The following is a 71,301-nucleotide window of genomic DNA, read 5'->3' as shown; positions in this document are numbered from 1 at the left end:
TGGATAGTGATGCAAGTGGCAACATGGTGGATCAAAACTTGTATCGGTCTATGATTGAAAGCCTACTCTATGTAACCGCATCAAGGCTGGATGTCATATTTAGTATGTGCATGTGTGCAAGATTTTAATCCTCACCAAGAGAAAGTCATTTGAAGGCTACAAAGTGAATATTAAGGTATTTGAAGCATACACAAAATATTAGTTTATGGTATCCTAAAGGAGCAAAGTTTGAGCTAGTTGGTTATTCTGACTTGGATTATGCGGGATGCAAGGTTGAAAGGAAGAGCACCTCGGGCACATGTCAATTATTGGGAAGATCACTTGTTTCATGGTCATCAAAGAAGCAAAATAGTGTTGCATTATCAACCGCTGAAGCAGAATATATATCCATCGATAGTTGTTGTGCATAAATACTTTGGATGAAGGCTACCTTGAATGACTTTGGAATCAAGTTCAAGAAAGTACCATTGCTATGTGACAATGAGAGTGCAATCAAGCTAACCAACAATCCGGTTCAACATGCAAGAACAAAGCACATTGATGTCCGCCATCATTTCATAAGAGGTCACCAACAAAAAGGGGACATTTGCATTGAGAGTGTGGGCGCCGAAGATCAACTTGACGATATATTCACCAAGCCATTGGATGAGAAAAGATTTTGCAAGCTAAGGAATGAGTTGAACATATTGGATTTCTCAAATATATGTTGATGCACCCCCACTTATATGACATGCCTCTCCTTCGAGCAATCCAAGGTAAAAAGTTGACTGGCATGCATATATCCTTTGCTAAGGACATGTTTAGTGCATCTAGTCATTCTTCACATTAAATAGGCTCATTCATGAAAATCAAATGAATTTGATGCTTGTATGGTACCACTATTGCTTCTATGCTTGATTTGATCTAGTGGTAGCATATGACATATTTGTGGGCTTGTGAACCTAGTGTTTGATCTAGAAAATGAGCTATAAGTGTTTAACTCAACATGGTACAAGATAACCCTTTTTTGGAGGTGTGAAGAAGCTTGTCCTTGAATCAAACTAAGTTAAATATCTTTGACAAGTGATCTAAATTCAACCAAATTTGGTAAAATGGTCCTCACCCCATTAATTGACGTTGATAATCTTAACCTATCTAAAATTTAAACCTTTATGGTCATTAATGACAAAGGGGAGAGAAACAAAGATATAAGTGATAGGGGGAGAAGTAATCACTAAGGGGGAGAACTTTGACATAGGGGGAGAGATATGACAAAGTAAGGGGATCAGTTAAAATTTAAGCACACAAGTAGAGGTAGCAAGCTCATACTAGTAGAGAAACGACCTTTGATCCACTTCGAAATTTGGCTGTAGTCCCGGTATTTTTTACGCCCGGGACTAGAGAAACCTTTAGTCCCGGTTGGTAGCTCCAACCGGGACTAAAGGTCCCCTCTAGCAAAAGCCTAGCACAGTATCATAAACTTGATTGGTGCACACAAGCATGATCATAAACTTGATTGGTGCATTTGAAAGTGCATTTCATATGTTTGCTTGCATGACACAAGTTTTAAATTTCAATATCCATGCTTGTGTGGTGTATGCTAGTTGTAGGTTTGAATGATGAAATGAAAAACTAGCATGCATAGGTTGAGTAACTAGACTTGTGTTTATATTACGAAAACTAGACCCTTGCTTCTAATATTGATCTCACGGGGTATTCTAGCTTTTATATGCATGTCTAGTTACTAATGGTGCTAAGGATGGTATATCGGTGCACTTCGATTGGTATCATGCTTCAAAGGTCCATATCTTATACCTTAGTATCATTTGGTAGACATTGACTCCGACATTTCCTATCTAAGCATATGTGCAAGCTTCAATCCAAACTCTTAGCACATATGTAGAGGGAGCAATTACTACCAATTAGGGTTCATGAAACTTGTCCATATCCTTTTACACATGGTAAATATACTTGGGCAAGCAACATGAATTCAATTAAATTTCAATTCATATCTTTGTGAAAGGGTTGTGATCAATTACCAAAAAGGGGGAGATTGAAAGCCCTAGTTTGGTTTTGGTAAATTAATAAAACCCTAAATGCTAACCTAGTTTATCAAAGTGATCATGAGATTGGTAGCACTATTCCAAGTGTGGAGCAAATGGTGAAGATCATGATGATGGTGTGACCATGGTGATGATCAAGTGCTTGGACTTAGAAAGAAGAAAGAGAAAAACAAAAAGCTCAAGACAAAGGTGAAATTTGATAGGAGGTTTTTTGGTTTGGTGATCAAGACACTTAGTGAGTGTGATCACATTTAGGATCGATAGTCATAATATTAAGAGGGGTGAAACTCGTATCGAAATGCGGTTATCAAAGTACCACTAGATGTTCTAACTCATTGCATATGCATTTAGATCTAGTGGAGTGCTAATACCCTTGAAAATGTTTGTGAAAATATGCTAACACACGAGCACAAGGTGATACACTTGGTGGTTGGCACATTTGAGCAAGGGTGGAGAAGTTAGTGAAGTAAAGGAGGTGATTGTCACTGATTTTCAGTGACCGGACGCATGCTTGTGAGTCCGATCAGTAGAGGCCGAGGCGGTGTAACCTAGGGTATTGCACCAGATGCTATGAAAGGTCCAGTCGAGATGCACCGGACGCATCCGGTCATGATTTGGCCGCTCAAGAACCTCTCTGGAAGTGACCAGACTCTAGGTGTAGATGCGTCTGGTCATCTCAGCAGAGCGTCCGGTCATGGCGTAGCAGTCGCGCGCGCGCGCATGGCTGACTTGGCACCGACGCGTCCGGTCTTGGACTATGGTGCGTTCGGTCGTTCTTTACCACGCGCAAGGAAGCAAGTTGACCATTGAAATCATATGTGCGATGTTGAATGCAGGGGACACGTGGACGACAATCGGTGATCGGACACTGGGGCTGGTGCGTCCAGTCGATCTGACCAGCGCGTCCGGTCGCCCCGAGTTAGGGCTACAGTGAGAGCCCAACGGCTTTATTTCTAGGGGTCTCTATTTAAGCCCCATTGCCGGCTCAAGCTCACTCTCTTGGCCATTTGCATTGACATATCAACCTTGTGAGCTTAGCCAAAGCCCTCTCACTCATCTCCATCATAGATTGATCATCTTTATGAGATTGGGAGTGAATCCAAGTGCATTGCTTGAGTGATTGCATCTAGAGGCACTTGGTATTCTTGTTTCGCTGTGGATTTCACTTGTTACTCTTGGTGGTTGCCGCCACCTAGATGGCTTGGTGCAGCGAGGATCGTCGAGTGGAGGAAGGTGCTTATCTCTGGTTCCGATCGTGGTGATTGTGAGGGGTTCTTGACCTTTCCCTAGCGGAGAGCCAAAAGGTACTCTAGTGGACTGCTCGTGGCTTGTGTGGTCCTCATCTTGTGTTGGTTGTGTGGCACCCTATTGAGGGTTTGGCGTGTGATGCCAATTAGCGCGTGAACCTCCAAGTGAGTGTATCACCATAACGGGGAGTAGCTTACTGGCAAGCAAGTGAATCTCGGTGAAAAATCATTGTCACCTCTTATCACCAGGACTCTATTGTAATTGATTGGCTTCATCTTATGATTGGCACAACTCTCTATATGGCGGTATAAATATCTCAACCACTTGTGTATTTATATTCATAGTGTAGCTATGCTCTTTAGTGTAATTAGTTTTGAGAGCTAGCTTTTGTTGTATCTAGTGGTTAGTAAGTCTCTTTAGTTAGTTTATTGAGAGATCACTAACTTAGTGTAGTGGCATAGCCTTTGTGTGCCTAGAGATCATAGAGACTAGAATTGTGGTAGGTGGCTTGCAGCTTCGCCTCATAACTGTCTAACCACTTTGTTTAGTATTGTTGTACAATTTTTTATAGGCTATTCACCCCCTCTAGCCATTAGGACTTTTCAGCGGGGAGGCGGCCTCGCCGAGCGCGGCAATGGCGGGCATGCGCAGGGCGCACGGATGCGGGCCACGGCGGTCGGGCTCGACCTCGTAGGAGCTCGCGGCCATGGCCTTGCGGGAGCGGGGACGGAGCTCGCGAGCAGGGAGGCGTGGCCAGGCTTGCGGCGACGCGCGTCCAAGCGCGGCCGGCAGCCGGCGAGGAGGTGGGGGAGGGGAAGAGGGGCGCTGGGCCGACGTAGTGGGAGAGGGAGGCACTAGCGAGGAGGGAGGTGCTTGGTGCTCATGGACGGATGCTCGCCGACCATGGCGCGCGGACGGGGCTCCAGTGGCATGAGGGTGGGGGAGGTAGAGGGGGAGCTCGCCATGGCGGACGGGCGACGGCTTCCTTGTGGCCGGCAACTCCCTTGCGGCCGGGGCAGCGCGTAGTGGGGCCGGGCAAGCGGACGGACGGGGAAGAAGACTCGATGGGAAGACGTGAAAGAAAAAAAGAATGAATCGTTTTCTATGTAACGAGTGGCGGTGGTGGGTAATTTCTCCCAAATCCACTAAACTCAGTTTGGTGGAAAACCCCTGAGGAGATCCGCAAAAATGGTGAATCTAGCCTCTAGATCCACCATTTTGGTGAATCCGAATTTGGTGTATCTAGAGTGTTTGAAAAAATTTTGGTGAATCCAAGCTCATGAATCTGAATCCGGTGAATCTAAATCCCTATAAAACAGACCCTATATATGAATTTAATTCAGGTGCTTTGGATAGTGATCCCCGTACCCGAATTGTCCATATATAATATCCGAAATTTATGTGTGTGTGATCTATTATGTGTATGAATGTATATGTTTCTCTATTTGGATAACATTCATGTAGTTGTCGAAGACATATATGCTATTTGATATTTTGGTATTTGCTAGCTGTGTGATTGATTATATATTTTCTCTATTAAACGTTGGCAAAAATTGTTGTCAACTGCTTTAAAACGCCATTGATTTTTTCTTTTGCTAGTTTTGTCAAATTCGGTACATTGGGTATACCCGGACTTGAATTTTAGTACCCGAATGTTTTCTCAGAAACAAAATCTAATATCACTTTGCAATATCGGAACTATTGGATCCATATTTTTTTGTTCACCGGAATATCCACCCACTGCCAACAAAGAAGCCCTTAAGGCAAATTTCACAGAGATAAAGGTTATCCTTGCTAAAGAAAAAAGACAAATGTGAATTGGCGGTCTATTTCAGCTACTAGTTAGCTTTAAGTCAAGGAAAGATGTTTCATTTTCTTGCTATTCCTCATTGTGCAAATTAAAGTGGATCGACTAATAACGAATTGAACTAAAGAAGGTCACTGTCTGTAATGGGATGTTACCAAGGATGGGGACTAAAGAAAGATTTATATATTATCTATTAATTAAAGGTGAAGAAGTTTCTGGAAGAGCTAACGAAGGAGCAGCCGAACAGGGCCGAAGGAACAAACAGATTTGACTTGTTTTAGTAGACCTCTACCTTTTATATTCTTATTATTAACCCCCTCTCTTGTCTATAGTGACGACGGAACAAAGAGATCGATGCTCTTATTTTCTTTCCCTTTTTATTTTCTTTTATGTTTCAACTTAGGAGACAGAGTTATGATGGAGTATATATACATGATGATATGGCATCTAATTAACTCTTACTTTTTTAATTATACTATATTTGTATGTATCTTTGTAGTATTGCATGTAGTCCAAATGAGACACAACATAATGGAAAAATAAAGAATGTTATGATAAAAGAGAAATGGAATACATATACTCACTATTCACTTACATAGCTTGATAAACTTACAAAGCCCTTGCAGAGACCAAAAGAAACTCCCTTTTCTAAAAAAAAAAAGAGATTAAATTTCTGGACAGCCTACATTTTAGTGGGTCTTATTATTATAATTAAAGAGGTTGAATTGGAGTACAATTCAATGCAGTAATACATATGTCTAGATCTACACTGTTTTGAGTGTAAGCATCAACCTGGTGGACCAGGTCCATCTAGTCACTTTATGGACTTCATTGGATTGTGAGTTGGAAGGAATTGAAGCAAAGCGAAAGACGTACGATAGACTCCTTTCTCGCTCCACCATCTTTTTCTCACACCATTGAAACCTTTTCTTTAAAATGGAATTAAAACACTTTATACATATATACTCCTCTTTTAGAGAGAGAGACACCCAAAACTCAAAGCATATACTAATTAAGTTTTTTTTATAACGAGCAAGCTGAGTTTCTTTATAATAAAAATACCTTGGAAATAAATCATAACCAATCGTTCAACTACACACAGTTATACACGTTATCAGGCACATGATATGATACCATAGCTATCTACTTATGTCCGTGGGATTACGTCAGCTTGCAACCTCAAGATCACAAAACGGTGATTTGTACTACTGCAAAGGCGAGCTAGCTAAGCTTGCACGGAAGTATCATCTATGATCTAGGCTTCAACAGAAAGAAACCAACACATGCATAAGTAAACGGCTGAACCACAGCCACACAGAAGTTGACGGTCGAGTTAGGCGACACCATGCCATGCTCAGGCATGTGGGGGGAGATATATATATATATATATATATAGAGAGAGAGAGAGGTGCTTTCAGCACGCTAGCATGTTCGGCTGGGCTTATACGATCGTATACGATCGTGGATTATAAACTGGAACAATATTTTTCTTTCACATCAAATCAGTCAAACCAGCCAGCAGTAAATAATCCACGACCGTTTACGACGAAACGAAAAGACGGGAAGTCCTTGCGTGACTGCTGGATGCAACCAAAGGAAACAAACAATGCAAAGGAGAGAGTGCCAGGACCACATATATATACATACATGCAGCACGATCGCTCATCAGTGTACACGATGGGCAATTCCTGTTAAATCACTCTCTTCTAGTAGACATCTGCCTCTCTTTTTTCCTTTCTCTACATAGTACCAGTTAGGAATATTGGTTTCCGGCAGTAGCAAGATAAGTCCTAGTTTTTTTTTTTGAGGGGAAAGCATTTCCATTACTGAAAAGACGCTGAATCATCAGCAATTAAATACAAGATATGTGCCGGGATGGAATCCAAAACTGGTTTTGACACGACGCGACCGGGACTTTTTCTGGGTGGATGATGTGTACATGTAATAAACTGGTGAGGAACAAAGATAGCCACGAGTCGGCGCTAGCTGCCAAGCTATAGCTAGGCAATTGAACAAAGAACCTTGTCCACGAATGGGTTTCCAAAATAAGCAAGACAAAGAGAGCTAGCAGCAACATGTTTCAAGTGAATGCATATTATATACTCTCTCACATCTAATAAATTACAAGTGTATTTTCTATATATATTTAGATATAATGCATATCTAGGTACATAGCAAAAGCTAAGACTATTTGATTTGGGTCTGGCCTAGGGAGGCTCACTCAGGCAAGTAGATTCAGCCTCAGGCGTTTGGAAATCAACCGCCTGTGTGATCTGCCTGGTCCAAGCAAATCTCCCACCAGTTTCCTATCCAATACATGCTCTATGTATCTAGAAAAGCTAAAACAATTTATAATTTAGAATTGGGGAGAACCATAAAAATACAATCAAACCGGAAATGCAAAATAATATTCACTGACACAGCCACTTACATCGTCTCGTAATAACCTAGTATACAAACCTTGTAAAGCCACATGGAACTTGCAGCAGGCAGTCGCAACGTGCAAACACACATATCTTGTCATGGTCTTAATCAATCGCTCCATCAAACTTAAACCTCATGCAGTTACCACCGCGTGCATTTCTTGCTGATTTCTTTCTGGAAAAAAGGGCAACTTTGCAGTGCCAAAGTTAGGTTTTTGCAAGAAAAATTGTGTAACCAAAGTCTGAGACGCTACATGCATGGAAAACTATGTAATATCAATAATACACCCAAAATTGTCAAGATCATGCATGCATGCATGAGTACAAGTTTCGTTGAACATGACAATGACCTTTTTTTGCATGGAACAAAACCAAGTCCGAAGATAGCCACCAAATTGTTGCCAAGCAAGGCAATTCGACAAAAAACATTATAGGAACGAAAATAACCTAGATGGAGCTTTGTGTATGGCCACGTGGATGGATTTCAAGGAAAGCAACAAGTACTAATAGAAAAATGATACAGACGATTATGTCACAAAAAATTCATATAGAAAGATTGGATCCCAGAGGCTATCTAGATATGCAGTCATACTTCTGGAAACCAAAATTTCCCTGTCGGTGCAAAACCGACAAGAAAATACAAAATACCAACGAAAAAATAGGAAATCAATTTCCCTGTCAGTTTACAGACAGAACTAAGGAGACAGAGAAATATTTTTTTTGTCGGTGAACAATTTTTTTGTCGGTTCACCAGTTTTCTTGTCGGTTTGGTGTCGACAGAAAATTTTCTGGTCACCGACAGGAAAATTCTCAGGAAACCAGGCCTAGAATTCTATCCCTGTCCTGAGTCACCGACAGGGAAATGTGAAGGTACCGTCAGAAAAATCAGTTTGCCATCAACCAATACATTAGTTGATCGAAAAATTTAATTTAAATCCACAAAATCTCTTATTTAATTTCAAACATTTATATAGCAACATAATACATTTATCACATTACAAGGGCACACATGGCTAGATGTGGAATGCTCTTTTATTTATTTCATTCATCACAGAAAACAGCACAGCCCACGACTGAGTTTTACATGCAAATGGATTGTACCAACTTACAGTCACACAACATTCCTTGTAATAGGAATCAAATGCATCACAAGTTTGAAGTTTCTGAATTTAATAGAGTACTAGGAAGGTTCGACAACACAACTATGAATAATTGTCTTCATCTTGTCTCAGGCCCTCGGAGGTAATACCGTAGACAATTGATCAGCACCTTTACAAAAGCAAAATACAGATTGCAAAGTGAACACAACGAAGATAAAAAAAATCACAATAGGAAAAGCACTAGGTTCTTGCCGGAGATGGCGGTGAAGACGGCGGGGAAGTCGTGCTCAGAGAGTGGGCCCAAGGAGAGCAGTGCCAACAGTACGGTGTGGTGCTGGCCAAGACGAGATACACTTCGTCGTCGCCATAATCCTGCACCACTCCGAGCGCACGGTAGTGGACGCCGACCGCTGTCGTGGTCTCGTCCTACTCGCAGCTGGCGCCCCCGCCGCTGCCACCGCCTAGATCCATGCCTCTGCTCGCTGGATTGGGATGCCACGGTCGCGGATCCGCCGCCCCAACCGCTAGGAGTAGCAGGAGCAGTGGCTGGGACGAGAAACTGTGTGCGGCGGCGGCTGGATGTGGCAGGACAGGTTGCTGTGTGCGGCTAGGGTTTGGGCACACCGAATTATATACACACGCGGGCTAAGCATGCCCTCTTTCGGGCTGGTTGAAAGGCCGTCAAGGCCCAGGCCTAGGTTGGGTACCGGATAAGACTCTAGGCACATGACGATTAGTATTTCTCTGTCGGTACCATAGTGACCGACAAAACAATTCAAATTTTCCTGTCGGTGCTATGGTGTCACACAGGATAATTGTAATTTCTCTGTTAGTTTTACTATTTTTTTGTGCGTTTTATGAAAACCAACAGGACAAATATAATTTTTCTGTCGGGCGATTCCTTACCCACAGGAATATTTTGGTTTCCCGTAGTGATAAGCAAGCAACTCTGCTATTGATCCTAATCCATAATTCAATGGCATGCGTGTAACCCTATGATTCAAGAACACTTTCTATACATGCTATGCACAAAGATTACATTAACTTTTTGCAACCTCATGAGCAATGATGCCAAAAACGGGAAACTTTACTACAAAGTCTGGCTCGCTTGCTTGGAAGTATCACCTAGGTAAGCTTCTGTACAAAGAAGGCAAGACACGCTAGAGCAGTATGCAGTAACTTTGAAAATTGAGCATGGTAATCCCCATTATATATATTGCAGATAGACGAAATGCAGTCAGCACACCCTAACAATGTGCAAAAAGGGACAACATTGCTCACTCATATACTACGGTACATTATAACATCATGGTGAAGTCCTTTGTGCGGTTGTGCCCACACAGTTGTCCACCTGCTACACCTATCTTTTGGAGTCCGGCCATTGTCCATCAAACAAAATTGTCCATGTGGAGTCCTAGGGTTTAATTGGCATGATGAGGGCGACCTGGCCTCTCAAGGGTTGAGAAACCATGTTACCAAGATAGCCACGAGTTGGTTGTCAAGTGATGATAAGACACCATGGCCACAAACACACCGCCACGTTAAGAAACAAAAGCAATACATATGAACTGAAAGAAGATCCGTTACCATACTATGTATATAGAGCTCCACGAGTGACTTCAAATTAAAAGCTCCTACACCATGGAACGGTTCGTAGGGCATCAGGTGATACTGAGGCTCTTGTAACCACCACACTACAGGCCCTTTCGCCGATCAAGAAAGTAGATAAAAGTACAAGAGCCACGTGATCAACATTAATTTATTAAGTAAGCACGTACCACTCGCACATGAAATGCTTTGTGTTTCCAGACGTGGACAGCCCATCCGCCTGCATTTTCACTGTAAAACGTGATTTACACAGGCGGGCCGAATGCCCAAATATGTAAATGCAATTAACAGAAAATAAAAAAAATACAGCTCGGTGAGCCTGGCCTACCGAGCCCACTATGGATGTCACTGTAGAGATCGCCGTTGCTCGGAGCTCCATCGTTGAGCCTGCTCCCACCTTCACCACCATGCCCTTCCTTCCTTGCCACTACCATCGTCTATCGCCACCTGCGGATCCCTGCCACCATACACCTCCGCCAGAAGGGGAAGGGAGCAACCATAACTGCTGGAAGGGGACGAAGCCCATGCACCACTTCCGGTTCCATAAGGGTTGCCACGGCCACTCCGGAGAAGCGTTGACCAGTTCCGCCCTCGTGGATCTGGGCCGCAGCAGCGCAACATACCACCATCGATCGGGAGCCACGCTACAACCGGAGAGGCGTCGCCACTGCATCCACCTCCACTGTGAAAGGGAGGGAGAGAGATGAGATTAAGAGGGAGAGAGGAGACGCGGGGCTCACCGTACGCCGGCCTTCACGTGCGCTACGCACTGCCGGTCTTCCTGTGCACTGGTCAATCGTCGGTGTGCCGCAGGCCACCTGTCTTCGATGTGTTGCGTGCCACCAGTCTTCAGTGCTTTCTGCACCACCGGTCTTCACGTGCACTGCGCGCTGCTGCTTGTAGGCATGGGGTCAGCGTCGACACAGGGATTGTGTTCAGGCGTGTGGGAGAGAGAAGAGATGGGGTGAGTAGGAGAGAGAACGCATGGGCGGCCAGGTGAGAGAGAGAGAGAGGGAGAGAGAAGTTAGAGATAGCATCCTATAGTCGATAGGTGTGAGAGAGAGCACGTGCATATGCTGCAACGGACTCTGAGCTTTGAAATGGGCCTGTTGGGTGATTTTTAGAGACAAAACGTATCTCTGTAAATAAGTAAAATGCCTCAAAAAATGCCAAACTATTTTAGGCAACACATGGAATTTTTGCCAGCCTCTAAAAATAAAAAGGCTTGTCCCCTAAAATCATTTTTAGTGGCGTAAGCCATTGTCAAGGCCTCAATGTGCTACCATTATACTACCGTCCTTTTCTGTAGAGCTAGGATCTAATTCACCAAACATAATTTCATCAAGGACAGTTCTTAGCATTTACTTCTAATTAGGTGTGAGTGTGTGACCGTGACATTGATAGAAAAACTACTTTTGAAGTGTTGCCATGAATCGGTTACCATGTAATAAGGAATTAGATGAAAGTAAACACTACTACAAATATCATTTGTAGGGGCGGCTCCTGGCCATTTCTAGGGACGGTTTGCCCAGCCTCCCTACAAAAGCACCTCTACAAATCGTAGATTTGTAGGGGCAGCTCACGAATCCAGCTCAAAGAATAGCAAAAAAAAAAAAAAAAAAAAAAAAATCCTAGGAGGGCCTCCACCGGTCAGCCATCCGCTCGCTTTGTCGAAGTCGCCTCTAACCACTGCACCTCACACTCAATCATGTGTATAATGGATTTTCTTTCTCCTCATATTATCCTCAACCGAATTTCAATTGAGTGTTTAAAACCCAAAATAAATTCAAATAAAAAAATTATCAACTATAAAGTTGTATAACCTTTTGAGATCTACAACTTTTATTTTTGTTTTTGTCCATCCGACGCCGTTTGAAAAATTCAAATTACAAATGTTGGAAATTTAGACGTAATTATCCTCAACTAGATGATTTCAAATGAAAAAAGTTATCAACTACAAAGTTACATAACTTTTCGAGATCTACAACTTCTGTTTTTTGTTGCTTCTTCATTTGAGGTCAAAAATTTAAATTTCAAATGTGAGAAATTCAAACATAGTTTTTCTTGACAAGAAGATTTCAAATGAAAAAGTTTTCAACTACAAAGTTGCATAACTTTTTGAGATCTACAATATTTGTTTTTGTTGTTTCTCCATCCGAGGTCGTTTGAAAATTTTAAATTCTAAATTTGAGAAATTCAAACATAATTTTCCTTGACAAATGATTTCAAATAAAAAAGTTGTCAACTACAAAGTTCTATAACTTTTCGAGATCTACAATTTTCATTTTGGCCATCTTTTCATGTGACTTTGTTTGAACAATTTACAATTTGAATTTCAAAAAATGACTACTTCAAACAACATTTTAAAACAGTAAATGATTTCAGCCAAAAAGTCATGAAAATAAAAGTTGTAGAACTCATCAAGATCTACAACTTTTATTTTGGTCATTTCTTCGTCCAACAAAGTGATAGTATACAGATATGTAAATTTATGAACAATGTTTACTTCCAAATTCGTGGCCTCACTCGGTGTGATGGCGACGAAGGGTTGAATTCGATCTTTTGGTGACCGAACCCTCCTTGGTGGGGTCAGCTTCCGCTGACAAGGGTGATGTGCCCCGCTTGGGGCCTTCTTCTCCAATTCGATGGGCGTTGCTCGGTTGTCGGGGCCGAGCGATGATGGTGCTGACCCCTTCGTGAGTCTATGTCGCATAGGTCTTCCACTCGAGCGAGGGCTCGGTGAACTCGTTTGGGAGTTACCGATCTTGAGCCCGGAGGCGTCCTCCTTTTTGATCGAAGCCTATCGTGGGTCAGGTGATCGAGAGCATATAGGCTCTAGCTCGGGGCCATTTGATCATCCGTAGCACCACACCCTTCTGAGGGCTGCGGTAGCAAGTCCCGATCCTCTTGAGCCGGCCTTCTGGGGCCTACCTTTTGCAGCCATAGATTGGGGTGCGGGGAGTGCGCTGAGCCTTAGACGAGGGCCCTCATTGCGCCCACTGCTCATCTGCTCCCACCCCAAATCCAAGGAGTTGGTTGGTTTTTGGGTGATGCGTCACCCGAGCATCCATCGATCGAGGGGTCGGGTTGCTCCGTCTAGGGAGCTGGCGCAACCCTCGAGGCCATTGTGGGGCCTCGAAGTCTCTAGGGGCTCATATGAGCCTTTAGCTCAGGGTTGTCGTTCCCTGAAGGGCTGGGCTGCCACGACAATAGCCTCGGTGGCCAAGATTGTCGCGCCCGTGCTACTAGCGGGTAAGTTTGTGAGACCCACAAGTTTACGATTGTGGGGGATATGACCCCCGGTATCCATAAGACAAGACATGGGCCGCACCATCAGAGGTGGCCCAGCCCACAAGATTAAGGCGTGCACGACACTAGTTGACGTGCACCACAAGATATTGTATAGTACCAAATATGATACTTTCCTCGTAACCCTACCCCTCCAGAGTATATAAGGAGAGGCAGGGGTCCCCTAGTCGACATCTACATACATCTCATATTCAATACAATACACCAAAGACACAGGACATTGGGTATTACGTCGATCAGACGGCTCGAACCTGTCTAAATCGCTGTCTCTACGCCTTGTGTCACCATCCGGTTCCTGATTACACGCACCTCCACCGACAAATCTACCATCGTGGGATACCCCTCAGTGGACTATCGAGCATCTTTTGTCGACAACGATCTTTCTGTGCCTTGGTCATGTCCCCCAGGGGGAGATTCTTGGCTTCTTGGCCGAGCCACTCATATAGTTCCTGAGCCTGTCTATCGATACTCGGGGGCTCGCTACCTCCCTCGATGGGTCACCACGAGCAGCTCAAGGCTGATACTCGGACATCACTCGTCTAGACGGTCAGGACGCTTCTAGGCATCCTGGCTACAGTCGCATGGACTCATCTCTTGAGCGTCCCTCACACTTTAGGTGCTTTGGGCGGCCTTGAAGCTCAGTGGGCTAGCCTTAGAACCCTCAATGATGCCCCTTATGGGGGGGCCTAGACCGTCATGCGGTGGGGTGGTTTGATCCAATGAAGGATCAGGAAATAGGCAGGTACCTGCAAAGAAAACAAAATGGACACAAGAGAAGGGAAAGATGGCATAGCTAGTAACGCAGCGATTGGGGCCGTTCCATTAGCGCCTTGCCGATCCCTAGCCCGGTCCTCTAGCTCTGTCTGTCCTCTTCTTGCCTCGCTCAGGGGGTCCTTCTACAGTGGTCATCCTTTAGAAAGGTCAGTAGGTGGTTAGCTCAGTCAATCCCTTGGTGCAGCTGAGCTACCGCTTAGGTGGCTCGGGTTAAAGGAGACAATCACAAAGACAAGCAAAGCAAGAGGGTCAGGAGGACAAGACTTATCTTGGTTTTTGTTGTTGGAGAGGTAGGTTGGTGAAGGAGGTCTGCAGGCGAGTCATGGCTTAGGAGACAATGCTTCTAGGTGAAAACCCTAGTTTGGTTTTGGATAATTGATGAAACCTATGCACTAACCTTTGGCATGAGTTGTGATATGAGCTAGGTTGGTGCAATCCAAGTTGTGAAGCATGGTGGCACTCAAGTGGTGATGTTGATCACATGAAATGATAAGATGGCCACATGTGATGATGATCAAGTGCTTAACTTGGAAAAGAAGAAAGAGAAAAACAAAACCCTATGGAGATCAAGGCAAAGGTATAATTAGGGATTTTGTTTCGGTGATCAAGACACTATAGAGAGTGTGATCACGTTTAGGATAGATGGCCGTACTATTAAGAGGGGTTCTTCAGTAGACAATTCGGTCATCTAGTGCCACTAGGTGTTGGACTTCATGCATTGCACTTAGGCCTAGTGCACAATCGGTGAGAAAGTGATTAACCTTTGAAAAATGATTGTGAAAATGCTAACACACTTGCACGTGATTGTGAAACGCTTGGATTGTTAGCACATTTGCAAAGGTGATGAAAAAGGTGAAGAAAAGGAGGTGTAGCTAGGCTCGAGGTGCTACCACGGGGGCATCACCATGCCCTATCCGGTGCACCGCCACCCTTGTGGCGGTGACCGAGTGAGGAGGCTAAGAGTGTCATGTTCGGTTGGGGCCACCACCACCCTGTCCGGTGGCACCACCACCCCTAGGGCGGTGCCCACCTAGACTCGGCCGAGGAGCAGCAGCGTGGGCATAGGCACCAGTGCATCTGGTGTACACCGCCGTCATGTGGGCGGCACACCGCCTGGTCACCACCACTGGTAGGGCGGTGTCACCTCCATAAAAATCTAGAGAGAGGGATTTTCTCGGGTAGTGGCTAGGTGGTCACCGCCACCCTAGGGGCGGTGCCACTGCCACCCTATCTGGTGACCGCTGGACCAATCAACTAGCCATTAGATTCAACCATTAGGGGCACCATCACCCCTAGGGCGGTGCCACCACCGCCGTGTCCGGTGCCCTCGAAGAGGGTGGCTCCAAAGGGTAACGGCTCTATTTGCTTGTGGGCTTATAAATAGAGCTAGTGGTCAGCCTTGGCCACTCTCTTGGAACCTCATACACTTGTGCACACCCTTTGCAAGCTGAGTAACACACTCCACTCACTTGTTCAATTGATTTCATCATCTTGAGTGAGATTGGAGAGCCTCTAGTGCATTACATTGAGTTGCATCATCTTGTGGCACTAGTTGGGTGATTTGGGCTAGTTGTAAGCTTGTTACTCTTTATGTTTGCTGACACCTAGATAGCTCAGTGATTAGAGGATCATTGAGCAGAGTTGGTGATTGTCTCTGCCTCGATCGGTTGCTTATGAGGGGTCTTGTGCCTTCCCCGGCGGAGTGCCAAAGGCAACTCTAGTAAATTGCTCGTGTCATTGAGTTACCTCACTTGTGGGTATGTTCTTGTGGTGCCTCTTGTGGTGGGCTAGGTGTGTGATACCTATTAGCCACCGAACCACCAAGTGTTGGTCGATACAACGGGGACTAGCGTGCTGGCAAGCATGTGAACCTTAGGAGAAAAATTAGTTGTCTCTTGCCCTTTGGTATTCTCTTGGTGATTGAATTGGTGTTCATCTTGTGATTGGTTCACTCCTTTGCGCGGTGGTATAATCACCCTACTTACTCCTTTACATTCATGCAAACTAGTTGTCAAGCTCTTTAGTGTAGTTAGTCTTTGAGAGCTTGTTAGTTTGGTTAGTGTGGCTCATTAGTTAGTCTTTGAAAGAACACTAGCTTAGTGAGTAGTGATCTAGCTTGTTGTATGTGATAGTGATCATAGTAACTACAATTGTTGGGATAGGTGGCTTGCAACCCTTATAGAGCTAGAGCAAAATTGCATTGCGCCATTTGTGTTACTAACCAATTTGCTCTAGTGCTTTGTAGAAGTTTTTAATAGGCTATTCACCCCCCTCTAGCTATATTAGGACCTTTCAAATGGTATCGGAGCCGTGGTCACTGTATGATTGAAGGCTTAACAACCTCGGTGTCAAAACATGGCTTAAATTATTTTAAACCATGTGGGGGGCAAATCACTGTTCTTTGATGGTACATGCTATGACTATTAGAAGAGAAAGATGAAGATGTATCTTGGTTCAATTAATGACCAAGTGTGGGATGTGATCGAGAGTGACTTTGCAATTCTTGATCCGGACAATCTCACTAGCAATGACAAGGCCAACAAGCAATGCAATATAATGGCTCTAAACACCATCTACAATGCCATTGATTCCAAGGTGTTTGAGCAAATCAATGATTATGAGAGAGTTAGTGAGGTGTGGAAGAGATTGGAAGAAACATATGAGGGCACACCGGCAGTGAAGAGTGCCAAGCTCTACATCCTCAAGGACAAGTTGACAAGCTTCAAGATGAAGGATGATGAGAGCATTCCAGAGGTGTTCCATAGATTGTAAGTAATTGTCAATGATTTGAAGGCTTTGGGAGAAAAGATCAATGATGATGATGTCTCTCATCGGTTCTTGATGTGCTTACCTCCTAGATTTGAGACATTGAGGTTTATCATCATTAGAGGAGGATTGAAGCAACTCACCCCTAACCAAGTACTAGATGATGTCATGACACAAGAGACATACCATGTGGAAAGGGAGGGGTTGACAAGGATGACAAGAAGGAAGATGAAGACAAGAAGAAGAAAAGTGCAGCATTCGAGGCTAGCTCATCATCCAAGAACAAGGGTAAGTCCAAGAAAGATGAATCAAGTGATGATGATGATGCTAGTGGCATTGATGATGAAGCCATGGCTCTCTTTGTGTACAAGTTTGGAAGATTCATAAAGAAGGGCTATGGTGCAAGAAAGAGAAGAGACAACAATAAGAGCAAAGAGTATGTGAGGAGATGCTACAAGTGCAAGAGCCTAGATTGTGTTGTAGTGGATTGTCCCTACAATAGTGACAATGATGAGGATGAGAAGAAGAAGCACAAGAAGGAGAAGAAGGAAAAGAAGGAAAAGAAGATGACCTTCCAAAAGAAAAAGAAGGCTGGAGGCTATGTGGTGACATGGGATAGTGATGGCTCTTTGGATAGTGATGACTCTAGTGATGATGGCAAGAAATCCATCAAGAAAGCACTAGCAAGCATCGCCATCAACAACAAGCCTTCTATCTTCGGCACTCCATCGACATGCCTCATGACAAAGCCTACCAAGGTAAAATATAATGTGAGTGATGATGATTGTGAAAGTGATGATTGTAGGAGTGATGATGAGGAGTACACCAAGGAGGAGCTCATGGACATGTGTGAGCAAGTGCACACTTGCTTTGAGATGAAGAGAAAGGAGTGCAAAGAATTACTTAAGAAGATCAAATCTCTTGAGCAATCCTTTGATGAGCTAAATGCCTCATAAGAGTCTAAGGGAAGAACATGAGATGCTTGGCAAAGCTCACTCTAAGCTTGAAAAGGCTCACTCCCCTCTCCTCAAGCAAGTCAAGGAGGAAGAAGCCAAGAAGGAGCAAGTGATTGTGTCATGTGATGTGGGACTAACATGTGATATTCTTGAGGAATCTTTTTATAAACCAATTGTTGTTGCTCCCACTAACCCCTCTTATAGCACCACCACTACTACTTTATCTTTGAGTGATGGTTTCAATTGTGATGCCTCACTAATGGTGGAAAATGAGACCCTCAAGAAGGAGGTGAACGAGCTTACTCATGCCTTAGGCAATGCCTATGGTGGAGATGCTCGCTTGCTAAAGTGCTTGGGTAGCCAAGGTTTTCTCTCAATAAAGAGGGATTAGGCTATACCCCCAAGAAAGTCAAGGCGGCCTTTGTCACTCCCAAAGCTAGCTTTGTGTAGGGCAATGGTCAGTTTTGCAATAGATACAAGCAAGTTGGGCATATAGAGCAATATTGGAAGACAAACAAGAACAAGCAACCTAATGTATCCTTAATTAGATTTGATTCTTGTTATATGCTTGTTAAGAGTGTCAATGGTGTGAAGGCTAAGTTCATTGGTACACCAATTGTGGGCCCAAAGAAGAAGGCCATTTGGGTACTAAAGACCTTGGTAACTAACCTTCAAGGACCCAAGTAAGTTTGGATACCTAAAAAGAATTGATCTTCTTTTGTAGGTCAATTACAAAGCTGGAGGAAGGCATTGGGTGCTTGATAGTGGATGCACACAACACATGACCGGTGATCAAAGAATGTTCAATTCTATCAATGAAAATGATAGCAATGGGATTGATAGTGTCACATTTGGTGATAATGGCAAAGGCAAGGTCAAAGGGCTTGGTAAGATTGCAATATCCAATAACTTGAGCATTTCCAATGTGCTACTAGTAGAGAGCTTGAACTTCAATCTATTGTCTGTAGCTCAACTTTGTGATCTTGGTTCCAAGTGCATATTTGGAGTTGATGATGTAGAGATCATAAATGTAGATGGTTCTAACTTGATATTCAAGGGATTTAGATATGAAAATCTATACCTGGTTGATTTCAACGCTAGAGAAGCTCAATTGTCAACATGTTTGTTCACTAAGTCTAGCATGGGTTGGTTATGGAATAGAAGGCTTGGTCATGTTGGAAAGAAATAATTGAACAAGTTGATTAAGCATGATCTAGTTAGAGGCTTGAAAGATGTCACATTTGAGAAGGATAAGCTTTGTAGTGCATGTCAAGCCAGAAAGCAAGTTGGCAACACACATCCTAAGAAGAGCATGATAAGTACATCTAAGGCATTTGAGTTGTTGCACATGGATTTGTTTGGACCAACTACTTACACTATCATTAGTGGAAACAAATATAGATTTGTGATTGTGGATGATTTCACTAGATATACATGGGTGTTCTTTCTTGTTGACAAGAGTGATGTGTTTGCAACCTTCAAGACTTTCATCAAGAGAATACACAATGAGTTTGAAACAACCATCAAGAAAGTAAGAAGTGACAATGGAAGCGAATTCAAGAATACAAGAGTTGATGATTTGTGTGACGAGTTTGGGATTAGACATCAATTCTTAGCCAAGTACACTCCACAATCAAATGGACTAGTTGAGAGGAAAAATAGAATCTTGATTGACATGGCAAGATCAATGTTGAGTGAATACAACATGAGTCATTCATTTTGGGCTGAAGCAATCAACATGGCTTGCTACTATAGCAATTGACTCTATTGTCACCCCATGATGGAGAAGACACCATATGAGCTCTTGAATGGAAGAAAGCCCAACATTGCATATTTTTGGGTTTTTGGTTGTGTCGGGTTCATAAACCCGGGGTCCCTCGTGGACCCGCTTCCCAACAAAGGCCCGGCCCAAGCGGACAATGTGCAACTCATGGGCCAGCCCAAGTATCTAAATAGCAGGCCAGAAGGGCAGTCCAATCACTGACCGGAAGGTCTAGCCGAGGAGGAGGAGCTCCGACCAAAGCACTCACTTCGGTCTCCAGCCCGCCTCCAGATGGCCTCTCCGACTGGAGCGCTCGCTTCGGTCTCTAGCCCGCCTCTGGACGGCCTCTTCAACCAGAAGGCCTAGCTAGAGCACCACTTCTGACTCAGACCCCACATCTCTGACCAGGGTATGCAAAAACCCTGCTCACTGCTCTTCTCCGACTGGCGCAATCAGAGCTGACTGGGACCAACTGACCGGGGACGCCCACTTAGAAAGGACCAGGGAACAAACGGAGAAAGCAAGACAAGGTGCACAAGTCAAAACCATGATACTAGGGACCATACCCTGTACACCTATAGAAACAGTACTCTGCAACCTCCCTGACACAAATAGTGTTGTAGGCACCGACATTTTCCCTACAGTATTGTGTGCTATTAACTCCCATATGGTGAGGCCCCCCCCCCACATGCCTCTGGGCATCGATAGTGTTGTGGGCGCTGGCTTTTACCATACCGGACGAACATGGTAAAAACCCATTGCATGCCTCCAGGTATCAACAGTGTAGCAGGCGCCGACGTCTGCCATACCCAAAGAAAACAACACCACCCCCCATGTGCATCTAACATTCAACAGTGTTGTGGGAGCCTACCATCATCCTATACCCGTCAGCTTGGGCGACAAGGCTTAGAAGCATACGTACTCTCCCCCCCCCTCACTTGTAAGGCCATCCCCTTTGTCTATAAAAGGGGATGCACTCTCTCCCAAAAATTCAAGTCATTCTAGATTCATTAGATCGATCAAGTTTACTAGTTCACAACCATAGAACCACCAGGTTTGAACCTCAAGCACACACTTGGACACTTAGCTCATAGCGGAGCTTCTGTCGCTCTCGGCCCTTCTGACCAGAGTCCGACCGGACCTCTTGTACCCCCCATCTTTCTCCTTCTTGTTTGTAACCCCACTGCAAACTTTGAGCACCTGGGCTCAGGAATAAAGTCACCGACCGACTCAAACTAGACGAAGGGCATATTGCCTGAACCAATATAAACCCAGTGTCATTGAGTGCTAGGCCATCTCTGATCACAACATATGACAAAACTACAAATATTTACTTATTGGTCACTTTTTGCACCAATAGTTGGCGCCGTCCGTGGGGAAGACGTTGTACGGTCAACACTTTTTGGTCATCGAATGGCCCACTTTTTCGCCACCTTCACCATGGCGGGCTCTGGCGATACGATTCGCTTCGGCTCACTAGAGTTTCCCGCGCTCCCACCTATTGGGATGTGGGTTCCACCTGTCTTCGAGCCATCCAAGGCCTTCCTCCTCAGAAGCCTAGACTTCGTTGCCGACCGGATTGGTGTACAACACCTCCGTGAGGAGGCACTCATTCCGACACCCGTCGGAGGGGCGCCCTCCATCGACTCCGGAACGCATGACTTCGACGACGCAGAATCCACGCTTCATTCCAAGCAAACTCTCTGCTCAAACCCCACTATGAGTAACATACATACTATTATTTACTTGCTATTCTCTATCTTCCACCGATTATCCGAAGGGACCCCGTTGTCCCCACAGCAACCGCCATACGACCGGTTCCCCTATGGCCTCACGTCTCCCATGGATGCGTATGCCCATGGGCTCCGAAGGATGTCGGTGCCTCCCCCACTCATGTCCAAATTCATGGGGATGGTGAGCTATGCTCCCACCTGTTTCCTCGACCTCATGGACGACGATGTTGAGAGTGACAGCTCTAGCATCGGTGACGTGGTGCCCCACCACCGTCCGTCCTGGGAGTGCACTATGGCGGACACTCTGGGACAGCCACCGGTGGTAACAGAGTCCTTGCAGACTCACACCCTCTGGACCCTCATGTGGAGACCCTTATGCTCTCACGGGAGCATGGCGAGGAACTACGACAACAGTGACTGCACCAGCCACCGACTACGCCAGCGCGCTCGGTGCACTACACTGCTCCCCATGCGCATAGACCGGTGAGCAGCGCCCGGGGTCGCGCCCATCGGGTCCAGCGCAACACCATGGATAGGGGGAACGATCCCCCATAGTTTGCCTAGGCCAATCAGAACATCACCGCTATGGCAATGCTTCTGCACGGCCTGCCCGAGCTAAACGACCCTCAGGAGCAAGTGATCCACCATAACCTCCAGGCACTAGTGGAGACCGCCGTCATTCAACAAGCGAAGAGCTCTGTATCGCGACACCAACTTGCGGCCTCACTCCCCACTAGAGGAATGGGGATGCAACAGACGAGTCGCTCCACCTGCTCACCACTACAACCGCCAAGCGCAGCACAAGAGGCCACATCGACACCTTGTCTTGACTTGATGACCGCTCCACATCGTCCATCTATACACAAGCGGCTCAGGCCAAACCAAGACACTCGTAGCAGCGACCAAAGTCCCAGCCCAGATGGCCCAGGACCACGGACCTTTGCCCAATGCCTCCAGCGAGCTCTGCTCCCACCGTGCTCCAATGGAGGCTGAGGCAAAGACAAGGCCAAGCGCTAGGATTAGGACGAGGGCCCCTCCACGTAGAAGGGGAAAAAGAATAGAAAAGATCACTGCCGACCGGCCAACTCCGCGTTGGTCGCCACAGCTAATCACATGGGCAAGCAGACCCAGCAGGACCCTCTGGCCTACTTCCACGAGCTCATGGAGAGCCCATGCACCAACCACGCCTACCCCATCAAACACCTCTACAAGGACTACGAGCTCCTCAAGCGCCTTCTGCGACATGCCGGCGGGCCAAAGGAAGAAAAAGGCGTAGAAGCAACATCCAAGGAAGGGGCATAGCGGACAAGGATTTGGATGACTAAAGGTTGAAGTGATCTGATCAGGCATCTACCGACTGAAGGACGACAACGACGACATTCTCACCAAATGCTTGGAATAGCTATGTCGTTTTTTCTTCCCCTAAATTTTAGTCTTACCATTGCTCACTTAGCGTTTGCTCCTATAAAAGCACCCTAACCCAAACACTTTTTGGCCTGGGTTGCTCGGAGGCTCCATGAGGGTACACTACTACCTCTCTTTTTTGTTTACTATCATATGGTCAAACTCCTTCTTACCCAAACAAAAGGATAGTTCGTTCCTTTAATTTGCCTTACGTAGCTTTGCTTTAAAATATTCCGACCGATCGCACCCCGCCTTTCCTATGGTTACGAGCAGCTGAGCCTCGCGGGCCACGCCCCAAACTCCCAAGGTTGTAGCCTAAGGGAAGAACGGGCAAGTACGGGAAGCAAAGAATAAAAAACAAAATTATGCTAAGGGAAAACTAAGGAACGAAAGGGACAAGCTTCCCCGAACGGAGTGACTCCATCACAAAAAATGAATCTGACTATAGTCATTAAGTACACAAGAACATTTACACGGGGGCTCCCCCATGAATTTAATCTCTTTACATCTACTAAACTTCTTATACTTCACAAACTATTGGGGCAGCTTGGCGGCATCTGCTGTCGGTACGACCGGCGAAGGCGCGGGCTGCTCACTCCCCGGTGGAACAACATTCGGCTCGATCGAAGTCGGGGTGATGTCCACCTCTGACCCAGGCTCCGTACCATTCGCAGGTTGGGTGACGTCCTCCCGACACATGGTTCTGGCCATGTCTTCACAGTGGACGTCCATCACCCACTACATAGAGACTTGCTCTACCACCAACCTTACATGCGGCAGTAAGCTCTCCCTGAGCATTTGGATGTCCTCTGTGCTCAAGCCATTAGCATACCCGCTACAGATAGTGGCGAAGTCTAGGTTCGGGTGGTACGTCGCCACCGAGGTCAACACCCCCAATGCTCTATAGAATAGCCCACTTGTGATAAGATCCTGGACCACATCTGGGACCTCCGCCAGCTGGAAAGCAGGCGCGCTAGTACTTGGCACCAACCGAAGACCTTCAAGACAACTAGCTGGGCAACATTATAGATCTGGTCAAGTTCTCCCTCAAGAGCACGATGCTCTTCACGGGACTTGGCCAGCTCCTCTGCATTCTGGCCAAAAGTTGCCTTAACCGTCTCTAGGTCCCGCTCCAACGACTTCACCTTTCTGCCTAGCTCTGGAAGAAGGGCGACAAGCTCAGAAACAGGCTGAAGGAAGAAACCAAAGCGATGAACAATAGAAAAGGTACGTACCAAGGCGAAAGTTCTCAAAGGTGGAGAACTCCTCTGCCTGCTGGGCCACCTGCTCGTGCAGCTGGGCACTCGCCTCCTCTGTCCCCATCACCCGGCCCTAAAGCACGAGTACTTCCTAGTCTACCTCTGATCGGGCCTTTCGCTATGACTCTAGGGCCTTTTGCGCCAACTCCAGGGCATTCCGCTCTGACACCAAGGCGCTCTGCTCTGACTCAAGGGTCTCCAGGGATTTTTGGAGAGCCGCATTGGTGTCCACCAGGGATGTCCGCAACCCCACCTCAGTCTCCGCCTGTCGAGCCTTCACCGCCTCAAGCCCCCGCTCGGTGGCGGTCGCCCGCTCTGTTGCACGCTGCTCCTCCGCCCGCACCATGATCACCTCGGTTGCCCAGTCCTAGGAATCATGGCGGGCGGACTCTAGCTGATGCTCGAGCTTAGCCACCCAGGCATGCTCCATCCAGAGGAAGCGGGACTTGTGGGACGACATCTCCTTCAGACCCTACGAAAATAAAAAACAAGCATGCTGAGGAAACCAATAAGAGACTTAGAAGTCAAGAACAAATACGAGAAACTCACCGCCACAGCAAGTTGCAGGTCGACCTGGACTAACTGCTGGGCGGACTTAACCTGCTCCTGGGCATCCTCGAGCTTCTCCGATAGGTTGGCAAGTTTGGACACCGTGGCAAGTCCTTTCCCCCTAAGGATGTCCTAGAGCTGACACTCCTGGGAATCCCAAAGGACGAACCACACCTTTGCTAGGTCCTCGGGGTAGGGCCACTCCAGGTCACCCTTCGGTAGCATGTCGGAGGGCCTAGCCTCTGACTGAACCACCGCTAGCTCCCACAACGACATCGGTAGCTCCACCATGTCACCCGCCTTGTCATCGTATGGGATCTCCACCACCTCGGTTGCGTGGGCCACCGTCAGGTGTTCTGACTCCATCCCAGCCGTGTCTCCCCCCAACGCCTTTAGCTCCGACCGTGAGGGTGAGCCGTGCAACCTTCCACCTTGCGAGGTAGAGAACTCGGTCTCCCTCTCCTCTTCTACCTCAGCTGGTGGAGGAGAGGCCACAAGAGTCACCTCCAACGCAACCTCCGCTGTCAGCACTGGGATCGCCGCCAATGTCGACGCCGCCGCCACCGTACTAGCAACCGACTCGGGGGGCGCCACCCCTGGAAGGGAAGGGTTCACCGCTACCACCCTGTTCCCCCCATCGCTCACCATGACGCGCTGCAGGGTGGGCCTCCAAACCTCCTGCACGGGAGTTGGGGCGATGCTCAACCCTATCATCGCCCGACCACTGACAAAAAAGTGTAGGTAAGTCATACTCCAAAAAGGCTCAATAGCAGAAGATCAAAAAAACAAAGAAAAACATACAGGGAGGTAAGCGGCACGACTCTAAAGGCAAGACCCGATGTCGGTGGGCCTGCAGGGCAAGGACTACCACTAGGGTGCGACCCGTGCCCCCTCACTTCAGCCGGGGGCAGAGTCATCGCAACTAGCTCCTGCCTGGCCTGCAGGTCACCGCAACCCTCGGCTCGGGATGCCTCGACTAGAGCAGCAGGCGAGGCATCCTCTGGCTGCGAGTCGCGCGCTAGCACTAGTCTCGGTGACACACGGGTACCAACCTGCTCCTCGGACCACCCGGCTTGCTCGGTGTCACACCTCGGGTGTTTAAATAATAAAACCTGCCATGTCATCATATGCATAGCACATCATTCATGTGTTAGTGAAAATTTTGATATGCATACACTAAAACAAGTTTACCTTTATGTTATATGTGTTGACTCGCATGGCTTGAATTGAGTTAAAATCCCTTGTATTGAATTGAATTTCCAAAAACCCTGATTTTCAGTATTTAAATCCTACCCTGAAAACCCATTTCAAAATCTAAGCATATTTTGGGGTTGAGCCATAAAGCAAAAGTGTAGAGCTTGTCAAGCTATACAAAGTTTGTTTTTGGAGTTTTCAAAGTTGTTATGAAAAATTTGAAGTAATTTGAAAAGGCGAGATTCTTTAAATGTCCCCTATTTGAATTCCAAATTTCATTTCAAAATGTAGACCGAATTAGGGGGTAGTTATAAAAGCAAAGTTGTAGAACTTTGAATTTTGAACAACTTTTATTTTTGGAAATTTTTGAGTTGTTACATAAAATTGGAAGCTTGTATAGTGATGCTAGTGGCAACATGGTGGATCAAAAGATGTATCGGTCTATGATTGGAAGCCTACTCTATGTGACCGCATCAAGGCCGAATGTGATGTTTAGTGTCTGTATGTGTGCTAGATTTTTAGCCTCACCAAGAGAAAGACACTTGAAGGCCACCAAGAGAATATTGAGGTACTTGAAGCATACACAAAATGTTGGATTGTGGTATCCAAAGGAGCTAGATTTGAGTTGATTGGATATTCGGACTCCGATTATGCGGGATGCAAAGTTGAGAGAAAGAGCACATCAGGCACATTTCAACTATTGAAAAGATCACTTGTGTCTTGGTCATCAAAGAAGCAAAATAGTGTAGCACTTTCAACCACCGAAGCGGAGTACATTTCGGACGGTAGTTGTTGTGCTCAATTACTTTGGATGAAGGCTACTTTGAGTGACTTTAGAATCAAGTTCAAACAAGTGCCATTACTATGTGACAATGAGAGTGTCGTGAAGCTTACCAACAACCCAGTTCAACATTCAAGAACAAAGCACATTGATGTCTGCCATCATTTCATAAGAGATCACCAACAAAAAGGGGACATTTGCATTGAAAGTGTGGGCACCCATGATCAACTTGCCAATATATTCACCAAGCCACTTGATGAGAAGAGGTTTTGCAAGCTAAGGAATGAATTGAACATACTTGACTTCTCAAATATGTGTTGATGCACACCCATTATATGACATGCCTCTCCTTCGAGCAAAGCAAGGTAAAATCAATTGACATGTCATTCATCCATTGCTAAGGACTTCTTTAGTGCATTTAGTCATTCCTATCATGTCTTACGCTCATTCATAAAAATTCAAATGAATTTGATGCTTGTATGGTACCACTATTGCTTATATGTTTGAAATGATCTAGTGGTAGCATATGACATGTTTACGGGCTTGTGAACCTAGTGTTTGATTTAGACGATGAGCTATAAGTGTTTAACTCAACATGGTGCATGATAACCCTTATTTGGAGGTGTGAAGAAGCTTGCCCTTGGATCAAACCGAGTTAAATATCTTTTGCAAGTGATCAAGATTGAACCAAATTGGGAAAATGATCCTCACTTCACATGGTATCTAAAATTTGAGCTCACCTTTTGTGCTAATTGTTGACAAAGGGGGAGAGAATTTACAAAGATAGTAAGAGATAGGGGGAGCAAATAAATGAAATGACTTTGTAAGGGGATCAATTAAAATTTAAAGAAAACAAGTAGGGGGAGCAAGTTCATAAACTTGTATGTTGCATTTATATGTGCATTACATATATTTGCTTGCACGACACAAGTTCTAAATTCCTGATTCATGCTTGTGTGGTGTATGCTAGATTGTATAAAATGATTGATGAAATGAAAACTAGTATGCATAAGAATAGGAAGAGTAACTAGACTTGTGCTTATCATGTAAAAGCTAGATCCTTTCATATAATTCTCATGGGGTTTTCTAGTTTTTGTGAATGTCTAGTTACTAATGGTGCTAAGGATGGTGTATATTGGCAACTCCGATTGGTATCACGCTTCAAAGGTCCATTCTTTACACCTTAGCATCATTTGGTAGCTATTATTCTCCCAAACTTTCTATCCATGCATATGTGCAAGCTTTCAAATCCAAACTCTTAGCACATATGTAGGGGGAGCTAATACTACCAATTTTAGGTTTATGAAACTTGTCCATAACCTTTACACATGGCAATATGCTTGGGTAGGCAACATGAATCCAAAAAGATTTTATTGAATATCTTTGTAAATAGGTTGTCATCAATTACCAAAAAGGGGGAGATTGAAAGCCCTAGTTTGGTTTTGCATAATTGATGAAACCTATGCAGTAACCTTTGGCATGAGTTGTGATATGAACTAGGTTGGTGCAATCCAAGTTGTGAAGCCTGGTGGCACTCAAATGGTGATGTTGATCACATGAAATGATGAGATGGCCACAAGTGATGATGATCAAGTGCTCAACTTGGAAAAGAAGGAAGAGAAAAACAAAATCCTATGGAGATCAAGGCAAAGGTATAATTAGGGATTTTGTTTCGGTGATCAAGACACTATAGAGAGTATGATCACATTTAGGATAGATGGTCGTACTATTAAGAGGGGTTCTTAACTAGACAATTTAGTCATCTAGTGCCACTAGGTGTTGGACTTCATGCATTGCATTTAGGCCTAGTGCACAATCGGTGAGAAAGTGATTAACCTTTGAAAAATGATTGTGAAAATGCTAACACACTTGCACATGATGGGGAAACGCTTGGAGAGTACATTTACAAAGGTGATGAAAAAGGTGAAGAAAAGGAGGCATAGCCGGGCTCAGGGTGCTGCCACAGGGGCACCGCTATGCCCTGTCCGATGCACCACCACCCCTATAGCGGTGACCGAGTAAGGAGGCCGAGAGTGGCATGTTCGGTTGGGGGCACCACCACCTTGTTTGGTGGCACCACCACCCCTAGGGCAGTGCCCACCTAGACTCGGTGGAGGAGCAGCAGCATGGGCGTGGGCACTGGTGCATCCAGTGTACACCACCATCGTGTGGACGGTGCACCGCCTGGTCACCACCACTGGTAGGGCGGTGTCACAGCCATAAAAATCTAGAGAGAGGGGTTTTTTCAGGTAGTGGCTGGGTGGTCACCATCACCCTAGGGGCGGTGCCACCGCCACCCTGTCCGATGACCGCCTAACCAGTCAACTAGCCATTGGATTCGATCATTGGGGGGCACCCCTAGGACAGTGCCACCACCACCATGTCCGATGCCCTTGTAGAGGGTGGCTCCAAAGGGTAACGGCTCTATTTGCTTGTGGGCTTATAAATAGAGCTAGTGGTCGGCCTTGGCCACTCTCTTGGCACCTCATACACTTGTGCACACTCTTTGGAAGCTGAGCAACACACTCTACTCACTTGTTCACTTGATTTCATCATCTTGAGTGAGATTAGAGAGCCTCTAGTGCATTGCATTGAGTTGCATCATCTTGTGGCACTAGTTGGGTGATTTTCGGCTAGTCGTGAGCTTGTTACTCTTGGTGTTTGCCAACACCTAGATGGCCTAGTGATTGGAGGATCATTGAGCGGAGTTAGTGATTGTCTCTGGCCTCGATCTGTTGCTTGTGAGGGGTCTTGTGCCTTCCCTAACGGAGTGTCAAAGGTAACTCTAGTAAATTGCTCATGTCATTGAGCTACCTCACTTGTGGGTAGGTTCTTGCGCTGCCTCTTGTGGTGGGCTATGTGTGTGATACCTATTAGCCGATGAACCACCAAGTGTTGGTCGACACAACGGGGACTAGCGTGCTGGCAAGCACGTAAACCTCGAGAGAAAAATTGGTTGTCTCTTGCCCTTTGGTATTCTCCCGGTGATTGAATTGGTGTTCATCTTGTGATTGGTTCACTCCTCTATGCGGTGATATAATCACCCTACTTACTCATTTACATTCCCGCAAACTAGTTGTCAAGATCTCTAGTGTAGTTAGTCTTTGAGAGCTTGTTAGTTTGGTTAGTGTGGCTCTTTAGTTAATCTTTGAGAGCAGACTAGCTTAGTGAGTAGTGATCTAGCTTGTTGTGTGTGATAGTGATCATAGTAACTAGAATTGTTAGGATAGGTGGCTTGCAACCCTTATAGAGCTAGAGCAAAATTGCATTGCGCCATTTGTGTTACTAACCAATTTGCTCTAGTGCTTTGTAGAAGTTTTTAATATGCTATTCACCCCCCTCTAGCCATATTAGGACCTTTCACTGGGCGGATGGCTCAGCATTGTCCTTCCCTCATGGGGAAAGGTCAGAACTCATATCGATTGGGTCAACCCCTTCTAGGGGGCCTAGCGCCTGGATGGAGGGGCCAGCCAAGCCACCACCATCGTTAGGAACCTTGTCTGCCTTGCCGATGCTCGGTCGATCAAGCACCACTACTGCCTAGGCTGCTTCCTCTGCCAACGCCCTTCCTACATCATGGCTAGAGCCATCAGGATCACAGGGGGTGATGAGCGTGGCCGCTTGGGCGATGTAGTCCTACTCGTAGTAGTAGGCTTGCTCGAAGCTCCCTTCGGTGGTGATGACCCCGTTTGGGCCAGACATCTTGAGCTTCAAGTAGGTGTAGTTGGGGACGGCCATGAACTTGGCAAAGCACGGTAAACCGAGGAGGGCATGGTAGACGCTAGGGAAGTCAACCACCTCAAAGGTGAGTGGCTCCTTATGGAAGTTGTTTGGCTGGCCAAAGGTGATGTTGAGCCGGATGCGCCTGAGGGGCATGTCTTCCTTCCCCAGCATGATCCCATAGAATAGTGCCTTGCTAGGGCATAGGTTGTTATGGGGGATGCCCATCTTGACGAGGGTACTGGCGTAGAGTATGTTGAGGTTGTTGCCTAGTTCATTGGCACCTTGGTGAGGCACGAGGTGCCCACGATCGGGCCAATGACGAGCGGGTAGCGCCCCGGATGAGGGGCACTATTAGGGGTGGTCTTCCTAGTCAAAGGTGATGGCCATCTAGGACCATTGGAGCCGTGTTGGAGTGGCGAGGGTGTGAACGGCGTTCACCTCCTATTTGGTGATGTGGCGCTGCCGGCAGGATTCGTAGACGTGGGAGCCCCGAAGATCATGAGGCAGCACTCGACCTCTAGAAACTCGGTGTCTTCCTCCTAGGCGCCTCCTGCCAGGTCACCAATCTTCAGGATAGGCTTCTAGGCCATGCCATGTTGGCCGAGGGTGCCATGGATGTAGCCCTTCATGGTAGCGCAGTCCTTGAGGAGGTGCTTTGCCTTCCCCCCTATGGAACAGGAAGGGGGCCTCAAGCGCCCTCTTAATGTGTTCTAGGCATGCGACTCGCCCGTGGGGCTGAGGTCCGGTAGTGCGATCAGCCACGGCCACCATCTCCTCCCTACGGTGCTTCTGGTCCTTGTTCCTAGTATCGCGGTGTTGCTAGGATAAGGCAGGGTCATCACCGCTATCGTCCCCACCGATGGCCTTGGCTTTGCCGCTGAAGTTGGCCTAGACCGCGTCCTCATTGGTGGCGTACTGGGTGGTGATGTCTAGGAGCTCCCATGTTGTGCGTAGGGTCTCGCTACTGAGCGCATGGATGAGCGCATCATAAGTTGTGATGCAGATGAAGGCGTTGATGACATCGACGTTGATGATGTTGGGGAGCTCGTTGCGCTTCTTGGAAAAATGCTAGATGTACTTCTAGAGGGTCTCGTCGGGCCTTTGCCTACAATTGTGAAGGTCCAGTGAGTTCCCAGGCTAAGTGTACATACCATGGAAGTGTCCAATGAAGACGAAGTAGAGATCCCCTAGTAGTGAATGCTGCCAGGCTTGAGCTGCTCGAGCCAAGCTCTGGTCGAGCCTGACAGAAGCAGAGGAAGGTACTAGATGGCGAAGTCATCATCTGACCCCCTGTCCTTCATGGTGAGGCGGTAATCCTCTAGCTAGTGATCCGGGTTGGTCTCAATGTCGTACATGGAGATGTGCATTGGTGGCTGGAAACGCCTAGGGTAGGGAGCTGCTCGGATCGCTACCTTGAACACCAAGGGGCCGAAGTGATCCAGGGCAGTTCCCCCGCCCCATCGCTCAGGGGTATGGGGTTGTGCCTGAGCATGGCGCCTGGCCTCGATGGTGTCATGGATGTCATGGTCGTCACCGATTCGATGGCGTGTGGGGGGACGCCGAGGAGAAAGATCACGCCTTTGCTCCTACCGAGGCTTGGCGTGTTGGGTCCGCGACCGGTCAAAGCTGTTGCCGAAGGTGTCTCCACTGCTCCCCCTACTTATGGGGCATGAGCATCAGAGCGGTCCCCATTGTGAGTGGCCATCATCTAGGATGGCCGAGAGAGCATGGCGTAGCGCTAGGACACCGAGCTCTCGGCCTGCTGCTCGAGGGCGATGTTAAGGAGCTGCTTTGCCTCGTTTAGCCGCTCGTTGGTCTTTGGGTCCGACGTGTCAGAGATGTCTTCCAGGCAGCAAGCGGCGGCCACCATGTTGTACGCTACATGGGGAAAGCAAAGGCCGCTGGGAGCCCCCGTGCGGGCGTCGTCATCATCGCCAAGAGGGTGCATAGCTCGCTGCCATGCAAGGTCCTACCTTTGGTGCTCGAGCTATGCCTCGGCGGCCTCTAGGTTCACCTGCTGAGCCCATAGGTGATTCTCCTTCTCCTAGAGGTAGGCTGCGCGGCTACGGGGACTCTAGTCTGGCGTCGTGAGCTCGGGCGCCTCATCGGCAAGAACCTCACCATCGATGTGGTAGCACATGCGTGGAGGGGCGCTGTAGTCGATGTCATTAGAGTCATACTCCGAGTCGCTTCCCGAAAGGATCTTGAGGAAGGTGTGCAGCGATGGGACATTGGTCCCTACCACGCCAGAGAGGATGGCACTTCGTGGCGCCTCATGATTGATGAGGTGCTTTAGCTCCATCAAAAGGACATCGTCGTGTTCTAGATCCCAAAAGGTAGGTCTGGGAGGTAGTACTAGAAGCGGTCAGGCAGTGGAAGCACCTCACCGATGGTGATCTAGTGGTGGACGTTGGCCAGCATGTAAAACATCTGGCGACGATCTGACAGGTAGGGTTCAGGCCCAGACTGTGTCGGATCTATCGGGCTATGACCTTGAGATTTGCTCCTAGAAGCCCTAGCAGAGTGGGCGATGCCAAGGGCTCGCTTGCCGTAGCAGTCAGCAACATAGGCCTGGCTCCCAAAGTTGAGGACCTAGCCCAGAGCGAAGGCGCCGGCCGTGACAAAGAACTCATCGGGGAAGCGGACACTGCCGTCTTGGGCGGCGCCGCTTGCTCCAGTGATGAGGCGTGTGGCTCCAGCCACCGTAGAGAGCTAGAATCACACTTAACGTTGTCCCCTACCTGGCACGCCAGCTGTCGCAGCGTTAGAACCACGATAAGCATTGTTGTTCAAGTCGGTGTTAGAGTTTGGGTCTCTAGTGGCTTGGGTGGACTCAAGAACACAATAATCACAGAGAGGATGCAACGGTTTATCCTGGTTTGGGCCAATTGGTGCCCTACGTCCAGTAGGTGATGATCTTTATACTCAAAAGCACCCAAAATTAGGGGGTTACAACAGGGTTGTGGAGAGATTTGGTAGGGGGTTAGCTCGATGCTAATCCTAAGGTTGCCTTGCCGTCGGTGGTGCCTTTCCCTCATCAGAGAGGAGGAAGACGATGGGATATGGTGGTGGAGCTCTCGGTGCCCCTCGTTGAGTTGCCTTGCTCTCGACACTGAGCCAAGGCTGAGGAATGGAATGATCTATCTTCTCCTTCTCCTCCTCCCCCTAGGTCCGACCTTATCCCTTATATAACGAGATAGGTCCGGTACATGGCGGTTTGGGGGAACTAGTCTATGGTCTACATGCGCCGGAGTCTAGGAGGGCCTTGTAGCGACGTGCTATGGACCGTGGCAGTGTCATGGAGCCGAAGAAGCCTTGGGTGCCGTCCGGCTGCTTTGTTCTGACACTCTGCGAGTCAGGCTTTGTCAGCTTGAATCGGTCTCCCACAGGTGGACCTTGTAGAGTCTTCTTGGTTGTGAAGGAGGTCGGCTTCAGGGGCTGATGCGCGGGCCTAGGGGCCTCCGAGCCCCTTGAGGCCGCGGGGAAGCTTTGTCTTCTTGTGTCACGCCCCGTGCGTGACCTTGTCGGGAAAGTGACCGGCAATGCCGTGCCCAAGGGGCAGCGCCAGGGAGCCCCCGAGCCTCGGTAGCTCGGGGTGTGTCTTCTTGTGCCCGGGCCTTGGCTGGTGTCGTTGGCAGGGCAGGAGTCAAGGGCTGGGCCGAAGTGTCGTCGTAGATCAGGAGCCTAGGGGCTTGGGGGCCCAAGCCCCAAGCGGTGGTCGTGTCGTAGTTAGGCCCGACAGGGTATCTTCTCCAGAGGGTGCACGCGAGCGTACCCGATGGGTATAGCCCCCGAGCCCCCGGATTATCCTAGAGGGGTCGGTCGGGGGCCTTCTTCGTTCGGGAACCACTCGACCCGAGGCTTAACATACCCATATGTTAGAATCTCGTCAGCCACCCCAACAAATAGGGCCATTTGTAAGGGCGGATCATAACACTAATAGCATTTGTAGGGGCGGCTCGTTTGGGAACCATTTGTAGGGGTGGCTCAATATAGAGCCGTTCCTTAAAAAATGAGACGTTGCTACAAATCATTTCCGTAGTAGTGGAAAACACATGGTAAGCACATGTGGTGGATAGCTATCCACAAACAGAGTCCCATTATCCTGTGGCAAAGCGCATATGGCACCCCTTAAACTGTGAAACATGATAATCAAATAAAAGACTCCCATTGAAAAGTAAGCATGCCATAAATTCCAGCAACAAACTTTTTTACCATCGAGGTACACAAACCCCGTAAATCCTAATAATCAAAAGATAAGAAATGTTAATGCTGAATGTAGCGTTTCATTTTTCAATAAAGAAAGATATTATTAATTTGAAGAACATTACAAACTGTAGATCAGATTACCACTCATGTATGCTAGGAAAAATTGCCTTAGCCACCTGCACAAATTGCTGAGATAACGTCACAATAAATCCTTGTCAATTGGGCGGCGGATCCACAGTACAACCATTGATGCCACGTGACATCAATGACCTTGTACAAGTACCACTACAGTATCAATATATTACAACAGAATATTCTAAAGTTTAGCAATATTATAGCCCAGTGACATCAATGGATAAAAGATCAGATTACCACTCATGATTGGGCTTGTGAAATGGAGAAATCCATGAGCTTCAATTTCAAAAGATAAGAAATGTTAATGCTCAATGGAGCGTTTCATTTTTCAATAAAGAAATATTAAATTTGAAAAACATTACAAAATTGTACATCAGATCACCACTCATGTGTTGGGAAAAAATGCCTTGGCTCCTGCGCAAATTGTTGAGATAACGCCACAATCAATTCTGGTGAAATGGGCTTATGAAATCGAGAATTTCATCAGCTCCACTTTTCGCTCTTGTACATTGCAATCCAATCTTGCATCGGTACTTCTTCCTCATTTTTGGTGGGTTAGGGTTTATGGATTATTTTGGGAGAGGTTTCACCTATTATTTCCATATAGGCAGATCCTAATTCTTTTAAAAAAAAAATCAGCACGATCCTAGGGTGCTAGATGGGGAAAAAAAAAGATAACAGCAAACGATAAGGGTAATGGGCAAGCAAGCTGACTTGGATGCAAGGAAAAGGGATAAGGTAGAGGCACAGCTAAGAAGAGGGCGCCAGCTGTTTGGCAATGGTAACGCAAGGGAGGTAAAAGGCAAATGAGAGCGAGATGGAGAAAATAGCACCTAGAGGCCACAAGCAGGGAGAAGAAGGGAGCACCAAAAACCAAACATCGAAATAAACGACATTTGATACCTAAACCCTAGACTTAGGATTCGATCTACTAGCACGTACTACTATTAAAGAGATGGTTCCCACCCCCTCTAGCCACCGGCGAGACAACTAGAAATGGGAGAGGGAGGTGGCCTAGAAGCTGGTGACGGCTGGGAGGTGTGCACCATGTAAAATATGACTAATGCATTGATACTTTAGCTACTTTTAAGGGTTGCCATGAATCATTACCATATAAGGTATTAGTGTTGGAGCTAGTACCGCTGCGTAGAGCATAGTCATGGGAGGTGGGAGGCCAGGATTTGATTTTTGGACGGCGGCGAGGTTGAGACACCGTGCTGCTGGCCCACCGTGTCTCGATGGAGTGTGCGCTGAGAGAGAGAGAAGAGAGAGAGGGGGAGAGATTAGATCAATCTTCATCTGACTTCTATTAACCAAAGTGTTCAGTACATATAGCAAAGATTAACAATTCCCTAACAAACTCATGCAAAATCTAAGGAGCTAACAAACTGATCTAATCCCATCATGAAGCGTCGGAGTCACTGAAGTTCCATGGTGACCGCGCACCGCGCGTCATCCATGCATTCCGCACCGTGCACTGCCCTTGCCGATTAGTGCGCAATCCTAGCCATGGCTTCTCTTCCTCCTCTGGTAGACGTTTCCCCCCTCGAGGAATAGCTCGTCCTCGAGCCGGAAGGAGGGATGCGCTACACAGAACGCGTCAACTGGCTCTCACGTGGCCTCAGCATCAGGCGTGCCCACGGCCCGCCCACTGAACCAGCACGTGCCAGATGCCGCGGCGGAGACTAGAACAAAGAACACGCTCTGGCTATGGCAGTAGGCGGCCGTTTTGTAGTGGAGGGAGCGACGGGATGGTCGTCGGTGGAGTCCCACGAAACAGCTTGAGCATGCCCACATGGAACACGTCATGGATGCGGGCACCGTCTAGCAGTTGGAGACAGTAGGCCACCACGCCCACACATCGCAGGACTTGGAACGGCCCAGCGTACCGTGGTCCTAGCTTGCCGCGATTGCCGAGTACGAGAGATTGGGAAGGGCGATGGAGCAATCGGAGCCACACCTAGTTGCCCGTGGCAAACTCCAGATCACGGTGATGAGTGTCGTAGTGGCGCTGGGCGTACTCCTGCGCTTGGAGAAGTTGTGTGTGTACCTCGGCCAAAAATGCGTCATGGTCGGTGAGCATGGTGTCGACGGTTTGACTGTGCACACTGCTTGGTTGGTATGACAGCAAAGTCGGTAGATCTTTTCTCTCGCCTTTGGCGGGTTAGGGTTTAGGGGTTGTTTTGGAGGAGTTTCACTTATTGCCGCCAGGTAGAGATATCCTACTTCTTTTAATTTATTACTCTCTTGGTCTAAAATAAGTGATGTTTTAGGTTTATCTTTAGTAAAACATTTTAAAGTTTGACCAAATTTATAAAAATAAGTACTAATGTTTATAATATCAAATAAGTCTTATTAGATTTATCATGAAAAATATTTTCATATTCTATCTATTTAGTGTCACAAATATTGATGTTATTTTCTGTAAATTTGGTCAAACCTTAAAATAGTTTGACTTAGGACAAACATAAAACAAAATTTATTTTGGGACGGAGAGAGTATTAAGGAAAAAAGAAAAAGAAAAATCAGCATAAGCCTGAGGCGCTACATAAAAAAAAAAAGAAAAGAAAAAGAAAACAGAAAGAAAGCGGCGTACAAAAAGGGCAAAGGAGGAAGCGATCGGGGCAGCGTGGGAGGCACAGCCAAGCGGAGGGCGCCAGCTGCCCGACGACGGCGACGCGCGGGCAGAAAAGGCGAAGGGCGAGCGAGGAGGAGAATCAAATAACGCACCCCGGAGGCCACAAGCCGAGTTTGTGGCTGTGCAGCCCTCGCCGTGGCCCCCACCCAACTTCTTCCCCTCTTATACCCGCTCGCCTTCCCCTGCCCATGGCCAGCAGCAGCAGCACACCAGACCAAATTCCATTCGTAGGTTTCTTTGCCGGCCTCGTCGTCTCTTCCGGTTCCGGCTGCAAAGTGAACCTACCTGCGGGACCTCGACCTCGACCTCGACCTCGTCCGTCTGTCACCTAGCTAGCTGCTTCGTTCGGCTTTCGCTTGCAGCAGCAAGAGGAGAGAAGAAAGCAGCAAGCCGGGAGCTTGTGTTTGTTTGGATCGAGTGCGAAGAAGATGATTGCGGAGTGCCAAGGAGGAGGAGGGGACTTCCTCATCAAGCTCTTCGGGAAGACCATCCCCGTGCCGGAGTCCGGCGACGCCAAGGTTGGAGATCTATATCATCTTGCTTGCTTTGTTATTACCTGCTGTCCTCAGTTCATTTCCAGTGGAGTCTCTGTTTCTTGGTTATTGGGGTTGGTTTGCTAGCTAGGGCATGGTCATGGACATGAGCCAGCGGTGAGTTGTTGATCTGTTCAACAGTGAGGGGATGATTGATTGATTAATTCCTCGGGCTATTCACTGGACTCGCTCGGCTTGGGGGTGATTACTGATTAATTTGATTTGAGTGCCATTTTTGCTTGCGAAAAGATAGACGATGCTCTTCTTCTCCGAAACAGGGCATTTACGTAGGAGCATTGACGTTATTGCAGTGAGCGGTCCAACAGGCATGGTGTAAACGTGGAGGCCTAAAGCTGTTTCTAGTAGTCTCCACTGACTGCCTCCTTGCTTGGGCATCGCACCATTTCTAAGAAAACAGCAACTTGCTTTCCCTCGCTCTTGTCCGAAATACGGCGGGGGATACGAAATTAAGCACTACTATTACTACTGCTAGTAATTTATTTAATGTAGTGCGTGCTAATACTTTTTCTTCAAAAAAATTTGTGCTAATATTACAGTGTAAAATATAAGAAATTGCCCCCCCCAAATTTCCACCCATGGAAATCAGATGTCTAATTCAAGTGGGAAAACGCAAGAACCAGCCTTGTAACTAATTAATAAGGCATATGATGAAATTCGAATTTTACAACTGTTTTCCATGCATCAACTATGTATAGGAGCTGATCAAATAAAATCTTATGATTCTACTAGGATCTTCAGCAGAGCAGCAGCAGCAGCAGCTCGACTGAACAGGATCAGGATGCCCATGCCCTGGACGTGGAGAACGGGCACGCGCACGCGCACCCGGACTCCTCCTCCGAACCGTCCCCGCAGCCGGAGGTCGTGGACGCCGAGGACCCCAAGAGCTCACCGGAGACTTATCAGAAGCCCGGCAAGTGCAGCGGCGATGCTGCCAGCCAGAGGGAGAAGCTGAAGAAGCCCGACAAGGTGCTGCCGTGCCCGCGCTGCAACAGCATGGACACAAAGTTCTGCTACTTCAACAACTACAACGTCAACCAGCCGCGCCACTTCTGCAAGAACTGCCAGCGGTACTGGACCGCCGGCGGCGCCATGCGCAACGTGCCCGTGGGGGCCGGACGCCGCAAGAACAAGAACGCCGTCGCCGCCGCCTCGCACTTCCTCCACAGGGTCCGGGCCTGCGGCGGCGGCGACACGCTCAAGACGACCAACGGCACGGTGCTCAGCTTCGGCCATGGCGGCGCGCCTCCTGGTCCTGCATGCTTGGACCTCGCCGAGCAGCTCAGCCACCTGGCCCCGGTCATCAGGAACGCCGGCAACCCGGGTCCTTGCAGCGAAGGATCGACCAACAGGGACGACAACAAGACCATCAACCACAGGTCTTCTGTAGACGAAGCTGCAGTACTCAACGCAGACGACGGATCAGTGCAGCACCCAGCAAACATGAACGGCGTGTGGCCGCCGTACAGCTGCGCCCCATCTCCGGCGGCGTATTTCTCCTCGGGCATCGCGATCCCGATATACCCGGCCGCGCCGGGTTACTGGGGCTGCATGGTTCCGGGAGCTTGGAGCCTGCCATGGCCGGTGCAACAGCCCCCGTCGCAGTCGCAGGGACCGGCGGGCCTCTCGTCGTCGTCGCCCACCACCGCCAGTGCTCCTTCGGTCTCATCATCCGGGGCAGCTGACTCCCACACGCTGGGGCTGGGCAAGCACCCCCGGGACCGGGACGGTGACGATGGAAGAAACGGCAATGCCCATGGCGGCAACGCCAAGGTGTGGGCTCCCAAGACCATCCGGATAGACGACGTGGACGAGGTGGCCAGGAGCTCGATCTGGTCCCTCATCGGGATCAAAACCGACAAGAAGCAGCAGGACGCAGATGCCGCTGGTGGGCACAAGCAGCTTGGGACGGTGTTCGAGCCCAAGCTCGAGGCCACCAAGAAGCAGGCCATGATGACAAGGTCGCCGCTCCTGCACGCGAATCCCGTCGCGCTCACGCGCTCGGTGGCATTCCAGGAGGGCTCTTGATTCTTCAAGTTGAAGGACATCGATCCATCAGCTAGCAGCAGCAGGAATTTTCTCATGCAGCCTTCTCATCTGAACATGAGCTTAGCCTGACAGTACTGAATTTTTTTTGGTAAATCATCAGAGGATTGTAATATATATCTATATATATAGGTATATATATGTTGGCTGGGAAACAGAGATAGTGTATGCGTATGTGTAACATAGCTACTTGTGGACTTGTAATATAGGCGGCACGCAGGATGTACATAGAATTAGCTATTTGGGTTTGAGAAAGATTTGCAGGAGATCAATAAGAGGTCTCTGGTTGTAGATAAATAATAACATTAAGAAGGGGAATATATTGCTTCAGGTATTGCACTCTTCAGCAACTTGTTGTCAAGTCCTTTCTATAACAAAGTATTCTCTTTTGGTTCATTTGCATCTACCAGTCCACTAGATTCAAAATATATTCTACTAGTATACCTTGTATTTGTCTACTTTATTCTTGCATCAGGATAGGCAACAACGAATATGGCTAACAGTATCTGATTTCTTTGGCCCCGTTCGCGTGTCCTTAAACCCGGCTTGATCCGCTTCTTTTTTCATCCGGAACAGTATTTTCCTCTCGTAAATTCCTCTAGATTCCTCCAAATTCCTCCGAGCGAACGGGGCCTTTGTTGCGTTCTCTGTATCAGTCCATTTTTCCTCGTTCCTTTTTTGCCCTTTTGGTTGGGATAATTCGACCATGAAAGTGGTGCAAACAGTGGAGCCGGGCATGGCCAAAACCCAAAAGGAGGGAAAGTGACATGCAACTGCTTGTGCAATTGCCCCCACTGACCTCAAAAGCCAAAGCTGAATATTTTAGCTCTCCTTTGCAATTTGCATACTACTGCCAGCTCACTCCTACAAAAAGAAGTCCAATCAATAAGGAAATTGACAGGCAAAAGAAATGGAGAAATACAGATCTAGCACATAGATTTACGAGAGGGAGATACGGACCTATGAAAAATAAAATGTTTACTAATTAAACCAATATTAGGGCACTGATATTCACGTACTCCCTCTATCTCTTTTTAAGTGTTGCTGTAGTATTCGTGCTAGTCAAACTTTCTTAAATTTGACTAAATTTCTAAAAAATATTAGCAATATTTGTATTTCCAAATAAATTTTCGAAAATAGATTCAAGGATCTATCTAATAATACTAATTATGCATCATAAATATTATTATTTCATTATATATATCTGGTCAAAGTTGAATATGTTTGACTTCTCAAGAAATGAGAACGATAATTAAAAAGAGACGGAGAGAATACTATACAAACTGAAAATTTGACTGTACACCACCATAGAAAGAAACCATCGATGAAGTTTCTTTCTGATAATCTATACCTAATAATACTAATGAAGGAAATCCCTCTTCCCTATCCGTACGTCTCTCTCATGTTCCGTCCCTTGGTTAGTTGTCTCTCACACTTACTCTTTTTGTTTTGAGTTTGGAGCTACAAAATTTTATTATCGCCACACCACTTAGCGCATTGGTGTCGTGGCATGTGTGCTGCCCTGTGGCTCGTCTTTCTCCTTACTTAAGCTCACAGTAGGTGCATATAATAATAACTTATTTATGTCGAGTCAATTTGTCATATGAGATTAGTCCTTTGTTGCCGGCATTTATTATGGACCTTAAATTTATTTAATTTAAGGTTGAGCTAAGTCTAATTAAATTCAATAAAAATAATTATTATTGGCACGAGCACCACGCAACAATATGGGCATGCTTTCTAGTTTATTAATAAGGAAAAACATGCATATGGGGTCATAAACTGAAAAGAAACATGCATATGTGTCGTAAACAGACGATGCATGTAAAATGGTCGATGAACTTCGTCCCTATCTGTTAACTAGGAAACCATCTTTGCAGTGTTTCAAAGCACAATCAATCATTACCACCATTCACACTGCCTTTTTGGCGGTTGACATTTGGGTGGTGCCATCTCCACTTGCACAATTGTCAACCAATTAAACATGGCATTATATTATTTTACCTAATCTCCTCCCCCCAAAGTTCACACGCGTATGTCCAATTGTCAACGTCTGGTCAACCAAGGTTCTGAAAAGTGAAGTAATTAATGGTAGCATTGTGCTTAAGTACGTGCTGAACACTACTGCTGAAGTGCTGAACACCCAATGCCTTAGTAAGCATTGTGCTTATAAAAAAGTTGGGCAGAAGGTTTTCGTGTTTACAACCGAGTTCCACTCAGATAGCCTTTTGGGATATTCAGTGGTGCGAGTGCATTCATATTGCACCCACGACTCAGACCAATGTATGCTCATAAAGTACATTTCGAATTGCGCCCATATCTCAGAAATATGTGATTGAGAACAGGAAATATAACCTGAAAGCGTTATGAACTAACAATACGTTTAAAATTCAACATGTATAAAAAAAAATCTTTTCAAAAAGATTATGTGAAAAATATTGTTGAACCTATGTTTGCTGAGGCGCAAAGCAAAATCTTAAATACAGAAACTTAGAGAAACCGCCAGGTTTAATTGCTCATGTAACGTCTATCATGAGTAACTTTCGGCTAGCTATATATATATATATATGCTATAAAACAAGTGAAATAATCACTTTTGACACCTGGATATCAAATCCTATAAGAATTCGACATCTGTGCAGCCTCCTGCATGCCACCTTTTCAAAGTGATGCACCGAAAAAGACTTTAAAAAAGAACTTTGAACAAGCTTTGAGTGCACTTTCCAATCAAAGGCAAGTAAAGAAAAGAAAAGTAGCCACACCACACAGTGGCTAGAGATGACTCACGAGTAACTAGCTATGAGAATTCTAACTTCCAAGTCCACATCGAGTTTTAAACAACCTTATCATGATTATTTTGAATGGTACTAGTATTTGTTTTACGTGTGGTCAAGTTTTAATAAGGAAAGAGCATAAGAAAAAGAGACGAGATGGTGATGCCCAACCAACCCACCACAGACGGGCAGGTTTTTTGGCATGTCGCTCTTGAAATGGGGAAAAAGATATGAAACCAAAGGTGAACATGCCCTGTAATTGACGCAATTGATGTGAACCAGTAAGTTGTTTGTAGTCACACAGGCTGATTACAGGTACTAGTAATTGTCTAATGGTGGAATTGGTCAAGGTCTATATATTAATTAGTCGGTACATGGAAAACTTTAAGGCGTTTTTAAGTGTATACATGCTCGTGTTTCAAATGGTTTCAAGTGAAAATGCCAGTAAAAATCAGGGGTTCCATCGTGTACACATGAACATGAACACTGGTCCACACTACTACGAGAACAATTTGTAGCAACGGGAGGTTTTTTTTAGAGGTAGCTAAATTTCCAGCCACCTCTACAGTGCCCCTTCCAAACCGAGCTGCCTCTAGAAATACATTTGTAGAGCTGGCGGCTTCGTCTCTACAAACCCCTATTTTTAGAGGCAGTTCCATTTCCTGTCATCTCTAGAAATCGATTTCTGGAGGCAGCTCTATTTCAAGACATCTTTATAAATCGATTTCTAGAGACAGCTATAAATTAAGCCATATCTAAAAATAGGAGCTACGTAGTAAAATTTAAATTTTTCAAATGATTCTTATATAGAGAAATGACCAAAACAAAAGTTTTAGATTTTAAAAGTTATGCAACTTTGTAGTTAATAACTTTTTTATTTGAAATCATCTATGCAAAGAAAGTTACGTTTAAATTTCTTACATTTAAAATTCAAAATTTTCAAATAACCTTGGATGGAGAAATGACTACAACCAAAGGTGTAGTTCTCGAAAAGTTATAAAACTTTGTAGGTGATAACTTTTTTATTTGAACTTATTTAGGATCTGAAATACTCATTTCAAAACTGAATGAAGATAAAATGAGAAGGACGAATATCCCAAATAATGAACAAAAGTGTGCACTAAACCTAACTCATTAGACCCAGATAGGTCAAGCTACTAGTTGATATCCCCCATTATAGTATGGCCAAAGAAAAAACAAAGTCCTAAACTACTGTAGATGTCTCTCAACCCCAAACGACACTTAGAACTAGTCCAGCCTCAACCTTATCGCATATTCTTTTGAAAAACAAAACAAATTCCATTAAATAGGGGCATAAAAACCATTGATTACCCATTCATCAATCATTATTGTGGCCTATCTTATAATGTCTCTGTGAAACACACGTTAGTCACAATAATTGTGTTGTCATTAATAGAAAAAACCAAATTAGGAGCCTAGATGCTTTCAATCTTCCCTTCTAGTGAATGATGACAACACAACCTCAAGTATGTCCATATAAGAGAGAAATGAGGTTTTCAAATATTTGGTTTGCATAAGCATGAGACAATAAGAACAAATGGGTTAGGCATGCTTATGTGAACCAAGTCCACAACATGAACACAATATATAACAATTAAGCACGTGTACAACAAAGTAAGCTCGTTTCACAAAGAATATGATGAAAGCATAACAAGCGAGCAAGCAATGGTGACATGGCATATGATATGTAGTAGAGAGCACACACGTTACATAGTATCACCACAAACATGCAACATACATAGTATCTCACAATGCATGAAAACATACACATGATGCATGAAATAGTAGCACACAAAAGAACCAAGTCCTCTCACAAACGCTCCCCCCTAAGTCACATACTCGTAACTCCCTCTCGTTTGGCATCGAGCACCAAAACCTTAAGGGTCCATATAGGTTGGGTAGAGGTAGACGAGTCGAGCGTTGTCGTGTGTGGAGCAACCTTAGAATGAGGGACCAAAGCCTTCTCGTATGACTCTGAAGAACTATCAGCCTCTACCTAACCGACTGTCGATGTCTGAGTGCAAGGCTGTGAGGACTCTAGAGCTGTGTCTATCGTCTAAGTCTCAACTGAGGTAGCCTCAGGAGTTGTAGTGGTGTGCGGACCCTCTGACACTAGAGTTGTCACCTCTATCTCTGCAGTAGCTGTAGTCTCTGGAGCTAATGTAGGTGGAGGAGATGGACTCAACTGAGGTGGCGGCTTTGATGACACTACTGATGAAGGAAGTATCTCTGTAGTCATAGTAGAGGGAGCCGCAAAGGTGGTCACAAGCACTGAAGTAGTGAGCGTTGTACGGTGTCCTATGATTTCACTAAAGCTAGCAGAGAGGCTTCGAATGGTTGGTATCATCGACATAAGTAGTGACTCAGTCTGACTAGGTATGGAACGAAGTTGTACATGTCTATAGCTGAGTCATCATCCCCTGAACCATCCTTGAACCTAGAGTAGCAAAGAACTATGGAACATGTGACTGAGGTGATGGGGAGGTAAACTACACTGGTGCCAGATAGACCTATCCAAAAACCAGGACTACGATGGTCTGCATCTAAACTGCAGGTGCCTGGAGCACTGGTGGAACAAAATCTAGGACCCAGTGTGCTATAGGAGGTGTTGGAAGAAAGCCATGTTAGTGGTTGTGTCTATCATCATCTACTGCTAGAACTGGTCCTACCTTGCCTGCATCTGTGAGAACATGGTGACCATCTGATGACTGCTAGTTTTGCTACTCCTGAACCCTGGCCTGATGCCTCTGCTCTACAAGATCTCATCATCTCTCCTCTGCTGCTTGGCTACGATCCGCTGTTGATCTGCTACCACCTCTCAAGAACAACGAGTGAGTACAAGATTCCTAATTTACTTCTACTACAAAGCACAACTTTGGTATGAGCTATAGCAACACAGTTAAACACAAAAATTGAGGGATTCGGTAGCACTTCAGGGCATAGCCCGAACACCAACCGAGATTGATGAAATAAACTGCAAAGAGACCTATGCTTATGAACTAGATCGAACATGGTGGAATACATAAGATGGATAGGGATGTCACCACCTACCAACTACTAAAAACTATATGTGGGTCTAGCCATAAACATAGGCAAGCTATAGCTAAGCACCATGCTTAATCTATGAAACTACTATTCCGGCCCGAGCTCCGGTGAAATGAGACCAGAGCACTCTATAAGAGTGTTGAAACACGTGCAAGATATAACCACATTAAACAAGGTAGTAAACTAAGGTACTAAGCTATAACAAAGCTCAAAATATACTTCTAAAGCAAGCACACGTAATGAAGTACTTAAGTAAAGTAGAAAGTCACTACAAGAAATGTTGCATTTTTTACATTGAACTTATGTCATAATAGAGGCAATTTATGTCATAGGTTGCTATTTATGACATCGGGTTGACAAAAATGCAAACATCAAAAAATGTGCATCGCAATATACATTATTGAATTATATGGAAAGATGACTTTTGGATGAGAAGTGTAATCTTGATCAAATGGTTAGAGATATCCAAAGTCATAGCTCAAGGTAGTTCAGCTCAAAGCCAAGAAAGTGTTGGTTGCCCTCAAATGATGGAGATAAGCAACCACAATGTTTGAAGGAAGACAAACTCAAGTGGTTTTATTTATTATCATTAAATCTTAAGTATGGGTACATCATACTATTAAGAGAAATGCGACACTAAGTGCTAGATGTGGCCTAGAAGTGCTCAAAACAACCTAAGTGGGAAATCTGAGTGATTAGCATAGTTGAGAGAGCATTTTGTGTGCGGTCAGGGAAATCCAGCTAGGTTAGTTTCCAAAATCAGCCAAGCCGAGAGCAATGACTAGGCGATTTGAAAAAACAACTCTAGGTCGGTTCTGACATTAGGCCAGGCCCGTTTTTGCAGATAGAGTGCAATGACTAGTTTTTATGGGAGGGCTATTATACCCACTTCCACGGCCCTTGGTGGTTTTCTGAACTTTTCCATGTCCATACACACCAGCTAAGTCTACAAAGAGCTACCAGTTCACTCTTTGTGGGACTTGAATGAAATTAGCCATATCCATTGAATTGGAGAGCAAGATTTGAGTCTTGTGAGCTTGTGTGAGAGCAATAGACAGCTGAGCAAGCTTTGAGCACTTTGTGGCAAAGTCAAGTTTCATTGTGAAGCACTTGTTACTCTTGGAGCTTTGCTCCTAAATGGCTTGGTGTCATCGGTGAGCACCCAAGGTGTGGAGTGTTGAGTTTGTGTGGGCTGCGATCTTGCCCCTGAAAGGGAAAAGATCATCTAGTAGTGTGGAAAGTAGTTGAAAGAAACCTAGCTAGAGCCTGGCCATGAGGCAGCTCATGACTTCCACAATGGAAGCATGAGAACCAAGTGGGATTTGAACTTCGGGAAATACATCGTTGCATCTCCTTGTTTTGATTTGTCTCACAAAAAGCCCTAGTTTAGTTTTGGATAATTGATGAAACCTAGGACTAAACTTTAATCTAAGTGTGTGAATTAGATAAGGTAGTCCAATCCAAGTGATGGAGCTAGATGATGGTCATGGTGAAGGTGATGGCCACAAAAGAGATGATCAAGTGCTTCACATTTCAAAAAGAAGAAAGAGAAAAACAAAAATGGGCTCAAGGCAAAGGTATAATGGTAGGAGCCATTTTTGGTTTGCTCTCAAGACACCATAGAGGGTGTGAGTGATTTATGATCGATAGCCGTACTATAAAGAGGGGAAATCTTTGGCTAAGCGGTTATCGAGTGCCACTAGGTGACGTAACTCTTGCATATGCATTAGGGACCTAGTGTGCTAAAAATTAACCCTTATAAAATGCTTTGAAAAATGCTAACACATGAGAACACAAGTTCTACACTTTGTGGTTAGCAACTTGGAAGCAAGGGTGAAGCGGTTGATAAGTTAGAAAAAGAAAAGGAGACGAAGGTGTAGGATCAGACGCTGGATCGGACCTTGACCAGCCACGTTCGGTCAGTTGTTTGTGTCTTGGCCGAGAGGGCCATGCTTGACCGGACGTAGGACCAGACTCGGGGGCTGAGTCTGGTCATGACCGAGTAGTAAAGGTGGTGCTTGGGTTCGTGAACGGACGTAGGCAAGGGCGCGGAACCAGACGCGCAGGGCATGCATTAGGTTGTGGCTAACGTATGCTGATGTTGGCGTGATGTGTTAGTGTAGTGAGGAATGGACTTAGGCTTGCGTCCGGTCGTGTCTGACAGGATGTAACACCACCGGTGTTACGAGCTCGCTAAGCACGGAGATTATGGCCCGAGAAATAGATCAATAAAGATAGCAAGTTACGTAGATGGGCATGCAATTTTAATTTTTTGGAGAATAAATATTGTTAGCTAGTATTTTGGGGAGCGCAGAAATCAATTTGAAATTAAATCAACTCTTCTTGGTTAAGTCAGCAAACAAATAAGCTTATGTTTAAAATGCTATCTTTGGCGAATTATATTATGGAAAATACCTAAAAAGTGCTTAATTATTTTGTTCCTATGGGTTAGCATGAAGTATGGACTTTTGCGTGATATACTTGTTGGGTAAAGTTAAAGGGGTTTAGACCATTTAAAAATTATGACAAAAGTGTTAGTGGCTGTTAAGTCCAAATTGAAATCCTTAGCCTTTCTAAGTTTCGAAAGGTAGTAGACAGCGTCAGTTTGATGTTTAGATTATAACTAAAATATTTAAACAATAACCTCATGTTTTTACATAGTGGGTTGCATCAAGGCGAGTGCTTGAGCACGGAGCATGGCGTAGTTGCATTAAGGGTTACGATGCTCACTCAAAAATTGGCCAAACTTCGCTGGAACGTGTTGGAAGCATGTCTTTGGCTCTCTGTTCGTGAACCGACATTTCAGTGACGAGCTTACCTTGGCACTCGTTTATCTTTTTCTCTAGCTGCTCTTTTAGCATAACAATTATCTTGTTAGGGACCGGGTAGTGTTGGCTTTGAACTAGCATAAGTGCTTGAACCTTAGACGAGACGATTACTATTTTTGTTTAGCTTCAAAAAGCATGCACGACACTAGTTTTGGTCGTTCAGCCCTGTGGTGGCGGTCACAGCGTCCACGACGTTACGCTGTCGCGTTCTGGCACGCCGCACGCGTGTGCCACGCCCTCCTTTCCCATTGCCCTGCAGTCGCAACATGGGCACGTCATTGTCGTTGGCTGCCCTGGCCGTGGTCACTGTCGTTGGCTGACCCCATTGAGGTTGGCCGCACGTCGGGCCGGGCCAACGCCATAGCAGCCGCCATTAGGGCGACATGGCGCTTTTCTCACCGCACGAGCCACTTACCCCAAAGTAGCTGCCACCCTCCGCTGTCTCATCGAGCTACTGCCTTTATTGTGGTGTCAATGCTCTTCCCGTGCACTCGCTGTTTCGCTACCACTGCCCGCTCTCGGCCAAGGCCAAGCAGTCCCATCTTGGCACCTCATGGAATGCTCCCTCAAGGCCTTACCATGTGGGTGTTTCAGCTCATTTAACGTGACCTTGGTCGAGGTTGTCTGAGTCGTGAGCCCACTGCCTCATCCGCCTTGCCGCCAATGGAGCACACCTTGGCGTAAGCCTGCGCGTGCGGTTTGTGATATCCCACTTCGATTCAATGTTCCCATAGCTAGGATTGGAGGTAGGCTAGCCAGTTGACCCACTTGAGCCTCTCAATCCTCTCTGGTTGGCCGGGTCTGGGAATTTTTGAGCCACCAATCATCTTGCCCTGAACAGAGCATGATTTGGGGGTAAGCCCCAAATCCAACGGTAAAGGATCAATTGACGGCGTTTCGGAGCTTGTCTTGACCCCTAGGGTTGGTGCTTGTCTTCTTTTGGCCAGGGCACTCGTCGATGGCATGGTGACGCGTTGTGTCTGCCTCAGAGCACCGCCACCATGCTCACGCACACATGGCTAGGTCACCTCGGCCCTCCTCTGCCTCCACTGCCACCACAGCGTGGACCACGATGAGCCACTGCTGCTTCCCCTCCATCTCTACCTCTCCATTAGTATCCTAGGTCGCTATAATGCTCGCGCCGCCGCCATGGCAGGCGGTTTGGTAGCACGGACAGAGCGCTAGGGTCATTGGCTATCTCCCAACCGCCGTCCAGGAGTCCGGCTTGGCCCCATGATGCTCGTCGGCTTGCTCGATTAGCCGATGCCTCGCTTTACTGACCGGCGTAGGTGTGCAGTGCCAGCCAGGGTCATGCCATCATACGCCGTGGCACCAGGGACCCCTAGTTGTGAAGGCGATTTAATCCAAGGTGCTTGATGCAAAGTTCGAGTCTGCTACAATAGTGTTTCATGGCGACGCTGATTATACCAAAACGTAGGGACTCGTTTGCAAAACATGCCGATGCGCTCGTGCAGCAAGCTAGTTGGGCCAGCCTGTTGGCAAGCGGTTGTGCCCGTGCGGGCTGTGTTGGGCTGCTGTGTAACACCTCAGGTGTTTTAAATACTAAAACCTGCCATGTCATCATATGCATTGCAAAGCATTTGATCTTAGTGAAAATTTTTATGTGCATTCACTAAAACAAGTTTACCTTTATGTTATATGTGTTGACTTGTATAGCTTGAATTGAGTTAAAAATCTTTGTAGTGAATTGGATTTCCGAAAACCCTGATTTTCAGTGTTTTAACCCTACCCTGAAAACCCATTTCAAAATCTAAGCATATTTTGGGGTTGAGCCTAAAAGCAAAAGTGTAGAGCTTGTCAAGTTATACAAAGTTTGTTTTGGGAGTTTTCAAAATTGTTATAAAAAATTTGACGTAATTTGAAAAGGTGTAAATTCTTAAAATGTCCCCTTTTTGAATTTAAACTTGCATTTCAAAATGTAGACCGAATTAGGGGGTGGTTATAAAATCAAAGTTGTAGAACTTTGAATTTTAAAAAACTTTTATTTTTGGAGATTTTTGAGTTGTTACATAAATTTGGGAGTAATTTAGATTTTAAAACAAATGACATTTTGGTAAATAAGTGGAACAGTGCCGTCGGGCAGCTGTCACCGCCGGTGGCCTTTCTTCGGCGTTCTAGGCGTGCCCATGGCCTTCTCCGTCTTCATGTTGGCACGAGCAGGCTGCTGCGTGTCGCCTCCTTGCGTCTTTGCCGCCCTATAAAGCTCAGGCGTCGTCGCCGTTCTTCTTTCTCCCTCCTCTGTTTTCCCGACGCCGCCGCCATAGCTCCGTCGAGCTCGCATCGCCTCCTCAGCGCAAACCAGCCTCGGCAAAGCACCGTCTGAGCTCCGCTTGCTCCTTGTGCACTCAGCCGACCTGCCATTGCAGCTTGAATTCGCCAGGAAACACCGTTCGTTGCTCTTCTTCCTCGCGGCCGGCAGCACCGCCGTCGCGAGCGCGTTGCCGTGGCCAGAGCTCTCCGGTGTGTTTTTGTCCTTGCTCAGCATAGCTCCAGCTTTGCCTTGATCCCATGATGCTCTATGACTGGTTATTTGATCCTTTTGACCATCGTAGTCGCCGAAACGCCACCACCGACGCCCGTTGCTCCACCGTGGGTGCTGTGCACGTCGAACCACTCATCCGTTGCTCTTCTGATCTAGCTTTCTGCTCCGGTGCGTTCGGGGTGAGCTCCTGGTTCTTCCCGTGTTGTTTGTTTCGCCGTTTCCGGCTTAGTTTCGTCGGCATAGCGCTACCGAGCCGCCGTGTCCGCCACGGCCGGCGTAGTGCTCGGTCCAGTTCGTAATTGGTCGTGCTTGTGCCACAAATCAATACATCGTGATGTAGTGATCATGTTAGTACCTTGGTCGTCGTCGTAGATCTCACCGTCGGTGAGATTTCACCGGTCAAAGCCACTGTCGCCGTGATCAGCGTGGGAGGTAGGGGATGACATGTGGGGTCGGGTTGTCAGTGACTCAGTGTTTCAAAATGGATTTTTTCTTTTTTCAGATTTGAATGAATAGTGATGTGATTTGTTATATTTGTGTAGATTTATTTAGAGTTCCAAAAATTATGAAAATTTTTGTGTGACCTCTTTGTGATGTATATTATTTAAAAAAAATATGAAATGTTGTTTTTCAGTACTTTTTGAATGTGATAAAAATTACTCAATTAATTAATAAATGAGTTTCCATGATTTTTCTAGGCTTAATTAATTATCCAAAAATTATGAAAATTGTTTTGCCACTTAGTTATCATGTGATGAACCTTTACAAAAATTTTGAGCTCAATTGGAACAAGTTGATTTATTTCATAATTTTGAATTAAATAATTAATTCATAAAAGCAAATAGTAACCTTTAATGATTTAGGTTTTTGTTTGAATTTTGGATTGAGTGATGACCTTGGGGCATTAGTTGCTAATGATCCTTGGCAATTGAAGTATGTGTTACGAAAAATGTTTAGTTAGTTTGACTTATAACTGTACCGCGAAGAAAAGTTGTATTCGAGTTGTTAATTTTGCATCCATCATCGAGCATCATATTTTGTATCTCGCAACACGTTAAACATGGCATTATTACTACATGTAGTGAACAAAGGTGAACGCGTGGTAGTTAATCAAGTTGCGGAGGAAGTTTATTCGTCTGTTGAGGTCGGATCTGATAATTGTGGAACGTCTCAGGAACCTGACTTTTTCGTGAACCAAGGCAAGCCCCGGATGCATTTAAACCTACCTTGTGCTTTACAAATTTATATCGCTTTTGCTTTTCAATACTGCATTAAGTGATTAGGAGTTGAGTGAAAACCTAATTGGTGCATTACCAACCTTGTTTTTTCCATATCTACCTTGTTACCAGTTTTACTTCGTAAATGTCTAGTTATGCTTAGCCATGCTTAGACAGATAAAAGTCGGGTGATTACCTGTCACCCGTGAGTTCTAAACGAATATTTGGTTACGTTTGGTTACTTATGTTCTCATGAAATATGAGCATGTGGAGTAATAAATCTAGACCGGGCGGACTCGGTGTGTGAGAGCCACAAGATGTGGAGGTCTTGTGAGCGGGTTATTTCCGCCTGTGTCGATTAAGGTCCGTCCGTTATTGAATTGCATGATGTGAGACTTTGTAGTACTAACCACATACTCCGATAAGCCTTAACTCGGCTATTCTATTACGAGAATGGCTACTCGCGCACTGGGAGTGGAGAGATGGCGGGAATAGCGTATACCCATGTGGCAATGGGCTAGATTGGTGTACTGTATTCTCGGGTGGCGCGGACCCATTCTTGTTTTAGAGGATCTGAGGGTAGGTTGGTATATGTAGCTCGGGGACCTGCATATGTCGTGTGGTTGGGAATCTCCAGCTGGGTTTTAATCGGTTTGAATCATCGTTGCTTCTCGGTTATAGAGACTCAACTCACTGTTCATCATCGTAGTAAATAAATGGAACTTGAGTAAGGTTTGAGAAAGAGTTTGATATGAAGTTCATGATCTCATTACGGATCATGGCAAATTCATATACGATCTTGATAAAGGTTTTAAATGTTGAAAGAAAGAATCTTGTTAGAGAGCTTTTCCGTAAAAGAACTTTGTTTATTGCTAAAGCCATACCTTGAATCCCTGAGCCTGCATTCCTGAGTCTTATCAGTTTTTATTTCGGTTAAGTCTTGTTGAGTACTTTTGTACTCAAGGTTCGTTGACCCTTGTTGCAGGTGAGGCTAATGAGCAGGTCTATTTTGGACCGTGCTGCATGACTGTTGTTCAGGTCGATGATGATAAGTGAATGTGTGATCCTTGGGCAGGATACTTATATTGTGTTGTATTATGTTATAATACCACTCCACTACTATTATGGTTTGTATTAATTATCGAACTTAGTTTGTAAGGTTTGAAACAACTGGTTTGTAAACTAAGTTATTGTAAGACTTCCACTATTTTACTCTGATGTAGATATTTGAATAAATGTTGTAATACTGCAATGACTCTGTAATGGGATCCTACTCGGAAATCGTGGATGATTTGGGGTTCCCTGAGGACACCCGATAGTCTTCTTAAGTTACCAGGAACATATGCATAGTCGTCAGAGGTCGTTGGACAGTGACAGGTGCATGTGGGTCCTATAATTTAGGAGGTTCTACCACATGCTGGGCCAAATTGGTTGCCGCTGGCCCTCTTCATTTTCTAAAGCATTTTTTTAATTTATTCTGAGGCAAACTTGTAAAAGTCAATATAAATTTGTGTAAGTATCCAAAAATTATGAAACTAATTTTGTTAGATTCTTAAAATCATGATCTACCTGTTAGTGTATTTTATTCATATATTTTGTATTATTTTTAGGGTTGCCATAATTAATTTAAATTGTTTAGTTTTAATAAGACCTAAACTTACATGAATTTTTGTGAGAAAATGGTGATAGTGTTGACTCTAAAAATTTTACAGTAAATTCTTAATATTATTATCTGTTCACTGTAATTTTTGTAGCTCTATAGTAATTAGTTTGTTAGATAGATAATGATGTCCTATTTCGAATAGATATTAAATCGATAGAATGGAATAAAGAAACAACTTGGGTTTGTATAGCTAAAACAATCATTGGGAAATAACGTCTGGTTTGGCAATGTGGATACATAGCCTAAGTACGGTCATCGTTAGAACTAGCTCGTTAGCTCAAGAGGCGTAAATCATATTTTATGAGTCACGGTTGCAGTTGGTTAATAATGTCTCTGCATTTCATCCATGTATACCCTAATAGGAACAATGAGGGATTATGGAGTCATCTGGAGTATCGAAAGGATGGTCCGAAGGTCATGCCACCACAATGGAATGCTAACTTTTGGTTATATCTTACTCAGGCAAGCCCCAGTGCATAACCCCTATTATTCTGCACTTTATTTTATGCTTGTGCATTAAGTTTAAGGAGTTGAATGAAACCCACTTGCATATATATATGTCCTATCCTATGAGTTTTACTAGTATGACATGATCATGTATATTGCTATGCTACAGAACTTCAGTAGATGTCGAGTGATTGCCTATCACTCGCGAGAGATAGGAAAGATATTATTGTTGTTGTTATATTACTATCACATAGAAAATATATGAATGATAATTAGAGACCGGGCGGAATGGTACTTGGATCTAGACTTGGTTTGGCATTCGAGCGAGGCTCGGATTGCGCTTGTTCTGCCTATGTCGATTAAGGATCGTCCATTGTATTGAATTCTAGTCTAGTCATAGACTTATTATCCTAAGCATATACTTGTTTATGGGAGCAGGGAAGACCCGTTGCTCTGTTGTCGTGGGTTCTGGCTCTTTCTGGACTGACTGATTGGAGGCGGGGATGGTGGAGGTCTAAGCACCACACTGAGTCTATGACTCAGGCGTGGGGACTTGGAGTCCAAGTTTGGACGAGGACCTAGACCCCTTGACAGGAGAGTGGTGGGTTGGTCCTACTTGTGCCTGGGGTACAAGCAGGGCATGTGTTTCGGGGTACCCAGCTGGACACATTGATTCACGAATCGCCGGGTAATTCAGTACGACTTGTCTATGATCTAGCACTATAGTAAGAACTGGAATATGAAAGATGATAAAATGGTCTGATTGCTTACCACCTGCTTAAAAGTAGTATAGGTGCTTATATAGAATGGTTAGTTAATGAACTAATGGTGACTGCTAATGAAATTGAATATAAGGACGTACTTTTAATAATGCTTCCATCAGATGCAATAACCTACAAGCTAGATAGCCTTACATATCCTTGGAGTCTTTTCTTTCCTCCTGACGGATAAGTCTTGCGGAGTACAATTGAGTACTCAAGGTTTGTTCTACCCTGTTGTAGGTGACAGGAACATGTGGAGCTGACACTTGTATGTGGAAACCTCCTAGTGAGCTCAATGAGGATATCCTTAATGTTGCAGACATAGAGTTTATTTGAACCATTCACCCAAAATATTTTACAATGAAAAAACTTATAACCTGCTATAATGTATATAACGGATCATGATGTTAATGATTAACTTGTCATTAAATAATTTTATTTCCACTGAGACTCTAACAACATGATTATATTCCGTTGTTATAAACAATAAATATTATACTATGATGTTGCATGAAAAGTGACATAGGAAATGGTTAAAATTTTGTAAGCTTTATTATCTCATTTGTGATCCTGATGGAAAATATAGATTTTTTGGTTCTCCCATAGGGTGGCTCGACGGAACTGCTTGATGTAGCTCACCTTCGGGGTGCTTAGGGTCTAGTGGAAGACAAGCACCTACATAAGTGTGTTATTTTAGACAGTTCTGCCACAGGTGGTATCAGAGCATAAATGAGGAAATAAAGCTTCAAAACCTATTTCTAAATTAAAACTTAACAACAAATTCTTTTCAAAAAGTTAGGACATTGCATGCGAAGTTATATAAGTAGCCCTGTTACTATAGTTATGTATCCAGGATAGATGGCACTCTACCGACTTAGGTAGGCTTAATCAAATTTTCTGCAGGTACACTGACCCCGAGCATAGTCCGGTAGTATCGACTAGCTGTAGGAAGAGAATGATGTGCCAAAAATCTAAGAATAGTTGCCTCATATGTTGGCAACAGTAGAAGGACGTATAGGATGTGCATTCATGCATATCCTATTTGTGCATTATAGTGCTTGTATTGCTTGCAGATATGCCATCCATAGGTGTCACACATGTCGTATTGTGCACGACTGACTCGTTCCTGTTCAAAAGTTACTACTGAACTGTGGCTTCGTGCTTCGCGTTCGCCTATTGTTCACACCTACCGTGGTCCACGTCTCCCCGTACTCTTTTCTACACTCTTGTCGGACCCTTGCCCTGTAGTCGTACTAGTCATTAATGGCCTCGGACATCGCTCGCCTCAGATGCGCAAAAAAATCGATCGATTCGTTTGAAGTGGCCCTCGCAGGAACCTTGGTGGACTGCGCCAGGATCACTGACTACTCTGCCATTATAAGCAGGGCCTGGCCTAGCCATTGGTACCACCACTCGGTGCACTTTAGCTCGCCTAGCTTTTTTTTAGCAAGCTTTTCGCTTAGTCCTTCCTTGCAACCACCGTCAGGAATAGTAGGAGCCTGGGTTAGTAGTTACTGCCTGAACACCGAGGGTTTTCTCAAAATCTTGTATGCCACCCTGCAAAAGCTCGGAGTCAAGGATCATCCCGAGTATGAGGGCCATGAGTATGAAAAACATGGCACTGAGTGGTGTGAAGTTACCGTCTACATTGGGAAGAGTGGGGAGTTCCCCGACATCACTGAAGCCTGGAATGTGACCGCAACCGGATTTTGCTTCGTCGACACCTACTAGGTTGCGGCCCGCAAAGCCTTGCGGTACCTTTGCCAGATCTATGAAGAGCCCATTGCTCGTACCCCCATGAGGTTCTTTCCACCTTTGAAAAAGAATCGGCAGGCATGGAGGGCTCGCATGGAGACTTTGCAAGGGCAGGATGCGCAAGAAGACAGTCCAACCATGGTGCGCTTGACCACGTACCTGCTTGCTCTGGATGAGCAGTATGACCGGCAAGCCTCGGAGCTGAGGAAGTGCCTCCGGCAAGCCGAGATCTTCTCCAGGATGCTCCAGGTGTAGCTTGCCGAAGCGCATGCCAGTGTGACAGCCGCAGAGAGTCGGGGGACTACCATATCGGAAGCCTTAAAGGAGGCTGAAGATCGGCATGTCTATCAGTTGGGAGAGGCCTACCTTGTCACCAGGGCCAAGCGGAGGATGCTGGCTGCTGAACGGCAGAATCCCTTGAGAGGGTGCTTCGAACCCACGACCTGGTGACTCAGTGAGACAACTCTCACCACTGCACCAGGCCTGCCCTTCCAATCGTTGATTCAAATACAACAACAACAACAACAAAGCCTTTAAGTCCCAAACAAGTTGGGGTAGACTAGAGTTGAAACCCAACAGAAACAATCAAGGTTCAGGCACGTGAATAGCTGTCTTCCAAGCACTCCTATCTAAGGCTAAGTCTTTGGATATATTCCATCCTTTCAAGTCTCCTTTTATTGCCTCTACCCAAGTCAACTTCGGTCTTCCTCTGCCTCTCTTCACGTTACTATCCTGACTTAGGATTCCACTACGCACCGGTGCATCTGAAGGTCTCTGTTGCACATGCCCAAACCATCTCAACCGGTGTTGGACAAGCTTTTCTTCAATTGGCGCTACCCCTAATCTCTCACGTATATCATCGTTCCGAACTCGATCCCTTCTTGTATGACCGCAAATCCAACGCAACATACGCATTTCTGTGTCATTTAGCTGTTGAATATGTCGTCTTTTCGTAGGCCAACATTCTGCACCATACAACATAGCAGGTCTAATCGCCGTCCTATAAAACTTGCCCCAATCGTTGATTCAAATATTCCACAAAAATGTAAATAAGTAGACAATATATATATATCATTGTTAGCATATTATATGCAATAACTTGCAGAAGAATCACATTATCCCTTGATTTAGTTATATATACCGCAAAACAGCTCCTGAAACAAAAGCCAGGAGGCTGATCGGTTATTGCTTATTTTTTCCCGAGACCAGGAGAGGGACTGTTCCATCTTGAAACCAGATCTAGCGCCTCAAACTGTGTAGGATGTATTCAGCGTATAAGTCCCTGGTACAACAAAAAAAAAAACAGATTAGAAGTAGTACCCTAACTAGAAAAAAAAAAAAGATAATTCTAACATATAATGTGAGGATTCAGACAATAAAGGAAGCTAATGTTTCAGCGAAGGTGAATAGATTTGTCAAAGTACTCCCTCCATCTCAAAAAGAATAGAAACATTGCTTCCCGAGAAGTCAAACGATCCTAAATTTAACTATGTTTATAGAAAATAGTATCAACATTTGTATCTTTATAAACATTTATTATGAAAATATAATTTGTTAAGAAAATATATTTCATGGTTAATCTAGTGATCTCATTATGTATTTTTAATATTAATACTTTTTGTATGTATTTGATAAACTTGAGATTGTTTGACTCCTTGTGAAGCAAGATGTCGATTCATGGGATGGAATGAGTAGAAAGAAAAAATTCAGATGATCAAAGGTTTCGCATCTCATGATCATTTTAAAGCATATTTTCAGATGCATTGCATCACCAGTTTCTGACGGAAAAACAGACTCACATTGAGTGTTGAATGGCCTCCAGGGAAGTAGTTGGTGGTAAGAAATCGTTCACAGCAACTTCCTTGTTCTCGTTCTTCTTGTCTGCAAATACATGTGAAATAAATTTCATCGTTTCTGGAGCAACTGTAGTGCTATGATTATAGAAAATCAGACAGATTTGGAAACAAAAGGTACGTACAGTCCTCAAAGAAGCGACGGATTTCATTAAGGCGATGTGGAGAAAGCTCCTTGAGATCGGTTAAGTGACGGTATTCAGGATCATCAACACAAACTGCAATTATCTTATCATCTTTCTCTCCCTAGTTATTGCAGAAACAGATACGCCATCAATCCAACAGTGTGATATGTAGAAATTTTAATGAAAAGTCCATAAATACATCATGCCTGATCAATCATGGGCATAAGGCCGATGGCTCTTGCCTGAAGAAAACAGCCAGATATCACCGGTTCCTATTTGGTTGTAAGCCAGTTAATGATTAACTTCAGAAGCTGAAGACATAACCTATATAACTAATACTAAGTGGGTTAGATGAAACAAACAGTCGTAAGACATGCTGACCTGCATCAACACCAGCACATCCATTGGATCTCCATCTTCACACAATGTTCGTGGAATGCAACCATAGTTGTGTGGGTAGACCACTGATGAGTATAGCACCCTGTCAACCTGCATATTGTCAATTTTTCAGTGGCATCAGGAAAACAATGGTATTTTTTTCTCTTTCCTGTAAGCTGAAATTTTAACAGATAATTTGTACCTTGATCAATCCGGTCTTCTTGTCTAGTTCATATTTCACTTTACTGCCCTTTGTGATCTCAACAACCTGCAAGCATGGAAGGTTTTGACTTCTGGAGGTCTGATGCATCTGAAATTAATGGCCTCCTCTACTTCACTACCCAGGATGAACAACAACAGGACATGGGGCTTACACAATTAAAAACAGCAGGGGCTCCAGGTCCTGGTATTTTGAAAATATGAAGCATCAGCTTGTATGAACCTCCAGAATCATACCGCAGTGCAAAAGATGTACTTACCTATCTCAAGGTCATGCCAGGAATGCGCAGCAACCGACCGCTTTGAGAGGGAGGACATGATCCGCTCGTTCAGCCGTGGATGGCTCTTCTCTTCAGCCATGCTCCTACAACTAGAGAGAAAGATCACAATGAATCTCCTTGCATGGAACGAACAATGTACAGGAATTCTGCGGCAGTTCTTGCAGCAAAAGTCCCACAAAAATTCTAGGTCTACATAAACAGTCAAAAAATGCATTTGCCAAGAGTTTTTGCCATTTACCAAATTTGAATAGGATTTGATCTGGGTGTGATCACCAGGACGAGGATGCAGGAAGCACAGTAATACAGAAGTAGCAGCGGTGTTATATGGAGGAGCTCTCGGTCTGTCTGAAGCGGCTGGATGGAGATCCTGAGAAGTGGCGGGAGAAGCGGCCGCTCAGACAACGCCTGCATGTACTCCTGAATTAGGCAGGCGAACATGCAGCGAAAAACTGAACTATCCAGATGCAACTTCGATTCAGAGCCAGCCAAAGCAATGTCAACACCTCCTAGGAAAGGTTTCACGAGCACCTGAAAATTTGATTTTCTAGCATGATCCAATTTGCGTTTTGGTTTACAGATCATACAGAATAGCAACCAAGTTCAATGTTACAGCCAACAGATTCTGCTTATCGATGTCTCATTGCAGTGTCAAATCTCGTCTCAACATTAACAACGTTACAATCATACAAAGTAGGGCCATAGGGCTGTAGGGGTAATTGCGGTAGTTTCATAGAACTGGATGAGCAGTTACAGAGGCCAGTTTACCTGCGATTTCCAGCACATACAATTTCATCTGGAACAGATTCAGCCCATAAAAATAATCTGTAGGGACCTAAGGCCTTTATGCACAAGTGGCAACCCTGATAACTGATAGGAGATAAATTTAGTCAGCTACACAGGCATATCTATGTCATTTCCCAACCGGACCATTAAGCCATGAAAACATCCATAAGCATACATAACCTTGCAACTATAACAATGCGAGGTCATGAATATAACCTACTGGGTGCATTAGGAAGTTACATGCAAGTATTTTTTGATGTTTCAGCCCAGTCTTTGCTGGGCTCTCCCTTCGAAGATGTATGCCTCTTGTGACCACTCCGAGTCAATAGCGCAATGCTATTTGATCTTGGCATCTGGACAGCCCCAGCAACACAATCTCCAGCATGAGCACAGCTCCAAACTCGAGAAGGCCCTTCCCCTAGTGAACGTAACCTTGGGAATCCATTTTTTAACCTGCAAATTGACCACTGCTCGGTATCTTTACCAGCCAGCTTGTCGCACACAGGGCAAGGAGGGTCATGCTTCTGCCCCTTGGGAGTGGTCCGCTCTAAACACTCAGCATGGTAGACATGGGAGCATGGGAGAACACCAGCAACTGGCAAATCTCCAGTGCGTACAATTCTACGAGAACCCCAAGGTGATCTCTTTGACAGAAGCCTCTCACAGAGGTCACACCTTGTTTTCTGCATTACATTATTAGGACGCAGTGGTCCAGCTTGTCCAGCTTCAGGTCTTTCTGATAAATCAGTAAGATCCATGCTACTTGCAGCACTCCAATTTCCTGACTCCCCATGACTACCACTACCATAGTCCATGGGACCTGGAATGTGAAGCTCTCCTGTTCCCTTGAATTCAGAGCACAGAGGATTGTTGGAGCTTGCGCTGGCAACAGGACTTTGAGTTTCTTGTGCTTCTAGTGCATGTTCTGGAAATGAAACAGGGTGGATTGGCTTTGACAGGAATGATCGACGACTCGGGAAGTTGCGGGGCGTTGATGTGTATGATTTAGGTACAATATCATATTCACTTCCATCAGAGCGAGAGGAGGTGGAACCACCACTATTCTGTTGTCCTGACATTCCCTACAAAAAGAGGATAAAATTCAGTCCCCTGAAGCCTGGAGCAAGAAATGAATATTACTGCAACATGAACACCTAGCATATTGCATACCTCTGACAATAATAAAGCACCAATAGGCTCAGCAACTGAAACTGCAAAAAAGGTCCAATCAATACAACTGAACAAAATTTTGCATGCACATGCCCATACATATAATAAATGCTCAATTAACATAACTGATCTCATTGTAAAATTCTTTGGAAAAGGTTGCATGCACCCGCCCATAGCTATGTGCACACACAAATTAAGGTGATGACAAAGTGACCACTGATGAAAAGGTTGCACGCACCCACCCATAGTCAATCATTGTTTTATGCAATTCAAAAACATTATAAATGCTCATCTAGTAGAAAAGGACATACAAATGACCATGCACAGAGAACTTGAACCACATGGTAAGAGCGCAGATGACAGAATATTACAGGACACAAGATACTCTGAGGAAAGATGGAGATAATTTAACCAGAGTAGCAAATGTGCTATCTTGTACCCATGCTGACCACTAATGATTGAAATTATAACCATATCACGTCATTCAAATAATGCCACATTCTTAAAGAAGAATAGATTTTGCCAACTCATTTGTAATTCCACTGCTACCGTATTGGTACAAGAACTACTTTGCCTTAAAAAAAGGTTATCGAGAGTTGAGATAGCTAGAATGGTTCAGACAAGAAAGGAGCATATCGATCAGAGAGATACGTATATAAAATTTAGATGTTTAATTTCTTTCAGTACCATATTGTAGTCGCAACTGAATAGTTAATAAATTGAGAAATATGGAAAAAATTCCGACTGATCAGCAACCTTTTCCGCATAGATGATATGTTACCAACCATTTTCATCCCTAGGCACAGTGGCACCCCATTCTCCGTATCGGTCTCCACCAGACCCAGCACTGCTTATCCTAGGAGTCTTAGGTTTGGAAACATTAGGGAGTTTAATCTGGTTAGGTTGAGATAAGAATAGAAGATTGAGTTAGAATTGGTTTGTGAAGGGAAGGTCCAATCTGTAAGGACTGCATTCCTACTTGTCTTAGGAGTCAAGAAAGAAATGGAGGTGTTAGATGTATATGTTGTGCATGTATTTAGTTACTAGTGTAGGGTGCAGGGCGCTATGTGCACCTTGTACATCTCCATATCTTAGCCATTTGTCATTGGAATACAGTGAGTTGCATTTCCTAACAGGAGGTATCCCCCCTCCCCCTTTCCCTTTCGTCTGTAACTGTAACCACCGGTTGTCAAACTGTCGGCCTCCGATTCCTCACCCACCGACCTTCTTTGGCTACAATGTACACAATGTGCCACACACCAATCAAGCTCCTGACAACAATATAAAAGTGACACAGACCTTACCCACCTACGGCTCTGAGATGCTATGGCATAGTTTAATTAAATTGTAATAAGAGTATTGTTTTGTCATTTATGTTCACAGCCTAACAGCCCACAACAGCAATAGAAGTATGGAAGCAAGAGAATAGTGTCCTTTCAATAGAAAATCTTCAATATTTTCTTTTATCTTGTTCCTATATCATAAGAAACTGGTATTATTTGTAGGAAGACTTTTATCCTTAGCACAGCATTAAGAAAAGAGTGAAATCCACTAGGGGTCCTTAAACTTGTCCTGCGTTCTAAAATAGGTCCATGTACTTCTGAAACCAGATTTTCCGGTCCCTAAACTTGCTAAATGTATCATCAAAGGTCCAAACCAGTTTTGAAAAGCTGTTTTCGCACACATGGCAGCCACCGTGTCTAGGGCGCAAGGCCCTCGCTCCAGCGGCGGTGCGGCGCGCGACGACGAGCAGTGGCAGGCGCCGAGCAAGGCCAGCGTGGTTGCAGCTGCGGCAGCGGCGGCAGTAGACGCTTTCGAATCTGGCGTCGTCGCTAGCCGCCTCGAGCGTCCCCGCGCTGTGCCCCAGGAGACGGACACTAGCAGGTGGTGGCGCTGGGCCCGTGCTCGCTAGCCGTCAGCATCGTGCTCAGTCCATGCATCTGACATGCCACGCCGGGGAGGAAGGGGTTGGGGACCTTGAAGCCGCTGCCGACACCTCTTGCTGCTGCGCGGGGACGGGGCGCGTCGCGGAGCACGCCACTGCCGCGGCTAGAACCACAAGGACGACCAGAGCCGCCACCGACGACCTAGCCATGCCGACGATCACGACTCGCTATCCGATCCACTGATCCTTGACTTGGCTCTTTCATGCATGCAAGCACCCAACTAATCACTAGCTTCTTTGAGCATGCACCATGTCGTTGCCGACTCGCTGTTCAACAGGTGGCGGGCTTGAAGCAGGGGTTGGCTCTATTGCGCGCGTAGCCACGTACACGCCGGTGATGAAGGGCGGGATGCGGCCAGGTTTGACACCCAGGGCATAGCGCAGGGGAACGAAGATGCCGGCGATCTGCATGACGGCCAGGTTCGACACCCAGGGCATTGCGCAGGGGAACGAAGTTGCCGGCGATCTGCACGGCCGGGTCCTCCATGCAGGGCATAGCCCAGCCTCGCCGCTGCTGCAGTCGCGCTGCGCGAAGGTCAGGCCTGGCTCGGCGCCTGCCACTGCTCGTCGTCGTGCCACTGCTCGTAGCCGCGCCACGGCACTGCTGGAGCGAGGGCTTGCGCCCTAGACACGGTGGCTACCACATGTGCGAAAACAACTTTTCAAAACCGGTTTGGACCTTTGATGATATATTTAGCAAGTTTAGGGACCCGAAAATCTGGTTTCAGAAGTACATGAACCTATTTGAGAACGCGAGACAAGTTTAAGGACCTCTAGTGGATTTCACTCTGAAGAAAAGCAGTAAAACTACACTCTCCACCAAGTTAAGGCTTTCCCTCCATATTCCTTGTCACAAGTCATGTACAGTATCTATCACAGGCACCATACCTAGAGTTTCATAGAGCTCGTGGAAGGTTTAAAATTTTTACCTCCCACACCACTAGGAACACTCATTTCAGGGGCAATGTTCAGTCACCTAGCACTAACTAATTAGAGCTCAGACACACTGGATTGACTTAGCTGGTTCTCAAAGTATTTTACGGTGCATATGTTTCTAATATATAGATAATGTAACTGCTCAGTGATCACATTGGAATGCTGGATCAGCCTAATCAATTAAGCATGAAAGACCCAATGCATCTCAAATGTCAGTTGAAACACAGATAATATAAGCATTGAGCATAACATAACCACGGTGTATATTCAATCAAAAGGCCAAACAATTCAGAATCCAGGAGCCACCTTGAAAAACTATGCAACCAGCCATCTGCAATCTAGAACTAAATCTGGAAATATATGATCCCAGCTATAGCATTAAAATTTGCAAACAAAATTTATCAATCCACATTTGCACTCCCTCTTTGCGGGGGCAAGGCTTGCCTCGGTTTTTCCCTTCCCCAGACCCCACTCATGCGGGAGCCTCCGGCACTGGGTCTGCCCTTTTACATTTGCACTCCCTCTGAAATCCTAAATCAATACGATGTACTGCCTCCAGTTACAAACAAGTGGCATTTTGGACATCTACATGGTGTCCAAAAGACAACTTTGACTATGATTTTTTTTGTTATAAAATATATTTGTAACACATAGCAAAAGTATATTACATCGTATCATTTTCAAATACTAAAACTCCAACATGTTAAAACTAATTTGAAATCAAAGTTTAGAATGGCTGATTTCAAACAACCGAAAACATTATTTATTTGCGACTGGAGGGAGTATTAGTTAAAAATTACGCTAGAGCCTAGCAGATCAATCATTCATGCAAGGGTCCAAATCATCTTAATATAACTCATGACATTTGAAATTCACGCCCACATCTATTTTAATGAAATGCTATGCAGGTCTCCTGCGCATTCAATTAAAAATCGAACATCTACAGCAATCATGAATCATGATCACTAGTCAATGGTTAAATCAAAATTAATGCTACTGTAGAACTGATTTGGGATCAATCATTGTCATCATGAAAAATCTGCCAGTTGATCATGATAGAATTCAACTCCAAATCTGATAGGTTTGCAATCATATAATTGAAGATTCAAAAGTCACTCAAAAGTAATACACAAAATTACGCTGCATATAATCAGTTTAGTAGTTAATTCTGTCACTCGATCCACTAAGACCCTTGTTCCCACTAAGACATAAACAATACATATCAGGCCAACCAGCAGGAAGGCTGCTACCTGTTAGTATTTAAAGCATAACCAGATTTGCAAACTCAAATTATTTAAGAGACGAATAAGGACCATCTGCATTTAGAATTGGACAAGCAAATTATTGTTTTGTTTGCATTTGTTTCTGAAACAATTTTTGTTGCTAATTAAATAATTAAAAAACAGTTGCATAAATGAAGCATAATTTTTAGTCAAATATATGAGGATCATTTAAATACTATTCCCTGCGTTCCAAATTATAAGTCGTTTTGGCTTTTCTAGTTGCACAACTTTTATTATGCACCTAGATATACACTATGTCTAGAAAAGCCAAAACGGCTTAGAATTTGGAACAGAGGGAGTACATGGGTATTGCACTAGATTGGAGTTCACATTTATGCTGAGTTGCTTACTGTTATCAAATGGCAATCCTGTTGCACATAATGGCAATGATGGTATGAAACTAACAGCAAGTCTCTATTGTTACACAAACAGATTTTGCTATAGGGAAATGGGTTTAATGTTATGTAATTTGGAATGACTATGGTCCCAATAAATCAGGATCAATTTGTCAAGTTCATGAGTTTCTCTTGATCGTCACCCAAGAATAGAGGTACAGTTCATAGTGTTGTGAAAGGGCATGGCCTTTGCCCTGTGGCAAATTTACTATGAAATATAATTTTGCTGCATTCTGCAGTGATTGATACTTGATAGAATCATGTGGTAGCAATTTTCATTGGGCTGAAAAGAAAAGGTGATTTATCTGTAGCCCTTATAAAACAGTAACTTCTAGTATTCTCCAAAAAAAATGACTGTTAAAACAGCAAGACAAAAACTATTTTTTACACCAACATGCTATATAGCTGGTGCAACAGACATGATTTTTGAGGCATTCTGATGTCCTGTGGCGCTGGTGATATGCCTGGACGCCTAGGCAATATAGCATAACTAAAACCTTGTGGTGTCCTATGGCACCTAGGGTATGCCTGGCTCAACGCCTAGGCAATGCCCGAAGAACCATGGCAACAAATATATTAAAATCAAACAGCAGCAGAGGACAAAGTTACACATAAACAGAAATTTAAATTGATGCATAGTACAGAAGGCAAAAAATAAAGTACAGATCTTGGGTTTGAACAATCTTAAACATTCTTAACCCAAGAAATATAAAAATTACAAAAGAAGCGGAAACATCAAAAAGGACAGAGAAGTTTGCTACTCCAAGGCACATACCTCTCATGTATTCATCAACACTAGAATCTTGCAGCATCGGTAGCATAATATGGTGGTTCTGGAAGCTGACATCTGGGCTGTTGAGATACGAAATGGCACCCTCAGATGTAGAGTAGCGGTGATCTTGTGGAAGCTCATTCCTCTCCCAGCTCCTACTAACCCCTTTACTATTCGATGATAGTGATGACCCATAATTCACAGCGACCCCGCTATCACCATGGGATCCATAAGACAACCCTTCCGAGTTGATCCTGTACTCCCACCCCCTAGACAGAGGTGGAGAAAAGCCAGCACCAGTCTGCCAGGGTGGGTCGCTGCGGCCAATAGAGGACCACTCGTGGCTTGCTGTGCTAGCCCCATGTGGCCGTGCCGCCACGCAGCATAACGAACCCATCCTGTTAAAACTCTAATACAGCACCCTAAGTAGTATGTACATTCATTCCAAGGTTTTCTTGCTGCACATCCAACAGAGCATCCCTATTCAGACAACATGGGCGGCCTCTTAGCTGTTTCAATCTGTGAGGCAGGGTAACCGACTGATCTTAATTACAAAGAAATTCTGTCTAATATCCAACATGCCTTAAAAGAAACAAGAAATGACATGAAAAGATCCCAAATTTACCACTATGTTAGATTTATGCCATCAGCGCTGCTAAGTAGGACTGAAATGCCCCTGACCGTGGCTTACTGGTGACGCCTGTTCGTCGCTAGTCCCGGCTACCCCCCAGCGGCCAAGCTTCCCCACCGCCCCCGCTCCACCTCCTCCAGCACAGCACCGACCCCACGGACGAGCGGCGCAACCTGCCACGGACACGAATCACGAGTGAGGGTGGGCGGCGACCCATCTAGGACTAAGGGGAGGGGAGCGACCCAGACCTGCTTGACGGGGGGCTACGCTGTGTCCCAGTGCTCCGGAGTAGCTCAGCGTGGTGGGGGTGGGGAGCGTTCCTACTGGAGCAGGAGCGGCAGATTGAAGTGGAGTGGAGGTAGCGGATGGAAGTGGAGTGGGGAGCGGATGGCGAGGGAGGTGAGGAGACGCGCGACTGGCGAGGAATCGGGCTGAACCGAGGCAGTCGACCAAGGGGGCAGGAATGTCATTTTTTTTATGTGCCTTTTTGAGGAAACAAGTAACAATCCTTTTGCGTGTTTGCTTCACGGCAACGGTAGTTTCGGTTTGCCGTCGTATACGAAGAAGTATAGTTGGTTTGTACGAGAAAAAAATATTACTTTAGTTGAAAATTTATGATCATTTATGATAAGCTATAGCCAACCAAACATGCTGAGTATCAATGTACATCTTACACAATATTACTAGGAATTGTACTGTAGCTTTCTTTAGATAGCTCCACCAGCAAGTATAATAACATGCTGTAAGCCGGCTAAATGCCGAGGTGGAGAAAAGAGAAGAGGAGATAGAGGAGAAGCGAGTTGTAAATTTATAGGCCTTGTTCGGTTTATCCAGAAACCGGCTTGTTCGGCTTCTTTTTTCAGCCACAATAGTATTTTTTTCTCACAACAATTCAGCCAGAACAGTGTTTTCAGCCAGTTTCAGCCAAAATTCAGCAAGTCAAACGGGGTCATTGCCGGCTCAGACATAAGAACCAAGAAACTTTATAAGAAAGATAAGTATGTCATGTATTAATAGTGAAAAGCTAACTTCTATATAAGTGGGATGAGAGAATGCTACGAAGAACCTTACAACTAGCAAACGGGTTGTATTATTAACCTTACTCTAACTCGTTTGATGTCCTGACTCATTCTAGATCAACAAAGTTAGAAGTCCTTATGAAAAATAGGGCCACTGAAATATGATCACGAATTTGAGTTTCACTCTATTGCTATTATCCAATCTCTCTCCATCCCAAATTATATGTCATTCTAATTTTTTCAGAGAGTTAAAAAATCACAAGTTTAACCAAATTTATATAATAAAATAATAACATTTATAATACTGAACAACTATCATTAGATTCTTCATTAATTATACTTTTATAGTATATCTATTTAATGTCATAAATTTTTGTAATTCTCTCTATAGTTTACTTTAGATGTTTTAACTCTCCACTTATAATTTAGAATAGAGGGTACATACTAAGGCCCCTTTGAAATGTAAGAATTTCATGAGAATTATATAGGAATTTCACATGAAAACCATAAGAAACGAGGAAAATTCTTCGTTCCAAAGGGGCTTAAAATGTTTTTTTTTCGTGTGATGCCCTATTCATTTAATTGTTTTACCGAATGATGCCACTTGACTTGACCCTTTTGCGGTTTTTACCCTGACATCCATACGACCATTATCCTACCTTGATCGATCTTGTTCCATCCATCTTTTTTGAGCCATACTGCCATTGAGTAGATAATGTCAGCAGCTGTCAAGTCTATAACCATGTCATTGATGGGATGTGACAAAAATATATATCATGCCTCCATTCTTTAGATAGCGGAACGAGGTCCTAGCCTCTACATCATAGATAAACTCCATGGTCATGGTGAAACATGACGTGTCACTTTTGGCCTAAGAGATATGGCAAGAGATCGGCGATGGACTAAGATCCTAAGAGTTCTGCATAGAGTCAACTGGTCACTTTTGGCCTAAGAGATATGGCAAGAGATCGGTGATGGACCAAGATCCTAAGAGTTCTGCATAGGGTCAACTGATGAGGACATTACACCTATAGATATACCTATGAAAGTGAAAGAGAAGGTGATCTCGTTCGTATACTTGCACAATGATATAAGTAACATTTTGTTGTTACCTAATGTTGTTGCTTTCAATATGCTTAGAAACAATAATGATGATGATGTAAACTTGGAAAAGACACTTTCTATGGCCCCTACAACAGATGGGACGTGGATGCAACATTCACAAGATCGATCTTGGAGTACAAGCTTATCAAAGTCCAACATTCGGTTTGTCGGCAGCCCGATAGTACTTCATTAGGAATGATCATAACTCATTCATCCGGAGTGCGACTGAGGTCAATGAGCACTTGATGGAAAAGCTTGTTTAATAAGCTTTCAAATAGATCTAGCATTATCTCAATATCACATCGTCAAGGTCTTCAAATCATCATGACAATCTGCTACTATTTCTACTAGGTGCTACGACGTCGTCTTGGGCTTGTCATGCAACCTTAGGACCCTGGCCCAAGTTGGAGCATGCTCCAAATATGTGGAGAACACCTTAAGATGTCCAAGAACGTCCTCCACCTTGGCCACCTCCTTAGGAGGCCAGCAAGGGCGTCCAAGTCAAGTTGGAGGTCTAATCCATGTCAAGTTCGAGTCCATCTAGAAATTCATAAGTAGCCTACAGTAAAACGAACGCCGAGAATGCATACAAACTCTGCTTTTGATGATCCACCTATGAATGGAAATATAATTTCATAAGCTAACCAATGTCTTTGGATTGAGGTCCAAATTCCATCGGAGTCAATAGGAATCGTCGAAACAAATCGACGTCCAGAATCTGTTAGGGTGTTGTGCCACTGTCTTTTGGTCCATTAGGTTGTGTATTGTCTTAGGGCTGTTAGGGGGCGCGTTCAGGGGGTATGATGACCCTTAGACCTTATAATCAGTAGCCGCCACCCATTTTAGGTTTAGGTTTTGCTTATAATCAGTAGTGGTCGTTAGGAGGCCGGACCGCAGCAAATAACCCTTGACGGTCAAGTGCCAAGCGGTGGCAATAGTGTTAGGCGGCGCTTGCAGCTCCTTCGACTCCTCCCTACATAAGAAAACCGAGGTCCATCTATGCCACGGCAGCACCCACCTGCACCCAGCGCACGAAGACCATAGACCGAAACCCTAAACCGACTTATACCCGACCTTCCTCGGAATATACGGGAAGCTAGGGTCGGCTCCATAGAGGGGAGAGACCGATTAGACACTAGAAGCAAAGACTCAATAGAGATCTCGATCCAAGAAGTAGAGGAACAATAGAGACTCCCCCCCAACCCATCTAGATAGAGGGTCAGTTCCTCACCCATTGTGGAAGAACTTTACCGCCAACAAGCCGTAGGATAACACTGAGTGATCCCTAGAAAACTCACATTCTCCTCTGTTGTAACCCCCCCCCCCACACACACAATTTGGGTGTTCCTAAACACGAAGAACACCTCATTGCTGAA

The 71,301-nt window shown here is 45.2% G+C and overlaps 4 protein-coding genes and 1 long non-coding RNA gene across 7 annotated transcripts; 1 reads left to right on the top strand and 4 right to left on the bottom strand.

Moving 5' to 3' along the window:
- Positions 1-8,826: 8,826 nt before the first annotated feature.
- On the bottom strand, positions 8,827-11,202 carry LOC136539104 (uncharacterized). The gene is made up of 3 exons (XR_010779538.1): positions 10,969-11,202; positions 10,557-10,895; positions 8,827-10,459 (listed from the first exon to the last, which is right to left on the bottom strand). It is a non-coding gene; the product is annotated as an uncharacterized lncRNA (long non-coding RNA).
- Positions 11,203-30,351: 19,149 nt separating this feature from the next.
- Positions 30,352-30,663, bottom strand: LOC136536701 (uncharacterized). The gene has a single exon (XM_066528906.1). The coding sequence runs from the start codon at positions 30,661-30,663 to the stop codon at positions 30,352-30,354; it is 312 nt and encodes a 103-aa protein (XP_066385003.1).
- A 6,919-nt stretch (positions 30,664-37,582) lies between these two features.
- Positions 37,583-40,413, top strand: LOC136539103 (cyclic dof factor 1-like). Its single transcript, XM_066531041.1, has 2 exons — positions 37,583-37,938; positions 38,704-40,413. Exons 1-2 carry the CDS (start codon positions 37,849-37,851, stop codon positions 39,997-39,999), a joined length of 1,386 nt encoding a protein of 461 aa, XP_066387138.1. The 5' UTR covers positions 37,583-37,848; the 3' UTR covers positions 40,000-40,413.
- Positions 40,414-58,102: 17,689 nt separating this feature from the next.
- On the bottom strand, positions 58,103-60,686 carry LOC136525982 (soluble inorganic pyrophosphatase 1-like). The gene is made up of 10 exons (XM_066518790.1): positions 60,653-60,686; positions 60,126-60,292; positions 59,867-59,976; positions 59,762-59,790; positions 59,590-59,655; positions 59,391-59,498; positions 59,216-59,281; positions 59,010-59,130; positions 58,831-58,912; positions 58,103-58,313 (listed from the first exon to the last, which is right to left on the bottom strand). Exons 1-10 carry the CDS (start codon positions 60,668-60,670, stop codon positions 58,271-58,273), a joined length of 810 nt encoding a protein of 269 aa, XP_066374887.1. The 5' UTR covers positions 60,671-60,686; the 3' UTR covers positions 58,103-58,270.
- Positions 60,687-60,906: 220 nt separating this feature from the next.
- On the bottom strand, positions 60,907-68,244 carry LOC136525962 (uncharacterized). 3 transcript variants are annotated; one of them, XM_066518772.1, is made up of 5 exons: positions 68,051-68,244; positions 67,797-67,975; positions 67,175-67,690; positions 61,841-61,881; positions 60,907-61,752 (listed from the first exon to the last, which is right to left on the bottom strand). In XM_066518772.1, the coding sequence occupies exons 3-5, from the start codon at positions 67,566-67,568 to the stop codon at positions 60,907-60,909; spliced, it is 1,281 nt and encodes a 426-aa protein (XP_066374869.1). In that variant the 5' UTR covers positions 67,569-67,690; positions 67,797-67,975; positions 68,051-68,244. The 3 variants fall into 3 exon arrangements, with proteins under 3 accessions (XP_066374869.1, XP_066374881.1, XP_066374875.1); XM_066518784.1 differs by having other exon boundaries at positions 61,841-61,875; XM_066518778.1 differs by having other exon boundaries at positions 67,175-67,651.
- Between the last annotated feature and the right edge of the window lie 3,057 nt (positions 68,245-71,301).

The sequence above is a fragment of the Miscanthus floridulus genome, chromosome 2, assembly GCF_019320115.1.
Source record: "Miscanthus floridulus cultivar M001 chromosome 2, ASM1932011v1, whole genome shotgun sequence".
In the NCBI taxonomy this organism is placed as follows: Eukaryota; Viridiplantae; Streptophyta; class Magnoliopsida; order Poales; family Poaceae; genus Miscanthus; species Miscanthus floridulus.
The sequence above is the reverse complement of the archived record's forward strand: the minus strand, read 5'-3'. Positions and strand labels throughout refer to the sequence as shown.

Excerpts from the sequence above, each read along its gene's own strand:
- LOC136539103 (XM_066531041.1), top strand. The coding sequence starts at position 37,849 with ATGATTGCGGAGTGCCAAGGAGGAGGAGGGGACTTCCTCATCAAGCTC. Across the intron at positions 37,939-38,703 it reads CGGAGTCCGGCGACGCCAAG|GATCTTCAGCAGAGCAGCAG; the intron begins GTTGGAGATCTA and ends TGATTCTACTAG.
- LOC136536701 (XM_066528906.1), bottom strand. The coding sequence starts at position 30,663 with ATGGGCATCCCCCATAACAACCTATGCCCTAGCAAGGCACTATTCTAT.
- LOC136525982 (XM_066518790.1), bottom strand. Across the intron at positions 59,499-59,589 it reads AGAAGACCGGATTGATCAAG|GTTGACAGGGTGCTATACTC; the intron begins GTACAAATTATC and ends GACAATATGCAG. Across the intron at positions 59,282-59,390 it reads ATGTGCTGGTGTTGATGCAG|GAACCGGTGATATCTGGCTG; the intron begins GTCAGCATGTCT and ends ACAACCAAATAG.
- LOC136525962 (XM_066518772.1), bottom strand. The coding sequence starts at position 67,568 with ATGGGTTCGTTATGCTGCGTGGCGGCACGGCCACATGGGGCTAGCACA. Across the intron at positions 61,882-67,174 it reads TGTTGATGAATACATGAGAG|TTTCAGTTGCTGAGCCTATT; the intron begins GTATGTGCCTTG and ends CCTTTTTTGCAG. Across the intron at positions 61,753-61,840 it reads GTGCTTTATTATTGTCAGAG|GGAATGTCAGGACAACAGAA; the intron begins GTATGCAATATG and ends CTCTTTTTGTAG.